Source organism: Impatiens glandulifera, chromosome 3 (assembly GCF_907164915.1).
Source record: "Impatiens glandulifera chromosome 3, dImpGla2.1, whole genome shotgun sequence".
Classification (NCBI taxonomy): domain Eukaryota; kingdom Viridiplantae; phylum Streptophyta; class Magnoliopsida; order Ericales; family Balsaminaceae; genus Impatiens; species Impatiens glandulifera.
This window is the reverse complement of record NC_061864.1, coordinates 61,196,821-61,268,909: the sequence shown is the minus strand read 5'-3', so window position 1 is coordinate 61,268,909 and position 72,089 is coordinate 61,196,821. Positions and strand designations below refer to the sequence as shown.

The window sequence follows — 72,089 nt, the reverse complement described above, 5'->3', positions numbered from 1 at the left end:
AGAGAGGATTTATCAAAACATTTATGTCACAAAATACTCGAAAAACTTTGCTATAAGATAAATATTTTTTTTTTATAAATATAATGGACTGGTTGAAAACATTTTCTAGAATTGAATTTGAGTTTAAACGTGAAAATATACCCATAAAAAACACTTATGTATATATATGCCAATTAAGTTAGTTAGGTTTCATAACATTATTCAATTTAAATTACCTTTTGAAACAAATACTTTGATAAAAAAAAATAGTTTTTAATAAAATTTATCTACTTTTGTCCAATTAGCTAGCTTCAATATAACTCCAAAATATGTTTTCAAATGGGACCTTTTATTAGGGTACAAAGTGGATAATTGAAATGAGATAAAAATAATTGGGTGAGAATTGTAACAGAAAATCTTGTAAATTTAGGTTCCTTTTGTTTATAATTAAAATAAACTTGTATCATTTAAGAATTTTACCTCTATTTTATTTTATAGCAAAATTACTATTTGTGGAAAGATTGAAGTTGTGTCGTTTTCAATGTATAGAATTTCAATTTTGAATTATGTGATTTGTGTTGAACTATCACAATTTTAGTGTCATAAACGGTGAACATCTATTTTTTACTTTAACGTATCAATTTCTTTTTTTCTTTTTCAATTAATTTATCATATTTGTAAAAAAATATTGATTCTTGCCATTTTATTTTTTTCCTAATTCTTCCCGCACATCACACATTCTAAGACATTTAAACCGCATTCGCATTCGACAGTTTGAAACACATAAATCACAAAAAAAAATACTCAATTTAATAATTAAATACATGACAAACCATATACAAAGTTCAGAAATTTTGTAAAAAATAACTATCAAATCTTTTTCTTTTCAAAATTTCTCAAATCTTCACTCATATCACACAATTTTTCAACCATCTAAACCACCTTCCACATTTTCAAAAAAAAATACTCAATTTAAAAGAAATACATACAAAACATTTACAAATATTATTTATTTACAAAGTGACAAATTAATTGGAAAAAATAATACATTAAAATAAGAATATGGACGTTTTTGTCCATTTTGGACCAATCCTAAAACGACTTTAGAACCTTAAATAGTAATTTAACCTTTATTTATATATAAAACATGTGATTATCTCCCAAATCATATATATTATGATTAGTTATCAAAACATTAGTTTGAAATATGATTAGTTTATTGATTCAAATATTCCACAACAAAATAGACCCTCTTATACTCCCACCTTTGTTTCGATGTACAAGATCTAGATCATCTATTAGCGATTTATTCCCTTTTCATAGGTGTGTGAAGCTTATTTTATTTCTGGTTGGTATTCATTTTTTTAACTCGTTGCAATGATGTCTTTCATTTTTGTTTTGACTTTTATATAAATAGACTTTTTTCAAAATAAAAAGATTTCACCACTAAACATGCATAAATCATAATGCAATATCAAATAAATAACTAAGGGTGTGATTAGCCAATAAAACAATAATATCTTGAAATATCATCATTGAGAAGAAACAATAACCTTGAAATTCATCCTCATCTCTCAAGTCCAACTACTAATCATGAATTTGAGAGCCTTTATATTTGTTAATAATCTAAAGCAAGGAAAATGTACATCTTATATTCTTATTCCTTTTCATATAATACTATTATAACACACAAAAAATTAAAAAAATGCCATCAGCAAAGGTAATGTAAGCTGGTATAATATAAAGGAAGATAAAACAAAGACATTGAAAAAATTATTATTCAATCAATTAGAAAACATAGGACTTATCTTCTATTTAGAATTACAAGATTTGAAATCTAAATTGAATAACATAAAACTGATAACAAATTGCATAAATATAAAATTATTAAATTCTAATATTTTATTAATCATATTATAATATACTATTAGGGTTAGTATGCACTTTTGAGATTTTTTTCTCGAAATTTTCTTTGTTATCTATAATGTTTACTATTGAGTGAGGTTACTCCTTCATTAAAAATAGTTATTAGTTATTGGAGAGTTATTTTTTAGTGTTTTGCAAAATCATTAAATCTAGAATGTGGATTTCCTCTATAAGAGTGAAGAATTTATGATGTATTAGGAACTTTACAGATGGATATTTTCTCTCAATTTTGTGAGAATTGAAGATTATAATTTTCCTTTAGCATACATACATGCGAGATTTTTTCACCTAAGATGGTATTCATATTTTTGAACACAATATAGTTCATGAATTGTTGAAAAATAATGGTTTGATATTCCATAATAATAAGACAACCTATTCAATTACATTTGTTCAAATTTCGAGATGAGATAGGGGAGCAAAGTATCACAGCCTATTGAGATGGGTGAAGATGCCAAGCCCACAAGGTGCATTCTCAGCTAGAAGTTTCTAGATTTTTGTGGTCTTTTCCATTTTGTAAAACTCTCTAGAATTCTCTAGGAGTTCCAAGTTGGAGGCAAGGTTATGGAACTCTCTAGATTTCTCTAGGAGTTCCTTTTTGAAAGTAAGGTCATGGAACTTTCTAGATTTCTCTAGGAGTTCATTTTTGTAAGTAGGGTCATGGAACTCTCTAGAATTTTCTAGGAGTTCCTAAAGTATGTATAGATATGAGAACTCTCTATAATTCTCTAGGAGATCTCAAGAGTAGGAGTTAGTAGAATTCTTTAGAAATCTTTAGGAATTCTTAGGTCTAGGTTAGATATAGAAGTATCTAAAAACACTAGATCTAGGAGGATCTAGATTGATCCATACCCTTGTATATAAACAAGTTTTGGCCATAAACCAAGCACCATGTACAACACCTCACTATTGTAAGCAATAAACTAGATATTCTCCAAGCCACATCTCCCTTTAGAAGCTATTCTCTTTCTCTCTCAAGTATTCCATCTTCTTGAATTTTTTAGAAGGCTTACTAGCTAGCTAGGATTATGGCAATCTAGCCTAGTACTGCGCGGGACGAGGAAATATTCGGTGACCGAGTTTCTGCTAGCGAAAGTGGTATCAGAGTGAAAATGGTATCGTATACACATTTGTGCTTCCGCATTTGAAAGAAGATCGTGAAAAGAAAAGATGGATTCGGATTCCAAAGTCACAAAGGTTTCGACCGGCGAACAAAAGGATAAGAGGTCCAAGAGGGACAAGTCTGCCGAGAGGAGTGTTGACATGGAAGCGCGGGTGACCCGACTTGAGGAAGGCATGTCCGAGCACAAGGAGGCTCTCGAAGTGTTTAGCGCGGTGGCCGATAGGGTGACGTTGTTGGACGAGGCTGGTGAAAAGTTAGAGAACAAGGTCAAATGGATCATTAACAATGTGAACCGTAGTATTCGGGACGAAGTGTTGGGATCGGTTCGAGGGGAGGTTAATGATATGCTCGAGACAATCCGAGGAAAAGTCCATACGAGGATCGATGCTCTCTGAAAGGAGATGATGGGGAGGCTCGACGCGATGGAGGGTCAGATTGGATGGAATGGAGGGGAACTTCGAGGTGCGACACCTCGTCGAATAGATGTTCCCAAGACAACTTCTTTCAAAGGCTCGAGGAGTGCAAGGGAAGTGGAGGACTTTCTTTGGAACACATAGAGGTATTTTCGGGCATCAAGCATATTTATGATCGTACGAAGTTGGAAACAACACATTTCTTCCTGTAAGATATGACACTACTATGGTGGAGGAGGCGTGAATCATATATTGAACGGGGTACACTGCAAATGGAGACGTGGGAAGTCTTCAAGACCAAGTTCAATCGTCAATTCTTCCTAGAGAACGTCGAGTTCGAGGCACAAAAGCGATTAAGCCAACTTGTGCACAATAGGAGCATCAAGGAGTATGTGAAGGAGTTTTAGGAGTTGATGCTCGAGTTACCTAGTCTAACGGAATAAAAGCCATTGTTCGCGTTTGTGAATGGCCTGAAAACTTGGGCACATCAAGAGTTGCAAAGGGCCAAAGTGCAGAACGTCTCCGAGTCAATTGCAGTTGCGGAGAGGCTGATAGAGCTCAATGTTTCTATGGATAGGCCGAAGCTCATCCGAGGTGATAAGGATAATGGTGGGAGAGACCGCCCACATGACTAGGAGAAAGGTGGGGGAGACCGCCCACCTAGGAAGGGGAATGCACACATTAACTTAAGGAGGCAAGGCGATAACTCGGGTAATCCAAGAGTTTTTCATATTTGTGGTGCTCATAATCACATAAAGTTTATGTGCCCGTTCAAAGGGAAAGGTAGCATCGATAAAGGGAACCGAGTCTTCCAAGGAAGAGAAAGGGACCCGAGTGGAATCCTTGAGACTGCTCAACGTTGAAGACTAGTGTTGTAGAGCCGGTCAAGGGAACAATAAGGGGCTCGATGTTCGTGGAAGATTGATCGGGGGAAGGCGCATCAAAGAACTAGTGGATACAGGGGCTACTCATAACTTCATGCGTGAAGGAGTAGCGAATGCGCTGGGTTTTCGCATCAACCCAACGAGGGGGATAATCACGTCCTTCAAAGTAGCCAAGTCGGTGGCTGGGGAGGCTAGGAAAATGCACACCAGGATCGGAGACTAGTATGGGACAATCTCGTTTACCTTAGTCCCTATGGAAGACTATGAGGTAGTGTTGGGACTACAATGGTTCGATCAGGTACACGCTTGTATAATGCCTTATTCCGATTCACTAATCATTTTGGATCACGTGAAGACTATCTTGATACCAACAAAAAGGGAATCAGAGGGAATGGGCATGCTCTCGAAAATAAGATTTAGTCGAGGTCGCAAACATGGTAAAGGGACATTTGTCACTTTCGTTAGGGGATGATAGGGACGGTTCCAAGTGGAAAAGGGAAGTACCCAAGGAAGTCTAGAGAGTATGGATGGCAATTTGAAACCGCTCCGTGAAAACCGAACCGAATTGCCCCGTTTGGGACGGTTTTTCCCCGAAACCGAACGGGAATGGGGTGGGGATGGTATTTGTGTCCCCCATCCCGACCCGCCCTGCCCCGAACACCAAAAACATAATTAAATATATTAAATCACCAATATATTTTTTTATTCATTATATTTTAAGAGTACTAAGGTTATTTCATTATAATAATATAAAATTTTAATATATTATATTAAAAAATAGTTTATATAGTTTTATTGTATAATTTTTATTTATTTAAAAAAAATATTAACGGTGCCCCGTGGGATTTCCCGAAACTGAAAAAAATCGAACGGAGCGGGATGGTATTAAAAAAATCCCCGAAATTAAAAACGGTAGGGTAATGGTAAATGCATTCCCCGCCCCGAACCGCCCCATTGCCATCCCTACCAGAGAGGGTGCAAGGTCTTCGAGGGCTCAAGGTTGGAGGCACCAAACAACCATCAATTCCATAAGGTTTAGCCACAAGTCACGTTGGCGAAAATCAGTTCGCCTTCTCTCTCGCCAAATCCGTGGTAGAGAAAGCAGATCGTGCTCAAGCATCTTTGGAGAGAGTCACCAAGAAGATGAAGAGAGGGGCAGATTCGAAGGGGCATGCTATCCCCGCATCAATTGAAGTCTCTACGGTATGCACTCAAGGGACTTTTGCGTAGATGCGAATGACCGATTAAAATAAAGGGGCGTGTGGGAAAATTCTCATATCGGTTAAAGTTGACTGATAGAAATCGAACTGAGCATCGGTCTAGGGTCGTGTCGAGAACGGCGACGACTTAGGTGGGGGAGAATGTCACGGCCCATTGAAATGGGGTGAAGATGTCAAGCCCACAAGCTGCACTCTTTGGAAGTTTCTAGATTTTATTGGTCTTTTCCATTTTGTGGAACTCTCTAGAATTTTCTAGGAATTCCAAGTTGGAGGCAAGGTTATTGAACTCTCTAGATTACTCTAGGAGTTTCTTTTTTAAAGTAATGTCATAGAACTCTCTAGATTTCTCTAAGAGTTCTTTTTTGTAAATAGGATCATGGAACTCTCTAGAATTCTCTAGGAGTTCCTAAAGTATGTATAGATATGAGAACTCTCTAGAATTCTCTAGGAGTTTGTAGAATTCTCTAGAAATCTCTAGGATTTCTTAGGTCTAGGTTAGATATAGAAGTGTCTAGAAAATACTAGGTCTAAGAGGATCTAGAATAATCCATACACTTGTATATAAACAAGTCTTGGACATAAACCAGGCACCATGTACAACACTTCACTCTTGGAAACAATAGACAAGATATTCTCCAAGCTTTTTCTCTCTCAAGTATTCCATCTTCTTGCATTTTTTTAGAAGGTTGACTAGCTAGGATTGTGGCAATCTAGCCTATGTCGCGCGGGACGAGAAAATATTTGGTAACCGAGTTTCTGTCCGTGACAAAAAGTTTTCAATAACAATATTTTTTTTTCAAGAATCATTATAAAGTTGGTAAACTCCTTTTTTAGGTTTCTGATTAGTAATCGATGACAATTAAATTACGACCATTTATATTAAAGATTTTTTAGTATAAAATTAAATATATATATATATATAAATATTTAAAACGACATTTTACTCGAAAATATTGCAAACTCACTCTAACTCATTTTAGATTAGAGCAAGTATCAAAAATATATGTTTCATAAAATTCATAAGGGAAGGAGTGAAGATAGGTATTTTATAAGTTATTTTAGACTCACTTGAATTTCTAATAAATTTTAGTTTCTCTCACTTTTATGTATAGTGTCTGTTCTTTTTTTCCTTTTTTTTATATTTTATTTTTGCTCTTTTAATTTTGTACGACACTCTTCTAAATGTTTTTCTTGCAACTTAGGCTTTTGTTTATAGAGGCTTCGTCTTTGACTATATGGCTTTGCCTCAATATTTTTTTCATCAATCTCTCCTAAGAATAATATTAAATTTGTAACTTATAAAGATAGTTAAAGTGATAAGAGTTTAATCTAAAACGTTTTTAATTAAAGTGGATGTGAGAATATAAAGTCCTTCTAACTTCTTACAATAAAAATAAATAAAAATAAAATTATGACTTCAACTCTAATAAAAAATTAAAATTTAATATTAAATTAGAATAACAAATCGAATTAAATTAAAAAAACATCAATTCATAATAATAAATAAAATAATGTAAAAAATATGATAATAAGAGAGAATTACAATTTACAACTTATAAGACCTGATAAAGGGCTTTGGCAATCCCATTTACATTGATATTGATTCATGATTAGTATTTTTAGTAAAAAAAAATAGTAAATAAAATGTTACAAGTAAATAATATCTTGATACTAGGTACACAAAATTCAAGAGTCTCTTATAAAAATTCAAGAGTCTTTGTAAAGATGAATGATTATCTTAACTTTTGATCCTGGAGTATTGTTAATATTATGATCTTTAATATCTTCTATTAAACAAAACGGAATAAAACACACAGTGAGTTTATTACATAATAAATCAAAATAATTTGAACCAAGTCCTTGGGTGATGATGTTAGGTAGTTGAATAACAACGGCCGATATGTATTTAATGATGAAAAGTTTCAGACAAACCAAGTGATGGTGTGGGAGAAATGAAGAGCTCATGGTCAGCATGACTTTTCAATTATAATATTTTCTCAATTTTTTCAGTTAATAATGTTTTTCTTCACTTTTACAATGGTGACAATTTTTTTTGACTTTACCGTCTGTAATTATTTTCTTATTTTACAGTTGGTAATAATTTTTTCGATTTTTACTATCGACATCGACTTTAATTTTCTAATTTGAGATTGGGCTGCCCAAGGTTAGGTCTGCACTAGTCCATGAACTCGTTGGGCTTAATACTTCTGAGTCGACTTTATAATAAACCATTTTTCATGTCTCTATCATTCGTTAGAATTTTACCATGTATAACATTCTATCCAAAGAATAAAATCTTCTAATGAAATTTAGATTCTCACAACTTTTCTTATAAAAATTTATATAGGGCAATCTCTACATATAAAATGTAATAATGAACTTTGAAATAATTTATATCTTGTCAACGTAAAATATCATGCGATTCTTCCTATTTAAAATCTAAATTGAATAATATGTTAAAAATGATAACAAATATTTAATTAAACATAGTATGAGAGTAATTAAGGAAAGGAGAGGAGAGGATTTAATTAAGTATATGATGAGGTGCCAAAAAGTCAAATGAAGTATTAAAAGCTGTCCCACATAAAGATTTGATGTCGTTTGAACAGTTAATAATTTCATATAAACAAGGAAAAATAACATCACTCAGGTGGCGGGACATGCATCTTAGCCACTGCCTGCTTGTGTTCTTTCTCAAAGTTGCTGACTTTTGGTCCCAATAAAAAGGCTTGGAATGACAGTTTTTTTTGGTTTGAAATGTGAAAATTTATTACAACTACTTATACCCAAAGGGAACATGTCTACTACATATGCCTAATCTTTAAATTTACCAAAATTGAATTATAGGTCTCGATTTACGTGTCTCGACTCATCGGGCCTTGAGACAACAGTTAGCTAGGTCCATTAGTTTTGTTCTCAATTCTTGAGACATGTGTTATTGGTTCTAATTTATACTATTGGTCAAACTCTTGTATGAATACATCACATTGGCATAGAATTGTTAGAATTATCCTAATTATAGATTCTAATTTAATGTGTGAGAAATTAAAATCTGAATGGCGGTACCTTAAATTGATGAATCATGAATCTTCTCTTTCTTAGACTTTGCATGGATGAAATGATTCTTTAATCTTCTCTTTCCTTAGACTTTCCTTATATGGGGATATATGGAATGGTTCTTCCATTTGATGAGTACGGCAATAGATTTCTCTCTATGTTGATGGGGATGCAAAAAGAGAATTGGTCGTACTTCAAATGGGGACCATTACCGTTACATATAACTAACAATAAGTTAGTTATTATAGTTTGACAATTTCTAATTTAGCCCCTTCATAAAATTAGAAATTTCACTTAGGTATCCTCACTTTATATTCATGACAAATATACTCATAAGTCATAAACTTAATTTCACATTAAATCATATTATTTTGACTTATATTAAATATGACATTTGTATCATTATTTATTATACTAGTGACTTTAAAAATTCCAACAAGAATCTCATTCAAATCTCATTTACATATTTTAGGTAAACTTAAGGTATTTCAAGTGCCAAGAATCATTGCTTAAAAGATCCAAATTTACCGGTTGACATGTTGAGATCGATGACTCAATTCATTCTTATTAATAAAAACCAATGGTTAAATGGGTTTTTAAGTCAATACAAACTTAAAAAGAAGGTCTTGCTTGAAATTTTGAAATCCCTTCATCAATGATTGGGATGGATTTTTTACATCTCCAATACCCTATAGAAAAGAAAATAATTTGTATTTCTTGACATGATAGGTTTATCGTGGCTTGTTTTGTATTATGTTGCCCATGATGGCTACATTGCCTTGTACTTAATTATTATTTAATTTTTTTACAAAATACCAAATTTAGGGTTTTGTTTTGTTTTTTGTTTTGAGTAGTTTGTTCTAAAATTTTGATTTTCAATGAGTTTGTTCTGGTTTCTCTATATGATTTATGACAGTTAATCCACTTATGTAAGTGGATATATATTAAACTCTTTCTATATAATGTTTTGTATGTGTCTCATTTCTTTTCTTGTAACTTTTGAATATTTGATTGATAAGAATTTTCAGGGTCTCTTATAGTTTTGTGGAAAAATGGAGTAACTTTTCAGATGCAGACGGAGCAACATTGACTTAATCGACGTGTTGTTGTTTAAGAGTTTATGATTTATGATAGATCTTGCATGGACTCCACAGCACCAACTAATATATAGTCATCGTTGTCATATGCACAATGTGTTCTTGGGAACAATTGAATTTTGATTTTTCGTTGTTTTCTTAGGTATTCGGTTTTTCTAACACCCATATGGTGACGTATGACATGACATTTTCTCATCAATGACCGTTTGTTATCTGTGGGTTCATGTGTTTTTTTTGGTGTCTTTCCATTATTTTGTTTGGTTCTTCCTTTTCAAAATAACTATTCCTTTACAAAAACTTGATTACAAAACTTAATAATTCATATAACCTAAGATCAAACAAGCTCAAATTTTTTATGCATAATTTTGTGCAAATAAGTTTTGGTAGAAACATAACAGGACAAGAGCATACCTAACAAAGAAATATCTTGATAATAAATAATACATGTAGTATAACATCAACAAGGTCAGGTCAATTCATTTGTATGCTTCATCTTCAAGCTCAGTCGGCAGCTTTTCTAGGCCTTCAATTCCTTCACATATTATTATATGTGAAGTCTTATCAACATTTTATTATTCTTTTCCTAAAATAATTTTAAGATTTGGAAAAGTTGGGTCTTTGTAAAGAATAATTTATAGTAATTACATGGATTTTAATTAAAGGTTCATACTCTTTAATCATTTCACACAATAACTCATCCTTTCAAACCCTAATATCATCTAATAAAATATGTATTTACTTAAAAAAAAACCTCAATCAAATCATTTACTTATGAGCTTGTTTGATCTTGGGTTTCTAGATTTTTTTTTTAAAAAATAAATCTTATTTAATAAAAGTGAGTTATTTGAAATTTGTTAGGATAGTTAAAATACTAAAATGACTTTTTATTTAAATTTTAAATTTAATAAGAATAAAGTGTGAATATTTTTGATATTTTAGTTGATAAATTAAGTAATTTGATGGTTAGAAAGATAGTTATTGATAAAAAAAATATTTTTAGAAAAAACTTTCATAACATCTAAAATACCCTATATATTAGATGAAATATTTAATACCATTAAATACACATAAAATGATAGTTAATTGAGGTTGTTTTTTTAAAACGTCAATTTATATTAAAAAATTATAAATATTGTTTAAGCACAACGATAAAATATGACATGAAAAAAATATTATGCAATAAGTTATCGAGTTTGTAAGTTCTCGAGAAAAATGATTAACAACCCAATGAATTCTACTGTCTTTCCGGAACGAATTTCAAAAAGCATCATAATAATATAATTATGAATGATACGCATCGAATGAGTACGACTACGATCATGGAAAATTCGACGATTTCTCTCTAATCAGATAGTCCACCAAAAAATAATTGGAATGATAACCCAAATATGTAAGCTTGTTATATCAGTAACATTAATCCAAACATCTTAGCAACTACCAAAAGACTTGGACATTACCTAATGAATATCAATAATATTTTACAAAAGACTCCAAATACTAGTCACTCATCGACATTGGAAAAATAAGTGAGTTATCGATTCAACTTCTCATAGAACATACGACTAGTCATAATACAATTTTTTTATGCACATATCATCTGTAAGAATTCCAATGTGAATAATGCTCAATTCAAAGAACGAGATCTTATATGAAATATTTGACTCTCAAAGTTTCTCCTAACAAAATTTATATGGAATCATCTTAGAGTATAACTTGTAGCAATGTCCCACATAGAAATTATTCATGTTTTGTCAACGCATAACGTTTTGTTTAGACGGAACACTTATTTGTGTCCTACCAAAAATAAAACTTTATTATGACACGAACTTTTTCTAATGTTTAATCTTATTCTATATTTAATTCGACTAGTGAAACCACTATACCGAGAATAAGTATATCGTATTTAGACTTTCGATTTTACACCCAATGTTATTTATTTGTTTCTTTTATAAAGAAAGTTAAACTTAACATGTAGTCTTATCCATGATTTGGAATTTTAACTTCTTATTAAAAATAATTAAAATAAAATAAAATAATAAAAATGTAATAGACCCACTTGTGGAGTGGAAAGAAATGCCAAACATATGAACATCAATCAACTGCCAACAGTTGGAAAAAGATGACAAACAAATATTATTAAATAGATCAAATAATTAAACAAATGTTAAGTTAATTAAATGTTAATAATTAGGATTTGGTGTATAAATAATGATGATAATAATAATAATAACCAACAATATGTACTATGTGTGATTCTTTTATGTTCTAGATTTGTCTTTATTCTGTGTTTGGTTTGTCCTTGATTCTTCCTTTAGTTTAATTTAATTTGTTTATTTAAATTATCTAATACCTCAAGATTCTGATAAACAGTAGCCATGGATCCTCACAATATAAACTATTCATATAAATTGCCCAAAGAAGAAAGACAATGTGGTTAGGTACCACAGCCCCATAATCTTTATTTCTTCTTTTGCATTTATTTTTTCATTTTCATTTTCATATATATATATATATATATATATATATATATATATATATATATATATATATATATATATATATATATATATATATATATATATATATATAATTAGTTCTGTTTTGGATTGGCATTTAAAAAAAAATATTATTTAAAAAGTAATAATTGCTAATAATTTTGAAGGACGAAGATTTGTTTTGATATATAGATAGACTTAATGGTATTAATATATAATGACAAAAAAAAGTATTTTAATATTTTAGTTAATAAATAAGATGAGGGTGAGATAAATTTGTGTATTAGGTTTGAATTTGGTCAATAACATATGTGCCATTTCAGATTTGACGATTACCATAATTTATTGAATCCATTTTTTATTTTATTTGTTGGGTATATGAAAATTTATTTAAATAAAAGTAATGATAAATAATAAAAATATATTTCTTTACCATTAAATTAGAGTTTATAGGCTATATCACTTTATTGTGGTTAAAAAGTTGATCAAAATCAAATTAACCCTTAAAATAAATTAAATGAATATGTAAAGTTAAAAATTATTTAGCTTTAGCAGTTTAAAATTTCACCAATAATTTAGTCCATTCATGATTCATTAATTCATTAGGGTCTTGAACATGTACTATTTTTGTTTTTTTTAATAAGTGGAACAGTCATTTTAATTAGTGTTATTTGAATATTTATTTTGATTCTTTCACTTTTTAAAGTTTGGTCTGAATTAACTATACATACAATATTCCTTAAGGTTGGTTTTAAAACTTTTTAAAAATCAAATAAAATAGATAAAATACGGTAGCTTTTTAGGAGTACAAGATAAAAAGAGTCCCTGGACTCATATTAGCTGTTCAAATATCATTAACTTTGAAAAATATGTATAATAAAATAACAAGATTTTGTAGAAATACTTCACAAAACAATTGTTTCAATTGTATGGTCTCATTTATAGCCCTAAAGTGTAATATCTTTTAAAGCATAATTGAACTTTATTTTAATAATTATCTCAATTTTTTGTTATAGTGTTATAAAAGTTACACATCATAAATATAGAAAAGAAACATTATTGAAATAAAAATAGTATAAACATAAAATACGATCTAGACGTAAATAGAAACAAAGAAAACATAGAAAAAATAAAATAAAGATAGACAATGCATCGAGAATTAAGATCATCAATAAAAATCAAACTAGTTCCAAGTCTATTTTCTTTAAGTTAAGGTAAAAAATAAGGTAATGATATGCTGAATATTAAGATGATTTTTATTGTATTTAAATCTTATAAACATAAGGTAAGGATATGTTGGTATTTTCTTTGTTAAATTGACTAATTTAATTATTAAAAAATATTTAATATGATTGTAATAACACAAAATCAAACCAGTTCCAAGTTTAATTTCAATGTTTTATTTTGTTGCCTTTAACCAGAGCTTCAATTCATTTTATGGTCAAGAAATTAAAATTTTGGTAAATGAAAAGATTGAGTTTTGTGTCTAATTATTATTTGAATTAAATTTATAAAAGTAAAATAAATATATTTTAGAAATAAATAAAGTGATTTAATGATTGAATTGATAAATATATATATATTAAAAATATCAAATAATAATTCAAGATCCAACATATCTCATATTATAATATTTTTCCATTATTTTTTCCCCTCACTTCTTATTCTCTAAATAAAATATAATTAACATAATTGATTTCTTGTTCAATTATTTTCCCCAGCTAACCAAACATTCATAGCTTTGAGCTAGGGTCAAACTAGGGCATGAACTAATTAATTACAAAGCCCTAAAATGCAGTCTCATTAATTATGAGACATATAGGTTTACTAATATGCACTTGTTTGGTTGGGAAGTCATTATTATAAATACAATTTAATGTGGAGATTTTTTTATATACTTATATTTTTTTTAATTTAATTTTCTATAGCTAACACAATGTCTACATATTAATGCAATATTGCATAATAACTTCGGATGTATTTAAGTCGATCTTAATGAGAATCAAATTATATACATTTAATTGTAATTAATTGATGTTTAAAGTTAAAAAGTATAGTTTAATGAAAAAAAATGTTTAGCCTTTTACTTCTTAACTCAGATATTCAATTTGAATTGAAAATACTAGTTTGATGAAGGAGATCATGAGGATGCATGGATTGTTATATTAATTTTCTCTTAATTATTATTATTTGATGTTTACAAAAATAAATAATTTATGTTGTTATGGTTTTAATCTAGTTATGAAATTCTTAATTTATTTTGAATATATATATATATATATTTAAATATATTGTTTAAAAGAAATATGAATACTAGATCTGGTCTAGATGATTAGTTATCACCTTATAAAAAAAATTTCAGGGATTAAGGGATAATTTTCACAATATTTGATAGGAGTTTTTTCAATACAGTTCGATTGAATTGTTCGACTTCCTCTACTTCATTATTCATCGTTATGGATATTTAAAATCACCTTGAAAAAGTTACCTAAAAAATGGGGTAGGTGATTTTATGAATGGAAACAAGAATGGGGGCTTGAGGAGGAAGGCTTAAAGAATTTGCCTTTGAGTGATTTGAAGGTTGTGTGCACAATTTTCTGTGTATATGTATTCAAATACATATAAAAAAGTGTTTTCAAATGAAGCCGACATGATCACAACGAGTGATTAAATTAGATTATGTTTTGGATTTGCTACTAACAATATTGTTGAGGTCGCTTTCTACATTTATTGTAGTTATAGCAAATGGAGACGACTATGTTAAAGAAATGAATGTGAACATGGAGAATAAATCATTGAATCTCATCTAACATGGTTAATATTAGGGTTCTAGCTAGCCATGTCCACCCTACATTTCCTACTATAAGAAATTTCATGGATCTTGTCTCACTACAAACAAGAGAATAATAGAGAGGACAAATAAATATACATTGACATTATTATCTTCTTGGTTGTCATGCACATCTCATCTGGCCTCTTCTAAAAAAAGATAATTGTATTAATATTATCATTCAATATTAAGGAATCATTACTGAAATTACAAACCAAAAAGAAGAAATGATATAGTTAGGACATTGACAAAGCAAAAACAAAGGTAAGGAGCAAAAACGATGTCGAAGATAGGAAATAAGTGCAAAATGAAAACCCTAAAAGCTTATCGAGGGGTGGGACTTTGAGTAGGTTATTAATGCGAGAATCCGTGCTAGATAATCAAGAATGACCTTTTTTTTAAAAAAACAAAAAAACCTATATTGCCAAGTACTGTGGGTTACATTTAAATTGATCAAAACCAATCAACCGTGTTACCTATTCAATTCGAATCGAAAAACATCCAATTCGAACCGAATACACTTAATCATTTTACATACATAGTATTCCTTCACGGTAATGTTCACTTTGATTTATTCTCACGTTTTTTCTAGTAGAATCAAACTTGATATTTTTACTTTCGGATCAATTTTTTTCAACAAGCTACTTCAAGAACTGATATGACGGCTATAGATGCTCCGAAAAGATACCTATCAAGTCTTAAAAATAATATTATTATGGTAATACTTTGCCAATATTTAAAAATATTAAAAAAATACCAGTATTGCCAATATTAAAAAATACCAATTATTATTTCAACCAAGTCCAAATCTAGCAACTAATTTAAGATAATTTTATTAAGTTTTGTCAATAACCACCATCTTCTTATTTGAAACAGATGGAGATGGATGTATGTTGATCATGGGAACAAAACAAAGCTAACATATTGGACTACTATAACTTTATAATAAATCATACTTATATTAAACTAATCATTTAATCAAAGTAACGATAAAAAAATATTTTTATAAAGGAGATGCATATCTAGTTATAAATTTAAATTCAATAGAAAATTTTATTAAGACAAACTTTCTACAAAAAATTTTTTTGTAATCATTCAAATTTAAAGTTTAATGGATTCTTTTATGAGTGCCCTATGATGTCACTCGAACGTATTTTCCAATAGTTATATTTCGGATAAAGTTAAATTATTCAAATAATATCGTATTTTATCGATACAATTATTCATCCATTAAATTATTCAAATTATTATTTTAATTGTCAAAGTACTTTTTAATGAGTGAAACAAATAGAAATGTATTATTTATTAACATTACAAAAGTTTATGAATTATAATCTAAAATAATTTTATTTAATATAAAAATCCTTAAACCAAACAACTAATGATTCAAAATTCCCCACCAAGAGAAATGAAGATTTTTTTTTCCATAAAGAAAAGGGGCAAAACAGTCCAAAGTAAATTGTGACAGAAACATTTATGGGATAGCTCCAAAACTAGACAATAATATCCACATACCATGACTGATATATTGTCTTTATAGTTTCCACTTTTGTAGGTTTAGAAAAATGTAACATTTTTTATTCAATTTTCAAAGCTTATAATCATTAATGTCAACTTATTTCTTAGAAAAACCGAAAGAAACTTTAGGAAGATTATATTTTGATAAAATTTCACTTATGTATCTCCAAATAGGACGATAACGATGATGATAAATGTTCTGAAAGTCACGAGAGCAATATATAGTTTACTTCATGTAACATAACTTCAAATTTAATAATTAAGTTATCATTTTTCATAGTTAAAATAAAAAAATAGAAAAAATAATTATTACCTCTAAATTTTCTCACTTCCTATTTTTCATCTCATAAAAGTACAAATTGTGTCAAAATACTATATAATTATTCAATAAAAACTATCACAAATAAAATACTAGTCAGACATAATTTTATTTATTTTTATGTTTTTGTTAATAGTCAGAAATTAGATTCTAATATGAAGTGAATTTCAATCAAGACATAAATTGACCTTCACCATGGAGGTACAGAAAATAGCAATTATTTTTGCCTATCTAACAATAAGAATTGAAAGGGACATTTCTTTTTAAATTATTGCTCCCTAATGTCAGATGTTACAAATAATTTTTCTTATCTATTATAATATAAATTATTTAACAAATTCATTCTATGCATATAAGTTTTTCAAAAATCAAATCAAATTTAATAAAATAAAATAATCTAATATGTTACATATTTATTATGACCGTAATAACTTATTTGTATTAGTGGCACGTACCCCAGGTCCCAGACTCTCTGAAGTCCAGGGTTTCAACCCGTCAAACGACAAGTTCTGCTTTCTGGTTAGATTGGTTGAGTATATTTGTGGGTTATTTGTTTAACTTGCGGGATTAGTCACATTTCCGAAAGAGAATGCATTTTTTTTTTTTAAAAGTCAAATAATTTTATCTTTTGAAATTTCATTACTTTATTGTTTTCTAACTAAAGTAATTTTTTTTTGTTACTATTACGATATCTTATTTATAGTAGCAGATTTTTCTGTCATAATAACCCAATTCTTTGTTGTTAGATAATTTGTTATATGTTATTTTGACTATATCATATCTTGAATTTATACTATATTTGATATGAAATGGGATATTATAAGATTATACATGTCGGTTTTCAATGAAACATTAGATTTCTAGGGAACAAGAATATTTAGTAGAAATTTATATGAATATTTTTTTTATCTAGGGTCTGTTAAAATCAAGTTTTTGTGTTATCTTCTTGTCTTTTATCCGATGCCCATATCATTTATTTATTTATTTATTAATTAATTATGTTTTGTTTTGTTTTCTGACATGTGTCAGTGAGAAAGAAAGAGCCACACTCCAAAGTGTCTGAGTGGTCAACAACAGCAGCCAAAAATTGTCTATTTTCGCTCCTTTTCTTTCGACCATCAGTTAACTTAGTTACAAATTTTGTAACTTTCTTTTTCCTTCTTATTTTTTTTCTTTGATATTTTAATTATTAAATTAAATAATTTAATGATAGAGAATCATAATGATTGAGATTTGCTTGAAAAAATATGAATTATTATTAAAATAAAATAAAAAAGATTATTTGAGTTTTATTATAATATTTGTTATGTTTTAAATTTATAAAAAAAAAAAATTTAAAGGTCAAATTGCTATATTAGACCCGAACTTGAATCGTTTTAATAACGAAGACTCGAATTATTAAAATTTTATGCATTTGAAACTTTTCCTAGATCATCTTATTTTAACATGTCATTCTCGTTTTTCTAATTAATTTATAACATTTTAAAATAAAATGATATTTAGAAAGTTTTGGATGTATTTTTTTTTTAAATTGTGTATTTTTTTTTAAATTTACGGATTCTAATTTGTCAAAATTGTTTTGTGTGACTAAAAAAATGTGTAATTTAAGAAAAAAATGTGAAAATTTGAATAGAGATAAATTTTGTATTTTTTTTTTTAAACTTAATAATGACATAATTTTGTTTATGGTCTACCATATGAACATACTTATGTTTTATAAAGAGTATTTTTTTTTTTTGATATACACGTGTAAAATTGTTGAATACGATTTGAATGACTTAAAAATGTGTAAGGAGTGAATAATTGAAAATTTTGATTAAAAAAAAAACAAAGAATTATTATTTATTTTTTAAAATGTGGTAAATTAATTAAGTAAAATACTATATTAAAGTAAGAAGTCAAATGTTCATTCTTTTATTAGAAAATTTTAAATGACTTAAATTATGATATAAAGTCTCGGTATAAGACAATTTAAATATCAAGCCACAACTTAGGTTTGAACCACAAATAATAATTAGCCAAAAATGAAATACTTACAAAAATGAAATACTTGAGACTAAATGATTTTTCCTTTTCATTGACTCAATATTTTTTAAAGTCCTTCAGAAAATATAAAATATAAGAGAGAAATAAATCTAGATGAAACAAATGGCTCAATTTAATCCACGTATACCTCAGTCCTACCACAAATCTATGATACATAAATGCTAATAATAATTGATCATTGCCATTTCCTTAAACCATTATTTCTATCTCAACTTCTCTTCTAAACAATAATCATATGCTAGCCACCCTCCTTAGTTGGATTTTATTTTTTTTAAATATCATTTTATCCGCTAATAGCAACAATACCAAAAAAATAAACTTGGATTAGTACAACAATTACGATAATAAAATGTTACATAATCTTAACTAATAAAATATCGCGAATAAATAAATAAATAAATAAATATACTTTGGAAACTTTAAAAAGATGTGGAAACATATATATGTAAGATCTTGTCAAAGAAATGTATGAGCGAGAACATGAACTGATGTTTCAAAAGGAACACCTATCAAAAATAGGTACTGGTATTGTCGTTATCATAATTATATTATATATATATATTTTGGTAATGTAGAAAAACTGCATATATCTTTTTTTTTTTTTTAAATTATATGTATAATGAAATAAAATAGTTTAAGTCTAGTAAATAAAAAATGTTATTATAGTTAAATAGTACAAAATTTGTGGTGAAAAAAAAAACACTCAATATAAACAATTTTTGGAATTTTTATTCAAATCCCAATAATTCAATCATATATTTTTTTAATCATTAAATACAATAGCTAAAATACTAAAAATATTTTTATATTTCACAAACTCCGTATTACACTATATGAAATTTGTTTTTGAAAGTTTGAAGATTCGGTTTGGATGCTCATTGCTATTTTGAAGATATTTGTGTATATAATTTGTTAGACATATCGTATTTGATTTTTTTTTTTCTTTTTATTGTAATTGTCATGTATTTGATTTTTCTTTTTTTTATTGTCTTTTACTTTTTTTCTAATGTGATATTTTGTTTCACATTTTACGAATTACCAAAATCAAAGATTGTAGTTATAATTTTTTTTTTAAAACTAGTAAATAAATAAAAACGCTATGTCTATCAAATGAATGAATGAAATTACATCTTGCATTTTTTATTTATTTTCTTTTTATCTTTTCAGTTTAATTTATTAACTGTTATTAGAGATATCAACTAGGGATTTAATATATAACTTGTTAGGTATATTCAATTTCTTAGCACTCCAACTAAATTGTTGAAGAAACTTTTGAATTATAATTATACTGCGTAAAAAAGCTTCATAAATAGAGTTGCTGATACTCTTTAATAATTCCTCAAACTCAATCGATTAAACTAATTCTTATAAAATTTTCCAGGTCGAAAAAATATTGAATAAAACCCATTCATGTTTGTCGATTACTTTATAGTTGACTTAACCATTTGTAATAATCTATCTAATAAATCAGATATAAAAAGTAATTCATTGTAATAATACAAATTCTTATCCATTTATCTCTTCCCTAGTTCTTTGTACTATGAATAATAGATGAGGAAAATTGAGAAAAGAATATGAAAGGAGATGATAGTGAGAATAGTGAGAAATTTTGTATTTTTTTAAGGCAATTAGATTCATTTTTACATTCTCTTCTAAATTCTCTTGTCATTTTTGTAAATACATATTTTGATTTGTGATGTGTTATGGATTATTATTTATTATTAAATTATATTATATTATCTTATTTATTATATTTTGTTTTCTAATCTCTTTTAAAATACATGAATATTGGTATTAAAGTGTTATTATGAAAAACTAATATAAAAGAAAATTCAGTGGTGATCATCAAGGAAAACTTGAATTATATTATGTTTTAATTAACAAAATGTCATTGCAATTTATCTTTAATCACCACTCAACCTTTTTTAAAATTATTTTTCATAGTCAACAAATTAACCAAACTTCCTATAATTTAAAGAGAGATTTTAAACAAAATTAAAATAATATAATTAAACACTAATTAATTTGATTTATTCTCTCTATACTTCCTCTACTCTAATGTAATATACATATAAAGGCTGAATTTAAAATTATCAAAAAACACAATAACTCAATTATTGAGTTCAAGGAATTATAGGGGACATAAAACATTATAAATAATATTATTTAAATACTGAAATTTTAATTTAGTTAAAATTAATTTTGAATAAATAGTCTATTAAAATCACATATTATCAAATACAAAACTTCTTTTAATTTGTTAAATTATTTACTATTATAATTAAAGTAACATATTATTAATTATTGTAGTGAAACATAAACTTAAATTTAATTGATAGAGGATATTGATTTATTTTATTATGCACTAAAAACACTTTAATTATTTCATAACATTTAATCTCTTATGCAACTATTCTTACCATTTGATTTACTATTGTGGATTGATTTTTTTTTTTTAAATGTAGTGGATAAGATTTAACAATTATGTAATTGTTTAGGGGGACTCAAAATAAAAGAATTAATTTAAGTTGGATAATGATGAGCAATAAATGTGAGTAAGCCGAATAAACTAATTAAACGGTGTTGAAATAATATGTGAAAATTGGTTTTGCTCGAAGGTAACACTAAAAAAAGGTCATTTAAGGTGATAATTGATTATCTATATATAATCAAAATAGTGAAAAATCCATATAAATAAGGATCTCAATAAAAGTAAATTTCAACTTCTTTTAATTAGAAAACAACTTTAATCTCACACCATCATTTAATTTGTCGCTAAGAACTCCAGAAAGAATAATCAATACACTCTGAATGTATAACTAGTAAGCGGCTTACCAACAATTGAGAATATTATTCGGATAACAGAAAATTGAGACAACAAATATGATTCGACTAAACAGAATATCACATCGAACAAAATATAACACCAACTCAAATTTGAATGATAAAAAAAATAAAATACTTTTGCAATACTAAAAAAATTTAAAAGATGAACAAAAGAAATTAACATTTAATATTATGTAGATAAAAAAGATTCAAAGTGAGTAAAATGAAATTAATCATATCCTTAATTAGCTGACAAAAACATTTGTATGAGAAATAATACTAAGATAAAAATACATTTATCTGTGCAAATTTAAGGGTCACAAAAATTGTTTCGATGCTTCAAGCAATCTTATTTTATGTATTGAATTACACTATGAGCCAAAATAGTTGACATGTCAATCAACAATGTTATAATCATTATATAATTTTTTTAGTTTTATTTTTTATATAATTTTAAAAACATTTCGTTAAACTTCTCGATGGATCTAGGTGTATGATCAATAATCATATGAGATCTGATCACTAATTAATTAAACTCAAGTAATATTTTCATGACTTATCCCATAAACATGATCAACTATTAGCTTAAAGATCATTTGGGCTTGTTTGATCATGTGTTTTTTAGGTTTAATCCTAGTGTAGCTCAAAAGTCAAGGTCTTGTTCCTCTTTCTCCTATACAGAAGACCGGCGGTTCAACTACTATTCATGCCCGACCCCGATTTAAAGCAGCCTTATCTTAGTAAACATCACAAAAATTGTAATTGGAGCTTAGTTTAGACGATAAAGTTTTAATAAATTTATGAATAAATATCTAATTTAAGTTATGTTTGAGAATATAATCTGATATGAATGACTTAAAAAAGTGCTTAAAAACAATTTATCGATGTTTTATTATTCAAACTCTAATACGCGATCAAATAAGTAACAACTTTGTTTTGTTTGTCTTTTCTATCTATTCTAATTATATCATATGCCGTGAGAGTATGCCGTGGAAATATTGGGCAGTTATCCGAAAACTTTTGATAATAATAATCCGTCTATGCACCTTATCTTACTATCATAGAAGCCTTATATTCAGTTACAAAATTTGATTTGTAATTTTTAAATGAATTATAACATATAGAAACATAAATCACCGTGTTTAGAGACTGTCTAGACAAGGCTTTGTTTGTTCGGAACATAGGCTAGAAATATTTCTAAAAGGGGCTGTCTAGGATTTACCCTCTGTCAATAAGCGTGCCGTTGTAATCGGCCAAGAGGCTAGCCAGCGTTCCACCTTCTTGATGTCTTGACAGGCAATGGAAAAGGTACCATACCCGCGAGTTATCTCAATCGAAGTCTCCAGTTCAAAATGAAATAGCCCATTAAGCAGAGGAGTCAACGACACGCAGAAAAAACGATATTTAGGTTCATTGGTATGGTCTTTCGTTTGTAAGTACATCGGCATTGATTGGCCTTGGATTTCTAAATCTTTTCGATCCGAACCTCCACTCTATGTTTTCTTTATAAAAAAATTATTATTTCATCAATTATCTCATCAATTTTACCGTTCAATTCATTAACCATAATATTAAAATATACCTTTCAATATTTTTACTAAAAAAAAACTTATATCCTTAAAATCAACCCAAATCAAAATATTTTGTAAATAACTTTTTATTTAAATAACTCCCAACTAAACCAGCTCATATACAACTAATACAAGCCTATTTCACCACTTCATTCAAAGTTTTATTTAAAATAATACACCTAAATAATTAGAAGAAGAAAAAAGTTATACCCAATTCAATTTTTTGTTTGTTGTAACATCGGTTTAATCCTGAAAATCACAATAATGAATTACAAGAGCCTACTAATAAACAATTAAATATGAAACTAAAACATTGTAACACAAATATTTACTTCAAATTTATTGCCAACATTTTTTTTTTGTTTTTCCCTATAAACACACTATACATTGATAGTCATTAGACTGACTATTCATTACACATGAATACGATCACACACTGATTGTAGGCATAGAACAGTTTCATCAGGTATCAGCTTTCTATCAGATTCTATGATTCAATGTACCAAGAAATTTACAAACTATCAAATCACAATCAGAATCTGCTTAAAACCCGATTTCCGAAATCGAGAATATATTCGATTCCATCTAAAAACACCCGGAAAAAACAATAAAAAAAAACAGCCCTTCACATAAAAAAATGAAGAGAGAGCTGAATAATATTATTACTGATAACCCCAAAACAAAGAATCAAAACAATCAGTTTCCATAAAACTCTCCGCCGCCGGCGTATACATTTGATCGGAAAAGTAACCAAACCCATCTCCATTAACCATCCACGTCGGCGTATCAAAAAACCCATTAACCGAATCAACTTCATAAACAAACTCAGGTGAATCAAACCTAGTTTCAAGATTCGGCAACTCAATAATCTTACCCAATTCCTGTTCTTCCTCGGAGGAATACGAAGTCGTGCCGTCCATGGCCGCCGCTTTCGCGGCGGCGGCTTGGACGTCACGAGGCGAAAGAGAAGCCGGTCGGGGTAAAGAACCTGCGAGTTCGGGGAAATTAAGAACAGCCGATGGTCCTTTAATGCTTAAGGCGGCGACGTCGTGTGCACGCGCCGCCATCTCCGGCGAAGGAAAAGTACCTAACCATATTCTTGATTTTTTTTTGGGTTCTCGAATTTCAGATACCCATTTACCCCAACTTCTCATTCGAACACCTCGATAAACAGGGTCATTGTTGGAAATGTCTCCGATCTTCTTAATCTTGTTGTTGTTGTTTTTCTTCTTGAAATTGGTATTGGATGGAGAAGCAGTGGAATTCATTTGTGGGTTTTTGATTTTGAGAAATTGGGATTGAAATGTGAAAACAGAGAGACAGTATGTTTCAATGTATGATGATATGGTTTTAACAATGGAGGAAGGATGCTTATAAATAAAGTGGGGGAGAAGGGGAAAAGATGATAGATGGGGACCCATTCTGAAAGAGCCTATTAATGGCGACAGGAAATCAATAATCTTGTTTGTAAATTTTCTAATATTCTTATCCTAATTTTATTTCTATTTTAGTCACTTTTTATTATTGTCATTTTCTTCTTTTCACCCTTTCACTTCAAAATTTAAATTATTTAAAACTTTTTGTTTAATAAATCATATGTTATTTTTTTGATTCTTTTTATTCTCCAATTACGGATTTGAAGTGAATGAATGAATGAAAATTTATGGATGAAAAGATGGAATCAATATAAAAATTTTCAATTTTTGTAGAATCTATATATATATAATGATGCTTAATTTTTAAAGTGTCCGGATTGCCAGGTCGAGAGCTGTGGTTCATTTGGATATTTGGGTCGGATTGTGGGTTGACCCGTTTTTAAATTTAAAACGGTTAAAAATAAAATAAAAAATGATAGAGGTATGTTTCGAACTTGCAACCTATCAAAACAAGTACAACTCTTTAACCAACTAGGCTACAAAAACTATATATTTTAAATTCAACACCAAATTTGATAAACGCGGGACGTTTTAATATTAATATAAGTTCAACTTTTTAACTAACTAATCTATATATATATATATAATGATGCTTAATTTTTAAAGTGTCCGGATTGTCGGGTCGAGAGCTGTGGTTAATTTGGATACTTGGGTCGGATTGTGGGTTGACCCGTTTTTAAATTTAAAACGGTTAAAAATAAAATTAAAAATGCTAGAGGTATGTTTCGAACTTACAACTTATCAAAACAAATACAACTCTTTAACCAACTAAGCTACAAAGACTTTATATTTTAAATTTAACACCAAATATGATAAACGCGAGACGTTTTAATATTAATATAAGTTCAACTTTTTAACTAACTAATTTATATATATATAATGATGATTAATTTTTAAAGTGTCCGGATTGCTGGATCGAGAGCTGTGGTTAATTTGGATACTTGGGTCGGATTGTGGGTTGACCCGTTTTTAAATTTAAAACGGTTAAAAATAAAATTAAAAATGCTAGAAGTATATTTCGAATTTGCAATCTAACAAAAACAATTACAACTCTTTAACCAACTAGGCTACAAAGACTTTATATTTTAAATTCAACACCAAATTTGATAAACGGTGGACGTTTTAATATTAATATAAGTTCAACTTTTTAACTAACTAATATATAATGATGTTGAGTAAATGGATACTTGGGTCGGATTGTGGGTTGACCCACCCATAAATTTAAAACGCTTAAAAATTAAATTAAAAATGTTATTCGTAATTTTTTTCACGGTTTTTTATATTATTACTCGTGCAAATGCACGGGTTAAATGCTAGTTGTATTGAAAAATAAAAAATTACGGGTCATTTCACCTCCTACATTAAAAAAATAATAATCATAATTTAGTGGGTTTTAAGTCTATCTTAGCTTTAAGATAAATCCGCCTCTACTTAAGTTAGAACAAGAGTCGTTATTTTTTGAGTAATGCTAATCTTTTTAATTATATTTTTTTTATATTATTGAAATTTAATGTTTCAATTTATATAATAAGATATAAACTATATACAAGTTTAATGTTTTAGAGACCAACTATTAGTCAATCACATATTCAATTTTTACACACAAAGTTTTAAGTTGGAATGGAGGTTAGGATTGTGGGTCATTTCTATCTTCTTATATTAAAAAAAATAACACTTTAGAAAATAAAATTTCATGTTATTTTTTTTATTTTGGTAAAATTTTTTTTTTGACTGATATTGTAATATTTACATTCATGTTTATTATTACTTTTTAATACATATAGGAAGATAATTGAAATAACACAGTTTTCAAGAGAACAAAGTTTAGTGTTCAATCCCAAGTTAGAACTTAAAATAAATAGTTTACCATCACAACAATAGCTCAAATTTATCCAAAATACTAAGATTTTAATCGGGTTATGATAATAAATTATTATGAATATAAAAAACAAATTTATCCCAAAAATTCTTAGCGCATTCCCCGCCCAATCTAACCTCCTAATTGGGCCTAGTCGAATTTAGGTTAAGAACATCCTAGAACAAATCAATTATGACACTTATTTCGTAAAAGAACATTTTACATTGCAAGCGAGAATTTCGTGTTTGTAATTCATCATATTCAATAAGATGAAAAGGGGTTATAATTAGTCTCCAACAAATAAAAAACTAAGAGTCGGATAGCTTCTAATCCATAGTCATAAAATTATGTGATAATAAATGGTACATTAAAAAAGATAATTGAATTAGTTCTTGAGGAGACAATTGAAAATGTTAATTTAGAGTGCAAGCCACTCACTCTTAGTGCCCATGCAAACATGTCTCAATACTTTGTATTTGCCAATGATGTATCATCTTTCCTAAGATGGGATGTTCTCAAATAGTTATAATAGTTCAATGTTTCTTTTTTTTTCTTTGTTGCTAATTAAGGGCTAGATTGATTTAGCTTATTTATCGTTTATTTTGTAAATACTTAGAAACATTTGATAGTATTTAGCATATTCAAAACGTTAATATTATGTGTTTGGGGCGTTTAATTGTTTCAATTTATCATTCTTATTTTCTCTGTTAATTCGTTAAATGTTTAAATTAGTTTGATTTTATTTATTCGTTGACGTTACTTTAACCATTTATTATGCAATCGCGACTTATTTAAGCTCATAAGCTGAATCAAACTAACTCTAAACATATTTACTATTGTTTTTTGATAAATATATTAATTGCATTAAAAGTTGTTTGATATGAGACTTAATTGTAAAAAAAATAAATTATAAAGTTAAATATTGTTGGATGAAAAAATATTTTTTTTGGAATTATTTTCTTTGGAAAGAATAAATTATTTAGAACTATTAGGTTAATTATAATTATTTTTTTTTTATTTAATATTTAAAATTTATATAAATATTAATTTGCAAAGTATAAAACAAAAGAAATAACAAAAGTCAAAAAAGGCTCATTTCAATTCTACCATTTTAATATATATATATATATATATATATATATATATATATATATATATATATATATATATATATATATATATATATATATAGGTTGAAAAAAAAGACATATTATGACCTAATCAGGATTATACTCCCCAATGAGAATCAGACAAAGAAAATGTGCTTACTTAGAATGATGCTATATATACATATATTCCAAATATGCTTAAATTTTATTTTCTTTGACTATTGTGATTATTATTATTCCTTTTTAAATGATACCTTTTATTATTTTTAAACTATTAACTTAAAGGAAAAACAAATTAATACTTTATTATATATATATTAATATCTTTAAATATTATCCTGCATTAATACAATAGCCTAACTTTTAGTAGACTATTGATTAATTCACGTACAAATTATTGTCATAATTAGGACTCGATTTAATAAATATTTAGCTCGACTCAAATTCGAACTCGAGCTCGAATGGTTTATAAATTTGAGTTCGAACTCGAATTATCTATTTACCTATAAACTTGACTCAATTCGAAAAATTCGAATAAAATTAATTTTTCAAATATTTGTGTAAAAAAACTATTTGTTTTAAATTTTAGATTTTAATATTAAAAAAATAAAATATTTATTATCATGCTTGAAAAAGTTCGACAAGTCTTCGAGTAAATATTTATATGAGCTCGACTCGAGCTTGATTAAAGTTAAACTTAAATTGAAACTTGACGGAATATCTTGACAGTCCTAGTAATACCATCAATTTCAATATTAAACCACTTAACTAGATAAAGGATTTTAGGGTAAATAAATATTTTTATTTCTAACCTTCATTATACTTGTAATGCTTATCTTCTTCTTCTTGGAGTGTAATTTTAGTTGTATAACCATTAACACTAATATTATTGTTTTCTAAAAAAACAAAACAACTAATTTTAGTTGTAATTTTATTTCTATTATTATTTTAATTATATAAAGGATTTTAGGGTAAATAATTACTTTTATTTCTAATCTTCATTATACTAGTAATGCTTATGATCTTCTTCTTCTTGGAGTGTAATTTTAGTTGTATAGCCATTAACAAAAAATTTTTTTATTATTTTCTAAACAAAAAAACAAATATTTATGTTTTCGTTTATATATAATTAGAAATAAAAAATATTTGGGTATTGAAAGAATGTTTTTGAAGAACCAATTTATCGAAAATAAGACGGTAGACAAGAAACCCCTTTTAAAGAAAAATGATGAATTAGGGATGGACAATGATCTTTCGAAGTAATTTTAATACTAAGAGACCACTGATCCTAGGGATAGAAAACGATGCTAAGAAGAAGGGTGACCAATAAATAATGAAACAAAAAGATATAATTGTTGTTACTCAAATGTCCTCTTCAACTATCCCTAACCATAGAATAATCTCAAAAACTATTTATATCATAGATATTTTGATTTTTTAATTTATTCAAATTCAGATGAAAAATAAAAAATTATTTGTTTTAATATGCTGTTTAGTTTTCAAAACATAATCTTTTCTAAAAATGTTAAAATTGAGAATTTATTTAAAATGATTTTTAATTATTAATAAACAGAGTTTGTTTCAAATAGTAAAAATTTGTTATAAAACATTAGTTATATATTATTATTATATATATAATTAATTTAAATAATAATAATAATAAATAAATCACACTAAAAAAGTCATAGTTATAAAATTAAGTATGAGTTCATTTACTTATTTGAATAAATAATATATATATATTTTAATTTAAACTTTATATCTATAAAATGATATAAAATCAAAATAATTTATAAACTTATCAAATTATAAAATCTTAAGATAATAAATTTAAAATTATAAAATTTAACTAATTAAAAAGTTAAAACCAGAGTCTTGGATTTCTATAAAATTGTAAAATAGTAAAAAATTAAATATTTAACTTTATTGTCGCATTTAAATAATTTTTTTTTTTTGTTAGAGCTCGATTATTCTTGGTTTTTTTTAGGAGTTTATTCAAAAAAAAAATTCTTATTTCATAGTTAAAGAGTTATTTAGGATAAATTATTAAAAAAAAATTAATGTAGAAATTTACTAGTTAGCAGGTACACTGACATTTATTTCAACTTAAGATGTTTTAAATGAGAATCGAACTCGTGACATTTGATGTTATATTTTTTTTTAAATTTAAATTTGATAAAAGTAAATTAAAAGTATTTTGATATGATATTTTTTTTTAAATTTAAATTTGATAAAAGTAAATTAAAAGTATTTTGATATTTTTATTAATAAGTTAAGTAATTAGATGGTTATAAAGATATGGATGATATTTTTTTTTTAATAAAAAAAAAAGTCAAAATAACTCAAATAGCCCTATATAAAACTAGGTCTAAAGTGTTTGAGGAGGAGATTAGGGTAGTTGTATTGGCCTCCAGCTTCTTTTGAGCACTAGAAGGAATGGATCATATGATCTCTTGTAAAGGCTCTCATTTAATACCAGCCTCCCCCTTTTTAGAGAGAGGGAGAGGAGATATTTTTCAACTTTGTTTTTATGTGATTTTAGATTATTTAGAATTTTAAATTGGGTAATGATTGTATTATATGTAGTTTGGTTCTTTGTGCTAAAATTATGATGGGCCTTTTTAATTATTGAGATCATTTCAAAAATATTCTAAAACATTATTCAAACAAAACAATCCCTAAAATTAGCTTAATTAATGGATGTAGAGTTTATTATTTATTTTTTCAAATGAAATAAAATATTCTATTGCAAGATTACAATTTACAAACCACCCTAGGAATAATCATTCATATAAATTATTTTACATTTACAGTAACATAATTTTAATTAATTTATAAGGACATGAATTGTTTTCTTATTTCAATTTGAGATGAATTAAAAAAAAATTGATTGTAGGCAACACTTTATTTTCAGATTAAATGATAAACTATCTTATCAAATACTATTAAATCAAAACTTATGTATCTTCTAATAACAACTCATTCAACTTATTTTCTTATACACCTCATATATATAATATCATAATTTGTACTGATATCTTTAGACGAATTCAAGAACTAAAGTTGCGATGAATTTGAAATACAAGGTTGTGTCTTTTTTTTTTTTTAAGTATTATGAAGATATATATTTGTAATGTAATTTATAATTTAATTGTTTTTTAATATAAAAAAATTGTAACTTTGTAAACAGGGCAGCTGTCTTAATAACTTATGTGTTTGTCTCACGTGTACAGTTGCCAATGACCAACTGTTCTCAATCTCATTGAATGATTCGTGACAGAATCAGTTTCAGACTAACTTATCACTTTTTACTTATAAGCTCAGCTTACTTTTACAGATCTTTAATCAAATTTTGGCCTTTTTCATATCTATCAAGATTTGTTTGGATTGGGTTTAGTTTGATTCTGCTTATTCCAATGTTAAACGTTTGTTTGATACAGTTAATCGTTTGTCGGGTTTATAAGTCAAAATAACCCGACTAGAAGATTCTTGAATTTTGTAGCCATTTTCAAAAACAAATTCAAGGTTTTAGTACCATGTTGAGTTTTCTTTTTTGACACTTTTGTGTTTTTTGTGCAAATGTTACATGTTTGAACAAATACAAATTGGGAACTAGAAGTTGAGGAAAAAAAACCCAAACAATCTACCTTATCTTGTAACGAAAAACAAGATTTCATTTGACTCAATAACTCGTTAAGATTATGGGGGTCGGGACTAAAGAAAGAAAACATTTTTTCCCATATCAATGAATAGGATCATCTAGATGAGATGAGATCAGATTTAGGAATTTATTGATGGTTATGGTTTCTCATCTGAATCGAAATAAAGAAGTGTTTTTTAAAATAAGGTCTAGTTTCAGACATCAAAACATACACATTTTTTAGAAACATATAGAAACAGTCTTTGTTATCAATGAAGATGAACCATTGGTCTATAAAACACCAACCAAGATGTGGACCAACAAAGTTAAGGAAAATTCAATTTCAAATGGTCCAATTCATTGTTACAGCTGCCAATGCCCATACCCATGTCTTAATCCAAAACTAATAATAGTTCTTCAATGAAACATAAGTAAAAAAAAAAAAAAAAAGTTACGCATATCGAATTTTTTATAACATCATGGGTTATAGGATTTTAATGTCTTCATTGTAGTTTTTGTTTTTAATCTAATGATGCAAAATGAAAACAAATACCTTAACACATTAAAAGGGCTTTTTCTTCCATTCCTACACTTTCCTTCTCTTGCTTAAGACAAAATCATCTTCATCGTCGTCGTCGCTGTATTTGGTTATTTTTTTCTTGGATTTACTGTCGGTGTTGTTGTTTGAGACTTGCTTTGGTTTTCTTGAGCTCTCGGGTTTACTCGCTTGTGGAGTTTTTGTGGGAGTTCCTGTCCGAATCTGCTTCTGTTTTGTCTGTTTCTTAGCATACACCTTCTTTGCTCTTTCTGGGGATAACAATCCATGTTCCATTAACCTACACAGTTTGACAACATGAATAAAAAAAATCATCTTCATAGGTTTATTTGAAAATATCCCACTATGCAATCAACAATCTACACATCATTTCAATATATTTATACACCTAGATGTTTTTTTTACCCAAATTAGACAAATAACCTGATTTTCTTCTATAACCTACATCAAACAAGATTATTTGAAAATAACCACTTGGTTAGTCAAATAAGCCATGATCAAACAAGGCCTTAGTTAACAACATTTTACTTGAGAATCACCACTCCAAAAAGAAAAAAAAGATCAGCATAAACAAGAATTTTCTTTTTAAAATTTAGTGATTCTATAGAGATGGTCCAAGGACAATTTGGACTATAGACAGTTTGGACAATCACCACTCCAATGTTAGTTTGGACAATCACCACTTTCATTAATATTCATCTTTTCTAATGGAATAAATTTCCGCAAACTAACATGGTCCAAGGACAATTTAATACAGAAAGATCAACTATAGAGATGCCTTCAAGACAATTCAAGAACCTTGAATCCTGTAGGTAGTTACAAGACTTTTGAGAACAACTTCCAGAAAGATCTATCAACTGTTACGGCCTAAATATATAAAACTCACCAAAACTCAGCCATTTCACTTGATGGAATCTGTTCTGATAGTGATTCGTAAAATATCCTCAGGGGTTCTCTCTGTTAAGAAAAGGTAGTGGCATAAAACAACTCAGTTAGATTCAATTCAACACAAAGTTGCGTTTTAGAAAACTTGCATTTTATTTCAAGTGAATAAAAGTCAAAATGAATATGTTCTGAACCTCTTCTGGAACATCAAACTTCTGGCCTGACAAGCTGTAAACTTTCTTCTCTCTCTTCTCTTTTGTCTTAACCAAAGTTGTTGTTTTCGTAGTTGACTTGGATGAAGTCGATGTTACCTTCACCTTTACCTTCACATGGACAACTCACTTGGATGAAGCTAACCAAAATTGTTTTTGATCATAAACATAATTAATTTAACACACAGAATCTCCATCATCAAAAACACCTTGATTGACTGATCAAGGAGTAACTAAGATTATTATAAATAATAATTAAAGCTTCTAGATGCAAGTAAGTTATTGCATGCATATTGGAAGTATGGTTCATTCAACAATAAGAGCTTGTTTGATGAAGTGTTTTTTCAAATAATCTGATTTTTTGGAGGATATTTGGGTTAAATGACTAAAATATTATTTGTATTTTATATTTTTAAATGTTATAAAAAATAGAGTAATGGTGTTTTAGTATTTTTTTGAAATGATTTGATTGATGAAATGATTTATGATGGAATAAGGGGTTATTTGGATTAACCTATTTGTCTAGACTGAGAAGAAAGCTTTGTCAAAATGAAAGAAGGGTCAACCCTTATTCTCATTCATCATTGTTTGGATGATTAGATATTCGAGAAAAGAGTCAGTGCTATCACCTTAAAAGAAGCTCAAAAAAAGTTTAACAAAAGTCTCTCTGAAGTGTTGTCAAAGTGCATAGGCAATACTTTAATCACTAAAGAGCTTCCAGCTTTTAAGATGAAGGAATTCAAGTTGAAATCATTCTTGTTCATGGTGAATGTAGTTGTCAATTAAATGAAGAGATAATAGAAGATGTTTGTCTGATCATTTCATATTGAGATCCAAATAAATTTGCTACAATCTAAACCTGCCCTAAGCTTCCATTAAAAGTGAATCTCATAATATTGCAAACATTATCCATAGTTGAGGACCGTTTACTATCAATATAATGAAAGGATGTATAAAATTCTAAAATTGAATAGATAATTGTCATAAATTTGGCCTTTTCTTGGAAATGTCAAAATGCTCCAAGTGATATGAATGAGAAAGTCAATCTAGTAAATGACATTAATAAGCGGATGTGTCAAATTTGTTGCTAACCTTCAACAAAAAGGAAATGGATGTCAATAGTTTGTAGTGTTTAGATAATGGTGTGAGTAATCTCATGTGTGTAAACCAAAATAAGTTTTGGAGTATAATTTGAAGTGTTTGGAAATGTATCTCTTCAAGAATTAGCCAAAGTAATCAAAGGAAAATGTACAACATCCATAACTACCAAAAATCACAAGTTGAAAAAAGTGAAGTTCGAGTCTGGGTCAATCTCTTAATCAAGGGTATGAAATTCTAATGAAAGACAGATAAGTTTCACTTAAGCACATTAAGCACAATGAAATTTTCTCAGAGGAAGCCACATTAAGCACAATGAAATCACTTAAAAGTAATGCATACACATGTATGTCAGGCCAATCAATCTAACTTATGTGATCATCTTCTTTGTACTGACAACAATAAGTTTGTCTGAAGAACTTAAAAACGAATGTCAATTCAACTATGACACGCATAGAGCTCATATCTAACTGTTACGGCCTATATGTAAAGCAATTTGAAAAGCCCGCCAACATCTCCCAAAGAAGGCTATGTGAAGAAAATTTTAAAAAATCAAATTGATTGATTACATCTCCTAAACACAACCATGGGATGTGGGGTTAACTCTTCAAAAGTCTTGATGGAAGTTTAAAACTGCCCATATCCTCTTTGTTAGAATCTTTAACATTTACTCACTTGAAAGGTGCAAAGGGCTCTTTATTACTTAGGTCAAACTTGACTATGGATTGTACCTTCCAATTATTTAAAGCTGAAAGTATTATGTGGTATAGGTGTGTGGGTTGATTCATGAATAATCTAGAACAGGTCTTTTGTGCCAAGAAATACACCACTAGTACATTCCATTAGTTATCAGGTTCAACGTGACCTCTAATCCTTTCAGAATCCTAAAACCCTAGAATTAAATCATCATAACATGGCGAGAACAGAACAAAAATCAAAATTTAAGAAAGCCCACGAACCCTATTGCAAAGTCATTGACAAAAATCAGTAAAAAACAAGTCTTTATTGGAAGATGAATACCTCAGTTTTGGTAACCGGAGGAGGGGTAGTAATAGATTTAACCTTTGGATCAGAAATCGGCTTCTTGGACGAACTCTCGACTGTTTTCTTCTTGGCGAGAGATGAATCGAGCTTGGGCTTTGAGGAAGATCCTCCTCCTGGTTGTTGGCTGCTGGGTTTCACCTTAGCAATCGAAGATTTGGTGTCCGCGGCCATTGTCGTACGTATTGACTCCCCCTGATAATACTCTCGAAACTTTAGCAGACAGAAAGATATGTTTGTTTCTTCAATGAAAACTCAATATATGTATTTTTAAGGATTCTTATCAAATTGGCTCTCCAACTATTAATACTTAACCAGTTTTTACTTTCAAACTTTGCTTACCCAAATTATTCGGTTTTGATTCTCTTTCAATCCGAATTGTCCCGTTTCGAACTGTTTTTACTCGACGAATTGTCCCGTTTCGAACTGTTTTTCCTCGAAAATTGATCGGAAATTTGAAGGACATTAATAAATACAATTAAAAATATAACGTCATTAATATATTTATTTAGTAATATATAGATATTTATATTTTAATTATTTATAATAATATGAATTTTTAATACATTATATAAAAATATCATTTTATATAATTTTATTTATAATTTTTTATTTTTTATAATACGGTATAAACAGTAGAGATAACAATTATAATTCGCCTCGCAGTTTTCGATCTGAATTGTCTAGTTAGAGACGAGTTTTTTCGTTGTTTAACCAATAGTTGACCGGGATAGAGTGAGAATGATATTTGTGACTCGTACGATTGATTATGTCATTAACATTATAAACACAATTAAATATATAAAATTATTAATATATTTTATAAAAGTTGTAAATTAATTTATTTATAATAATATGAATTTTTAATATATTAAAATATATATTATATTAAAAAAATTGTTTATATATATAATTTTATTATATATATTTTTAAATATAGTATAAAAGGTGTCCGGTGAGATTTCCCGAAACCAAACTCGGTGGAAATAGTAATAAAACAAAATTTTCAAAGTAAAATGGGATGTTAATAAATTATTCTACGCCTTGATCCGCCTTATTATCATTAATAATAAACGTTATTCGTGAGAATTTTTTAAAACTAAACCGGACATGAATAGTAATAAAAAAATATTCTCAACGGATTCTAATAAATGCACCCTCCGATCCCGGGAAATTGGACTAAATGACCCTAAAGACAGGGGTATTTGCGTCCGTGGTCACTGATAATTAAATTTGATTTGGTGACCACTTTATTTTTTTTGGACGAAATTACCCTTTTCGCGTAACGCGAAGTGGCTTCACGAAACGCGAAGTGAATTAGGTTAATATAAATACTTAAAATTTTCATTTCCTTCATTTTGCTTCTCTCTCTTTCTCTCTCTTCTCTCTCTCTGTTCTTGTTCGTCGGCCGGCGACGGCGAAAACTTTGGCGACGGTGACGGCGAAAACTTTGGCGACGAGGACTACGATTATGCCCCATGAATCTACAAAGATAAGAAAACCTTAACCTGAATCGATGTTTATAATACAGATTTATGTTCTTATTTCAATACCTTCATTTCAAACCCTAACTCTAACCCAAATCGATTTATGTTAATGTTTCCAGCATCTCCATCTGAAAACCTTAAATCAATTAAATCTGTTCATATTGGTTCATACTGGTTCATATTGATTCATTTTTTTGTTCATCTTATTGTTCTTATGTCGATGATGATATTTGCAGATCATATGGGTTCTGTTTCGCGAAGTGTTTCTCGTTACGCGAAGTACTTCTCGTTACGCGAAGGGCTTCTCGTTACGCGAAGGGCTTCTCGTTTCGCGAAGGGTTTCTCGTTTCGCGAAGGGCATACTACATAAGCACTACGAATACTAAAGGGCTGATCGTCATGCAAACCGGTAATACTACATACACCCTTGGTGCTTTCATTTGAATTCTTAGTTTTAAATTGTTAAACAAACAAAAGAATTGGAATTGTACCTCTCCCAAACACAGTTAGTGTTTTTTAATCTGAATTTATGTTTGTGCATTTTGATATGAATGCTTCTAATGTTCACCCCCATCATGTGTAGGGAAAAATCCCGTGAAAAGGGAAGAAATAGAGAGGGTGATAGGGAGAAATCTCGTGAGCGATCTTATGAGAAGCCAAAAGATCGTGAGGAACCGGAGGATGAAGTGGAGGGATTGTATGAACATGAATGTCGTCGACGAGGACAAAGAAAATCAGACAATCATAATAATGGGCGTGGTGGTGCGCAATATGAACAACTAGAACAAATTGACGAGGACAAAGAAAATATTAGGTAAATGATTAGGTGAATGAGAACAATTTTTCATTTCCATAATAGACTACCACCAATATCCAAAGAAAAGATATATCTTATTTGTTCAAATAATAACTAGACTAGTCCTCCATTTTTTGTTTTTTTATAGCTTTATATATGATAACTCTCTAGTCTAGTTTGAAACTTCTTGGTGAGTATGAATGATAAAAACATTACATTTTGGTGAGTTTTGTCTTAAATTTCTATCCCAAATGTAAATAACAAAAATATGTTTATCATTTGATTTCTTTAGGTGACAGGATGAAAGTACAATATTACATTAATAATTAGAAAAACTTTATATATATCTGATTAAAAAAATAAAACAGACAAAAGAAATGAAGCCTCATTTTAATTAGAGAATTTGAGTAAATGAAGCTTATTTTAATGTCCATTAGGATTAAGTTTAATAATGCAAATTGGATTAAAGTCCCTTAATATGAAAGGGAAGTTTATCCAAGTCCAATCTCAATTTCTCTATGTCTCCCCCTTTTCAAAATGCAATTCTATAAATAAACCCTTTAACATATAATTATAGAACACCTAAATGAAAACAACTCAATTGTATTGACTATTGAGAAAATCCTTCATCTATAACGTCGACACTTAGCCGGTTTCCGTCTTGCTGTAAGTACTTCTTCACTGAATCCAAACCCATATGACGAAACATAAAGCCCTTCGCGAAACGAGAAACCCTTCGCGAAACGAGAAACCCTTCGCGAAACGAGAAGCCCTTCGCGTAACGAGAAGCCCTTCGCGTAACGAGAAGTCCTTCGCGTAACGAGAAGTACTTCGCGTAACGAGAAACACTTCGCGAAACAGAACCCATATGATCTGCAAATATCATCATCGACATAAGAACAATAAGATGAACAAAAAAATGAATCAATATGAATCAATATGAACCAGTATGAACCAATATGAACAGATTTAATTGATTTAAGGTTTTCAGATGGAGATGCTAGAAACATGAACATAAATCGATTTGGGTTAGAGTTAGGGTTTGAAATGAAGGTATTGAAATAAGAACATAAATCTGTATTATAAACATCGATTCAGGTTAAGGTTTTCTTATCTTTGTAGATTCATGGGGCATAATCGTAGTCCTCGTCGCCAAAGTTTTCGCCGTCACCGTCGCCAAAGTTTTCGCCGTCGCCGGCCGACGAACAAGAACAGAGAGAGAAGAGAGAGAAAGAGAGAGAAGCAAAATGAAGGAAATGAAAATCTTAAGTATTTATATTAACCTAATTCACTTCGCGTTTCGCGAAGCCACTTCGCGTTACGCGAAAAGGGTAATTTCGTCCAAAAAAAATAAAGTGGTCACCAGATCAAATTTAATTATCAGTGAGTCAGTGACCACGGACGCAAATACCCCTGTCTTTAGGGTCATTTAGTCCAATTTCCCCCGATCCCGCATTGACATGTTACTCCCATTTTATTTCAAATTTTTTATTTATTTATTTTTACTATTAAATAACAAATTCAACCAATATTTAACTTTAGCAATCCAATTTCAGTGATTAATAATATGAGTCAATCGATCAATGATTTTTTATTTATATAATTTCTTATTTTTAAATTAGATTTGAATGGTTTATTTTTTAATTTTAAAATAAATTTAACAACACTAATTAATTGAGACATTGTAAAAAACTAATAATCACTGACGAAAGTCATCCCCACTTCAATTTCCTATCTTTTTAATTCCATATTTTCTCTAATAGTACTTAATTAATTATAAAAATAATAATTCTATCATATTAAAAAACCTTATATTATAAAAATATAAGTAGTCCTTTTTCAACTTCATTCTCTCAGTCTTATTATTTTTCTTCATTTAAGCCTTTATAAAAAAAATATTCAATTTTACTCTATTATTTAAGTTTATATATTAATATTATAATATGTTTTAGTTAAACTTTTTAAAGTATGATTTTAATTAAAAAAAACTATGGTTTTCAATATACAATCTTAAATTCAAATACATACAAATATTTAGTTACTCATATCTATTTATGAAGTTTTTGTCAGTTTTGTTTATAATATCTGTTTTTTCCTACTTTAGGTGAAATGTAACAAATATTTGATTATGGGTGAAAAAATATCAATATTATCAGTATATAGAAAATACCTTAATGTAAAATATGAAAAATATAAATTTTTTCGGTATACCAAAAAAAGATAAAATATGATACTAATACCAAAATTATTGGTACGATAAAGATATGAAATTTTATTTTGATACATTCAATACATACTAAAATAATATTTATAAATTAAAAAATATATATATAATATTTATATAAAAATAAATAAATTAAAAATATTTATGTTTTAGTTTTTATTTCAGAAATAAGATTCACACATTTATTATAAAAATTTCAACATATATTTAATTGTCATCAATGAATTAATAAATTTTAGTAAATGTATTCTTTTCTCCAAACCTTGACTCAATTTTTAAGGTATTTATTTTGTGTCTCTAAATTTAACATTAGTGTTTAATAAATTATAAAAAAATAATTTTTTAGATTAAAATAAATTTATAATTATATGGTAATATTATTAAATATATCTAATTCATAGGCATTCTATTTTAAAAATTACCACAAAGGGTTAAACACATAGCCTGCAAACACACTTAACCATTGAACCAGTCGTTTATCGTCTGACGGGCTCGAACCCGAGACCTTGAGTCAAGGAGACTGAAGATATTCATCCCGACAGGCTAAAAGAGGGAATTATGCCTTCTATTTTATTTCATTATAAAGTGTTTAATTTTATAAGTATACTGAATTTAATGTACCATAAATGTATGAATTTTCTTACCCATAAACTTTCGAGGATAAGATATAAAGTATATATATATATATATAATATATATATATAACTAAGGTATACAAGTAAGACTCACCGTATATTTGATCATATACATTAAATAATTAATATATAATATGTTTTAAAATAAAATAAGTTGATAATTAGCATCTCCACCTTCATATTTTAAATTAATTTTAAAATAACAAATTAATGGTATAATTACATAAATATAATAATAATTTTAATTAATATTTTTATTAAATAAATACATGAAAACCAAGTTGTTATATCAGTAAAATTTATTATTAAATTATAATATTAATTAATATATTTTGAGTGTATATTGAATTTATTTGATTATTTGAATAAATTCTATATTCAATCATAATAGATCTGTTTTCATTATATCAAAACCATATGTTAGCAAATGTATATATATGACAAAGGAATGTTTGGATTCAAATTTAGTAGGTATATATAATGGTTAAAAAATTGAGACAGATTTAATATTTATCCCTATAATATGTTATATGTATGTTAAATAATCTTGTAAATTTACATATTAGAATAGTTAGGAATTTGTTTTTAGCTTTTCATTCTAAACACAAATATTATGTAAAAATGGTAATTGAATATCAGATAAGTTTACATAAAAATAATCAGTCATAGATTAGTGTAAATGTTTAAATTGTTACATTAACTTCAAACCCTCTAGCTCACAAAAACTCTATTTATTTGAAGATAGCATTATAAATTAATTTATCTTTTTTTTATATTAGATTTTTTTTGATGATTATAACAACTAAAACTAAACATAACATTATCTAATTAAAAAAATCGGATATATCATCCCAAATTTATTGTTAACAATAACAACTAAATCGTTAAAATAACCGCCCATGACACAATAAAATAACTGAGTACAAATAAAACTCCACAAATATATAAACTGTTGTAAACTAATAATTATAAAATAAACCATATGATATAACTGTTCATAAAGACTTTGGTCAATAACTATTTAAATAAAATAACTTAAAACAACATTTTTTTTTTCCTTACAAACACTCCCTAAACTGAACATGCATGAGCATTACAATTTAAATCAATAAAAAATTTCATTCCCATTAATAATTTCTTCAACTTCTCAAAAACATCAACTTAACTATATCTCAGTCATAATAGTCTGCTTAAGAGATCAAAATGTCACGAGTTCAATTTCATCTGAATCCACTTGTGTTGAAATGGGGTGTAATGGTTGAGGGTCATGCTAGTTCTTCTTAATTCAAAAAAAATGAAAAAGAAAATATCTCAGTCATAATATTTGTCAATTGGTGGAACAGCGAATGAAGTGATATCTTACATGAATATGCTTACTTCTTCCATGTAAAACTACATTCTTGACAGTTTAATACATAGTAATATAATCTTGTTGAGGATAGTTGAGTGTACTCAAGAATCTCTTAAATCCATACTGCTTGACATGTGCAAGAGACAGCTGCATGCAACAAACTCAGTTTCAGTAGTGGAGAGAGTCATTATTGGTTGTTTTTTGGATGACCATGAGATTGCATTGCACTTTCACCCAAAAGAAATACATACCCAGATGTGCTATTCATATCATCATTGTCACCACTATCAAATCTTTCAAACTTGACTTCTTGTAAGATATATCCCATTTCAAAGTTCCTTTCACATATCAAATCACTATTTTCACAACATTCAAATGATTCTCAGTTGGATGCTCCGGTTAGTTCGATGCTACAGAACATGTAGTGCCTACATTCATTAAGAAAGTGCCACATATACAAAGATAAAAAAATCAATAAGGGAGGTGATGTTTCACTTTTATGTATAGGTGTCACTTTATGAGTGGGATGCAGACAATACCTTGTCTATATTGGTAGCATCGAATTAACCGGATGCTCCATATACATATTTACCAAACCCACAACAAACATGAGCTAGTATCATCAATTTAGCTCCATTTTCATACTTAATAAAGTCTCATCCCTAGGACAGTGGGACTTTTGACTGAGTTGCACTCAGTCTTATCAAATCTGTCCAGTATCTCCTTTGCATAAATTTTCCATTGTCATCTTACAACACTTATACACCTAAGAAAAATCTCATTTTTCCTAGGTATGTCATCTCAAACTCCAGCATCATAGAGTCTTTAAAAGCTTTAATAGAATCAACATTATTATTATTAGTGACTATCAAATCATCGACATATAGGCTAACTATCAAAATTTATTCTTTTAAACCATTCTTAATAAATAAAGTGGGTTCAGAAGTTCACCTTTCAAACCCTTGTTGAATAAAGTATGCGAGTCAATCTTGCTATACCAAGTCTGTGGTGCTTGTTTAAGCCCATACAGAGTTTTCTCGAGTTCGCACAAATAATCGTAGTGTTAACCATCAAAACGAGGTACATTGATGAAAGTGTTCACTTTCTCATCTCCCATCTCTCGCACTTAGGGTTTGAACTATTAATGCCAAATAATTACACACCTATATTAATGAAAGAAACTTAGGTCTAACTGCAAAGAAACCCCTAATATAAACGGCTGTAAATCAACCACTATTTAAATAAAAACAACTTAAAATAACATTCGTTTTCCTTGCAACCCTAACTAATAAACAGAAAAGTGATTTTTTTAAGCAGTGATCATTTGAAAAATTCTATTGTACCAAACAGAGTGAAGAATCATATGAAACAAATCAAACTTAATAGGTTCATCATGCCAAACAAAATGTTTCTTAACTTCTTTCAATCTCTTCACCATTTCGCCATACCTTTCAACAGATATCGAAACAAGTATCTTCTTCAAATCAGGAACGTCTTTCTCCATCACGAAAACCGCAAACGTTTCCCAATCCAGCACCTCAAAAAACGGAGGCACGTAATCGTCCGATATCATAACCGGAATGCACTCGTGTAGGATCGATTCCACCACTCTCGGACTGTGTACCGCAAAACCTTTCGCGCAAATGCAGAATCGGCTGCTCCTCAACATCTCGATATACTTCTTGTCACCTTTCGTTGAAGGCAGACGTTCAGAAATTCTCATTTCGGGATCTTTTTCTTTATTTCCCCAATACTTTACAAGGGTTGGTCGGAGCTTGCCATGCATATAGCCAGCGAAGAAAGCTAGGATTGGTCTGCTTGACGAATTGTGACCATCGATCATGCCTTTGGTTTCTTTCAGAGGATCTTTTGCGTTTCGGATATGCGTCGTCGGGAGAGAAATGTCTTTGCCAATTTGGAAACCGGCGGAGATGTCTGCATTGCAGAGGGCTCTAATACAATTTGCAATTTTACCTCTTGTTTCTGCTGGTGCCTGACAAAATTGAAAAAAAAAAGTATACTATTTCAAAATAAAGGAATCTGATGAAATGGAAATATCATATGGAACTAATTCTTATGATTTATGAAAAATAAGAAAGTTGTCATACCCAATCATGACAGGCAGCAAGAAAATGATCAGCACCATCAGTTCTATTCCAGAAAGGATGTATTGCAGCAAGACCATCCACATAATTCTTCATGTACTCAATTAGGTTTTCGCGACTGTGAGATTTTGGAACATAAAGTGTTTGTTGCAATAACCGCGAGCTAAATGGTAAATAAAACAAGTGGGCAGATTTCGGATCATCAGTCACAAAGTGTTTGTTAGCTTCCAACAATTTCAGGAACCATCCTTCAGAAGCATATATACCTTCTAGTATTGACTCATGAAAAATAGGTTTTTCACCTTCCTTATAGATGTATACTCTCAGCATTTTCTCCATTAATTCATAGCTTCTGTAGATTTTACAAACTCACAACTGAATCATAAGCCCATTTGGATTCAAATACAAAAACGTTTCGAAACTAAACTTAATCACGGTCTATTTCTACAGATACAGAAACCAAAATAAAAGTATTTCAGAACAGGACCTAACTAAACATTTGACCACCTATGTTTGGTTATGGCAGAATTTTCAATTCCAATTTCATCGTTTGTTTGAGCACTTAAAATAAAGAACTAGAATTGAAATTATAAATCCATATAACAACTTCAATTCCTTCCTAAAAGGAAAGAATTTCAATTTCATCTCCTTGCAAGTTTCTTATAGAATTAAATTAGAACTAATTCCAAGTAAACAAACATAATCTTAAGGTATCAATTCTTTTTTTGAAAATGGTCTTAGAGACTCGAACCAACGAATTTGTGGCTATGAGCCTTGCACACTACCACTGTGCTAAACGAGCCCTTTACAACAGACTTTGATACATATCAAACTCATTTTCTTAGCATAATCCAAGTTGTCATCCAAGACATGATAGTGATAACCTTAAGAAGAATAAATGAATAATACCTCTTAAACATAGAGACGTTTCTGTACAGAGGAGAAGGTAGCTCATCCTTTTTCTTTTCCATATGTGCATTTTCAATCTCTTTCTTTGCATATAGTAGCTCCTGGTCAGCTTTTGAAGACCATTGAGGTGCCTGTTGGGTTTAGGAGACTAGAATCTTCATGCTTAGATATATTGTAATTTCTACTAGGATAAATCCATAAATAAGAACTTCAAATACTTGTTAATATTGAAATCTGCCTTTAAACTGTTATTTTCTTGAAATTATTTTGATAGGAACCCTTTTTAAAGGGGTATTTTTAATGAGATATTTTTTTACACCATCACTGAAATAATAACATAACACCGGATTTCAAAATCGTTTTTGCTCTTTTGTACTGCATGACAAATGCATGATATTCTAATCAAGTTAGGATAAAAGATGATGTGGCATCATATGGCTTCCACATCAGCACCACATCATTAGATCCTTACCAAGTCAGCACACAATCACCAAATACACAATCAAGTCCCTAAATTTTAGGGTAATTATATTGTTTTCCTACCATGTTCACTTAATTAACCCTAGACTAATCTATCTATAAGTACATAAATTGGCTTATGGTTTTCAATAAAGAACTTCATGAATTAGAGAAAAGATGGAGAAGAATATTGACATTCTCTTATTTCAAATTCAGCGTCTTCCTTATTCAATAACCGTTGCTACCCAACGGTTCCCCTTCTGTAACCACAAGAAAGTTGCGCTGTCAAACATTCATAATTGTCATCAATTTCTCCTTGCCTACAAATTACCAAGGGTTCCTCACTTCAATAAACTGGTTTCTGGAAAAACCCAAGCCACTATACATCAATTCTTCATATTATTATGCTATATTACATTTCTACTCATCCTTGCTAATAACAACGGCTTCTTGACTGTGATTCCCTCCAACAGCGTTTGTCTAGTCGGCAGTCTCTTACTCAAGAAGATTTTGAACAAGACTAATGTTGAACGCATAGTGAATAATGAAATCAATATTCGTATGGCTACAAATTATACTATTTATAATGGAAAGAGTATAATATTTGGGATATTCCTTTAGATCGGAGACCAAATTCTCGCTTCAATTGACATGTGGATCAACTCTCTTCTAAAACTAAAAGTTGGAAGTCTAAATTTCTAAGCATTGTTGGTAAGGAAGTTTTCATTAAAAGTGTTTTTCAATCCATCATAAATTACGCAATGTACATTCCTTAAGGATCTAAATCCAGAAATTGTTAGTTTTTGATGGGGAAATTCTCCCAAGTCACAAACACATCCAATTTGTGTAAATGGTTACACATGGCGGTTAGTAATAATCTTGGGGGTTAAGATTCAAGGATTTTCAAAGTTAAAGTGAAACACTCTTTGCGAAACAAGCTTGGAGATTCATTCATACTCCAAACTCTCTTTGGGTTTATAATTCTTTCAGTATCTACTTCAATCTTAACAAGTTCTTTGAAGTGACTCCTAAACAGCTCAAGGTGTTGAAAAATCATCTTATCGGGCCAGGAATTGTTAGATTTTTTAGGCTAATAAGTGTAGATAATATGGGTTTGAACTATCATTTGTTACCGATTACTTATTGATCTATTAAAGTATTCAAGTTATTAAGTCATGTGTAATTTTTATTTATTTCTTAAAATTCATCTTCAACCTTCCCAATTAAATCCATTAGATTAGGATAATAGTTATACAATCATTCAAATTGGTCATGCATGTTTTGCATCAATCTGGTATTTGATAGCTTTTACCAATTAAAATATGAAAAGATTGAATAAATTAGTTTTGATTTCGAATATAAAAAGTAGATAATTGATCTTATAAACATATTAATTCCAGATTTTTAATTATGATTTCTAAATTTAGTTAAGATAATCATAATCACAGTGAATTAACCTAGAGATGACTCTGAAACCACTTGTAAAATATAATCTTCAATCTCCATGTATATAATATTCACCGAAACAAACAAATTGGGCGGAAGCATACCTTAATCCATTAGAGTAAAGCTTGATGAAAACATTTGATTAAGACTTTAGATTTTCCGTAAATTGACTCTTCCAATTCTATAGAAGGTTCTCTCATTCTTCTTTTAACGATGTGAGTTATGAGAATGAAAACAACATAATCTTAATGTCTCTTATTTATTATTTAGTCCATTATAAATAATAAATAAATATCCATTTTTTTATACCATAATAAAATATACCATAGTAAAAAAATAAAAATACGTGATTAACTAATAACTTGAATATTTTAAAAGATCACTTAATTAATCGAGTTGTAAATAAAGAATACCTCAAACACATATTATCTATTAGCCCAATAAATGTAAAAATCTCCCACTTGGATAGTACATGTAACCATATGCTCATCTATGAATAATATAGTTATCATAATTGAAGGCACTCCAAATCAATCTCGTCTATCAATCATATCAATATTTAATCAAAGTGATTTTCATTACTTAGTATCTAAGCTAATCAATGGTCACTAATATCAATGTAAACAAATGACATGATGAACAAGTAGATGTGTGGCATAGAAATGACATTTAATGTGATTTATCATGTCAACCTCTAACTGGTTCTTAATGAAATTATTTTCACCAAAATTAGTATGTAACAAAATATTTTATTATTCATAAACTATAGTAATCAAATAAGTCAGTATCATATAAACATATAATAACAAACTCTCACTAAAATCAAATATCTTCAAATAACATAACAATCATTCGAGGAGTATGCTCCAAAAGACCTTGGGTGGTAATTCCTTAATAAGCGGATCCACAATTATAGATTTGTATCAAAAGATGTTTTATAAATAAATGATCACTCTCAACTTTTTATGTAACAACTAGGAATTCGATGTTAACGTGTTTTGACTTGCTTGTACTCCTATTATTGTTGGAATACATGATTGTCAATTTATTGTCACAAAAAAACGATTTTTCAGTCCAGAATCGTAATCACATTCTATGATTAGATACATCATAACATGGTCATAGTGGAGACTGCTATAAGTGGTTGTTTAACACTCTTCCGTGAAAGAGCTCATCCAAAAAGTATGTAAATATAGTCTGATGTAGATCTACGACTATCTAGGCACTGCAATTATGGATAATATTTTTTTTTTTTGTCAAGGGACCAATTAGAAGTTGACACGATGGATTACATTAAATGTCATTTATATGCTACACATTTCTAACGACAGAAACTCGGCATCCAGAAAAATTGACTCGGTCGTCTAAAAGCCACATAACTTACGTTCCTCTCGAATCTCGTGCGAGATGAGAAAATATTTAAAATTATAAATTGGAGTTAAAAAAATGAGTGCCTACAACATTCATACTTCATCTATGTCATTTGATTACATTGATATGCATGATCATTGATGGGTATAATTACAAACTAACGTAATGAAAATCGATTTGATCCAATATTAATATGATTGATGGACAAGATTGATTTGGAGTGGTTTCAATTATGATAATTACATTATTTGTGCATAAAGATGAACACATATGGTATATATATTGTCCAAGTAAGAGGTTATTAGACTTATTTGTCTAATATATATAAATAATATGTGTTTGAGCTACCATTAATTTAAATCAGATTAATGAAGTGATCTACTAAAATAATTATAATGGATTAAGTTATTTGGTTAAGCCATATATATTTTTGGTATAAGACATTTTATTATGTATAGAAACGAGATACTTATTTATTATTTATGATGGATTAAATAATAAATATAAAACACTATAAATAAGGTTGTAACTATGTTTTTATTCTCATAACTTCTATTGTTAAAGAGAAGAACGATAAATCTGTCTATAGAATTGGAAGAGTTAATCAACGAATAATCTAAAATTTTCATTAAACGTTTTCATCAAGTCATAATCCAAATGATTTAGGTATGCTTCCGCTCATTTTATTTGTAAAGACTAGATTTAGGATTAAAGATCTAGATTAAAAAACAAATCATACAAAAATTTCTTAAACGCCAATGAAAAGTGGCTATTGGGGATGGTAAATTCATCTCACTATTAACTAGACTTATTTTTCAAGGGGAGACATTCGAATAAAATGACTGCATGTACTCCAACGCAGTCTCTTGGAATCAAGACACTCTCAGACAACACATTCACTTCCCAGATAAGCTAGACAAATTTGTCTAGTCAAGTCTTGTTGAGGCTATTTTTCAGTCAAATCAACATTTCACGTAGGCCGTCAACAAAGAATGAGGTAGCAACATAGTTGTCAATAGCGTATAGCGCTAAATAGCGCCAAAGCTGCTAATGGCTATAGCGTAAAGCGAATAGCGTAGCGAGGGCTATTTGAAAATAAAGCGTAAAAAACATGTAATTATCAAAAATAAAAACATCATAAAAATAAAAGTTCAAAACATAAAACCATCAATTCTTAAACTAGAAAAAGTTCAAAACATAATCTAAAATTCATTGTCATCATTTTCTTCATCAAGATCGAAATCATCTTCTTCATTTGAAATTGCATAATACTTGACATCATTCTCTTCTTCACTTTTTTCATCGAAATCAAATTTATCTAAAAGATCAAATGTGTTAGATGTTCCTATTGGTCTTTTCCCCCTTGACTTAGATGTGATTGCCTTCGAGCTTCTTAAATGTGTAGATGAAGAGAAAATAAGAGAATGAAGGATAAGAAAAGACTAGAGAAAAGAAGAGAAGAGAAAGAGGGATAAAAAAAGGCTAGAGAAAAAAATGTAGAAATAAGATTAGAGGAAAGAAGAAAAATAGTTGGAAAAGACTAGAGAGAAAAAAATAATAAGAGAATAAAAGAAGAGTGCAAAGAAGAGGAAGAGTCAAAAAAAATTTTGAAATTTAAAATTTTGGGGAGATGAAAAGTCATAATTAATATTAATTTTGTAAAAGCGTCGCTACAAGGGGCAATAGCTTTTGGCGCTATAGGAGCTATAGCTACAAAAGCGGGGCTATTTGAAAGTGCATAGCCTATAGCCCCTTATAGCTACAAGGGGGCGCTACGCTACGCTATTCGCGATAGCTAGCGCTACGGGCGCTATTGACAACTATGGGTAGCAAGGCTCAAATTTCAGCCAATTTGATCACTCATTCTGGACAAAACTAAGGAAACTTCTGTGTCTGACGAAAATACACCATTTCATTTGGCAATGTTGTAAACATTGTTTAAACGCACAGTTAGTCCGACACCAATTTGCCCCTTATTGAGGAGAAAAGGAAACTATTGAGACCTTTTTCAATGTAATGGATCACTTCTATTTGGAAACAGAATTCAAAACTTCCCTTGATTCTAATTTGAGATTTCAGAACTGGCTTTAGATGATATATATACTCGACTCTAGATACTCAATATCTCATGACTGGATGCTTCTCATTTAGACAATTTGGAACTTTAGAAGAACGACTTTATTTAATGGACAGTTGTGCACTTTGTGTCTACTTATGTTATTGCCAAGGCAGTGCAAGAATGGCTTTTCATCCATGTTACTCCTACCAAATATGTGGTAGCAAAATAGACACAAAGAGTTAAAGGGATATGCCTCCAACAGGATTCAGAAAATTAATACCGATTTTGCTATCAATTTGGTTACTAAGGAAGCGGTGGTCTAAGATGAGTTTGGAAACAATAAATGGTACCTTGCCCCTTTGCAGATCCAACCATTGGGGAAACTTATGCTTTGCAGAAGCAATTTTACTATAGCCGTGGACTGCTGCTTCAAAGGAAAACAATGTTGGAGTATCTACCAACTTTGTACAGCCATCCGCATGTCATTGGATTGAAATCCATCTTTACAACTTCAAGATTTTCTGAGAAAAAAATAGGGCAGCGGAATAGCTTGCAAAGTAGGCGTACCATGGAATTTTTTTCTTTGGAGCCCTTTCCATTGGCACTGGCCAAAATCTTGTATTATGACATTCATGGTTTGATTGAAACCTAATAAAGATTCTACATGGACCAAGAAAATGTCTTTGATGGAAAGTTTATATATTTATAAAAGATTAGTCTAGGGTTAATTACACTAGTGCATATAGATTGGGAGAACAATGTAATTATCCACATATTTAGGAACTTGATAATTATCTCTATTTTGGAGTATCTATGATTGTGTGCCTCACCTTTTATTTTAACACAAGTAAAACCAATACTAATGAACCAAATTTAGTTACCTATCATGAACTCACCTTTGAACTAGGAGAAGAGTGGCTCAATAGCAGCAGAGCGTTCATCTTGGCAATTGATGACAAATTTTGCGACTTATTTCTCGTATCTACGTCATGCAACGACATGTTAGCAATAGAGACGAACTGGGTTCTTGAACCTGAAAATAAAAATAAAAATGTTTCATCAATCAAATACAAATAGAAAAGGCTCTTCATTATTTTTCAGGTCAAATGTGATATATTACTTACTACCTCTACTTACATTCTCTTGATTGATTAATTTGGTGGAATTATCCAACAAAACATAATCTGGTTCTACTTTGGTAGTGGATAATAGGGATGAGAAGAATCTTCCATAAGGAAACTCAGAATAATCTAGAAACATGAAGACTGCAAAAGATACACCCAATGTCCATAGGAATACCCTGAGATTCATACTGCAATTTACTATGAAACAAGTTTCTTAGTGAATCTCCAACTGTCAATCTCAGCAATGGCAGTATGCAGAAGCCACTTTTAGGGTTTTTAGTTTATTCTTCACCTGCAATGTTGAACCAGAAATTGATATCGTAACTTCAAATTGGGAATAGAAACAAATGCATAATTATTTAAGATGAATCATCAAGGGAACAAATCAACATATACTTGCTAATGTATCATACATAAAAGATGATTCATTCAGCTTCTACCAATAATATGAACATTAAACCTAACAACAATCGAATGCAAAATACAATATGTATAAGCTCGAAATTTCTTCAGTTGAACGAGATCCGATGAACGTACCTGATATAGAGGAAAACATCAACAAGGCTGGGACAGACCAGATTCAATTTAGCTCATCCATGAATCTTCTCATTTCATTCTTTCGCTCAATTACGCAAATCTAACAACAATCACAAAATGCTCTTCAATTTGAAGTCAGATCATCCATGAATCTTCAGATTCTTCACTATCTCGATTCATTCTTTCTTTCTTGATCGCCACATTAGGCGAAAATCATGCAAATCTGACCACCTATGAATCTATATATAGTTTGTAAGACCTTTTGAATGAATCGAAACCCTAAAAAAAATAAATTGAAAAACCGTCGACAGCAGGATTCGAACCTGCGCAGGCAAAGCCCAACAGATTTCGAGTCTGTCTCCTTAACCACTCGGACATATCGACTTACGAAATAAGATATTTTGAAAATATTTGAAAGCTTAACTAAGAACTGATTTATAAATAATAAATTTATTCCAAAGAGTTTAAACCGAGAAATATTATTAATTTTTTTATAATATATAATTCATAATATTATTTTATTTCAATTAGATATTTTAACAAAAATAAATAAATAAAATGATTTTAAATAAATTTATAATATTTTGTTTTCAAACTCATATCCTAATTGTTACATGATTTACATCCGTACTTTAATTTTTTTTAGTTTTGGTTTTTTAAATAGTATATGTATATTAAAAATTGATTAAAACCGTTTTAACTAAATAATAATTTTACGAAGAATGATACATATCTCTACTGGGAGGCAGACTGGGGAGCGATGGTCTACGTGGCTGATATGTAGAATTAATAAATAAATAAAAATATAATAATAATTAAGACACGCTTAATCACATAATATTATTTCTCCTCTTATTAAATAATTTCTCTCTCTATCTCTATAAATTAATTTATCTCATTTATCTTTATTCTCACGATTATTATTTTACTCATTTATTTGATATTTATTATCTCTCATTTAACGATTTAACGGGTAAAATAACTCAGCCATTTACAATAAACTCTTACATTTAATATTTTAATAATATGTTTAAATAAAACATAAATCCTAAACCCTAGTTTAAGATTTAGGGTTTTAGAGTTTAGAATTTAGTGTTTAAATAAATTAATTAGCTAGAGATGAGAAGAGATAAATTAATTAATCAGTGAGGGAGAAAGAGAGAAATTATTTTATTTTTTTAATTTCACCCTGTCCGCGCCACGTAGATAATCGCTAGGCCAGTCGCTATCGCTAGGCCAGTCGCTGGTCCAGTATAGAAGTCGCTGGTCCAGTATAGATATGTATCATTTTTCTAATTTTATTAACATGTGAAAATAAAATAAAAAAGTCTTAAAACATGAAAAATAAGAAAACATAAAATACAAACACATTGTCTAACATATTATCTAACTCTTAAATTCTCGAGAATGCAGAATAAATCAATATTATTTCTCAGTTCTTTGATTGATCGGGAGGAGAATTTCCTACCATTCTCCTGACCTAAATAACTCTATTTGTTTTTGTTAAGTATTTGTGTCAATTAATTAGTTCTTTCAAAACTTGTGATAATGGATACTTAAAATAACACTGTATCTCAAAAATTATGTTAGAACGAAGTGTAAAGAAATTAATCAAGAAACCCAAGTAGAAAATTTTAGGCCATCAATCTTCGACACTTATGGAGTTTCATAAGATGATTTAATCCAGTACAACGTTTGTAACATAAAAGACTTTAAAATAATTCAAGTACTTTTTAATTTTATAAATTAGTACATTTGTTTATTTGGTATAACAACTCTTTATATAGTCGCAAAGAAAATAGTAGAGAGAGCAAAAGAAAATAATTCTTAGACATTATGCGGTCCAAGAACAATAGAACAAGTCTTTAACATCATACCATCAATCCACAATGACTTGGTCGGAAAATCACACTTAGTTGGTCCCTTGGCGGCTAACATTCCACATGGTTGAGGTGTCACATTGTTACTCACCCCTTCAACATTTGTGCAATTCCATTGGATCTTCTTCGGTTTCTTAGCCAACTCAACATGCACATTCGACAAACAAATGTCCTTAAACGTGCCCTTAGGTATTCCGGCAAGATTTGCAGTTTGAGTTACATTAACCGCGACGACATCCCCATAATGGATTCCCTTTATCACCGGCATAGCATTTGGATTAAATCCATTATCGGGATGAGACCCGTAATTTCCAGTTATCCAAAACACATATTTCATAGTAGTGAGATTCATTCCTTTAACAAATATGTTTTTAACAAATCCACCTCTTCCTAAGCCTGTTTTAATTCTTATAGCTGATTGTGTATTAATAGCCACGGTATCTTCAATCCTAACGTCTTGAATTCCTCCCGACATTTCACTTCCGAGGGCCACAGCAGCGCTGTCGGGGGAAATGCAAGTGAGACGGCGGATGATAATGTGTTCCGAAGACTTGTTGTATTTGATACCATATTGATCCCAACCGCTTTTCACCGATACGCAATCGTCGCCAGAGACAATGTAGTTGTCGACTATTCGGACATTTGTGCATGAATCTGAATATGTGATAAAAGAGAATTTATTATAAAAAAAACACATCAAACAACATTAAAGAAACATTAAAGACATTTTTTTCTTGAATTTTGATAATATTGACCTAAATAACAAAGTTATAGTTTAGATTTATCCATTAATTAATATATCATAACAAATCTAACATATTTATGTACAAAATAAAAACTAACTAAATAAAATTGATCTATTAAAATAAGAAGAATGATCTTTCAATAAATAATATATATATATACATGCATGTTTAGATCAAATCAAATTCTGAAATATAGATTTTGAAACCATGGACAACTAACCTGGGTTAATCCCGTCAGTGTTTGGAGAATCAATAGGTGCACGAATTGTTAATTGTTCGATGATTACGTTGGTGCAGTAAATAGGATGAACGTTCCATGAAGGAGAATCAACGAGAACAAGGTTAGAAATTTGGACATTTTTCGAGTGCATAATCTCTATTAGGTATGGCCTTGTGTTTTTTAGTTTGCCCCCCCTGAAATTTGTCCACCATGTTTTTCCTTGGCCATCAATTGTTCCATTCCCACCTATTAATCATTGAACATTATTATCACAAATTATTTATAAAAAAAATATTGAACACAAAATCTTTTTAAATTTGGGTATGAAAAGAGATATAGACTAGAATATATATTAATAATTTATGAATGTATTTAACTCATTTATGTTTTCAAACACAATTTGATCTAGATCTAGATCCAACTTGAATAGAAAAAAAGTCTTTTGAACTAACCTGTAATGATAACGTCGGTTAGGTTTGTACCGAATATAAGACTTGCGAACCTCGGACCGGGAGTATCTCTTCCCACCCCATAGGATGGCAACGGAGCAATTAAAGGCCAATCCGACTCATTCTGTTCGAGAAAATGATCAAAGAAAAAAAAAATTATAACTAAGAAATTGAGATTTTATTTTTATTTTTAGACCATAATTTTTCGCAATTTAGTACATAATTTCACTAATTTGAGTATGATCATTACCGGAGATCCAAGAATAACCGCATCCTTGTGAATATATAGAGTAAAGAAGCTCGTAAGATTAAAGCTTCCGGTGAGCCACTTTCCGGGTGGGACAATCAATTGAGCTCCACCATGTTTAGCTAAAATGCTTAGCTTGTCAATGGCCTTTTGAAAAGCTTGTGTGTTTAAAGTTACTCCATCGCCTTTACCGCCAAAATCAGTCAAAACCGCACTATACTTCCGACAACGAAGGCCTTTGTATGTAATCGAGCCTGAATTGGTCGAGTTTATGCATTCGCTCACGCTCGAGTACGCGAGCAATATCAACAACATAAAGGGAAATAAGTTGGCCATGATCCTGAAAATATAAAAACATGTTTAGATCAAATGAAAAAGTTGATAATTATTTTGAAGTTGACAAACTTTGATGAATGAATTAAGAAAAAATTACTGGCCAGGGTTGTTTTGATTTGTACGAGGATGTGTAAATCAACTTAATTTGATGAATTTGATGAATGTTAAGGGAATTATATATATTACATCAATTGGCGGATGAAGATTGTTATATATTTTGTGAATCATATATCTTTATCATAAAGATAATTAAAATTAATATTAAGGTTTATGATAAATTTTGAAAATATTACATTTTTTATTTTCAAATATATATGAGAAGTAAGGGGGTCAACCTTTTTCAAATATACAACTTGGATTCTGGCAATGCAATATAGTTGGACTTTCATGTCGATCCGAATGAATCATCCTTTCCACGGAGGTAAATCTTTGTCTGTTAGGCAAGAGGATAGCAAGGTCTAGGTAGGACATGTATTTCTATTACTATGAAGTTCATAAATGAAATAGTTAATTCATAAATTTTTTATATATAATGATGCTTAATTTTTAAAATGTCCGGATTGCCGGGTCGAGAGCGGTGGTTAATTTGGATATATATGTGAGAGTAAATGAATATTTGGATCGGATTGTGGGTTTACTCGCCCATAAACTTAAAACGGTTAAAAATAAAATAAAAAATGCTATAGGTATGGTTCGAACTTGCAACATAACAAAACAAGTGCAACCATTTAACCAACTAAACTTATAACAATTTATATTTTAAATTCAACACCAAATTTTATGAACGTGGTGGTTCATCAATAGTTTTTAATCCGTCATAATTCTGTTTTGACTCTGCGCTATAGATTTCACTATTATTAGTGAGTAATAATGAAAGAATTTCGTTATATTTATAGAGATATGGGACATAATTCATATGGATATAGTAAGTCTCGTCTAGGCTACTTTAATGGTAGTCTTTACATTTTTCCTTTCACTCGTAGTATAGGGAAGAAGTGGACGCTAGAGGTTAAATTAATTGAGTTGAAGAATCAAACTGTATCAATTCTTTTAGAGATCGTTCTGCAATGTGAGAGTAAATGAATACTTGAGTCGGATTGTGGGTTGACCTGCCCATAAACTTAAAACGGTTAAAAATAAAATTAAAAATGCTATCGCATTTTTATCGTAATATTTTTTCATATTTTTTTATATTATTATTTGTGCAAATGCACATATACATACTAGTTTTAATTAATAAGAATGATAATGGTGGTTTTCAAAACAATACTTTTATATTGAGAGCCTACTAAAAAATATAGGTTTTTTTTCTAACAAAAAAAATATATCTAATTTAAATTGAAAACTCAATTTTTTTAATTTTTTTTGGTCGTCATTTCTTTGATTTTTTAAAATCGGAGTATGTCTTGTCTTTTCTAAGGCTCAAATTTAATTGATGTTGTGTTCGGTTAGATGCAACATTTTTTAATAAGATCAAAATTTTCATTCCAAAAGTTTTATAATTCGAATAATATTCTAAGCGGTTGGTAGGTGATTTGCTCTTCATACCTAGATTGTCTTTGTGATCATTTTTCGAGTTCGTGCATATCCCTTTCTTAGCAAAGAAGACAAAGTTGTCAAATTTGAAGTTGTTTTTAATTTTTCTAATTAAGAGTCACTAAAATGAAACTTTTCAGTTGAAGGCCTTTTTATAGGTATTATTTTATTATTTTTATGAGTTTTCTCACTTTTTTTACCATACATATAGATAGTCAATTATCACTTGTCAAAACATTTATTAACGTTGTTTATCAACCCTTGGTCAATGGCAATTTTCATTACCGTTCAAAATATTTGGTAGAGATTCTTCCGACATCGTTTAATTGATTTGTTCGGTTTGTTTTATTTCAACACTCGTTGTTACAGATCTTTGGAGTCACTCTAAAAAATTTATAAGATTGTTGAAATTTTTTCTTAAAATTTGAATTTTTCAAAAGTATTATATTATTTAACATTTAAATTTTTATTTAGTTATTTTGATTTTTTTTATATTATTTTATAATTTAATTTTCGATATATAACTCTTTATTTGAATAAATGATAATTTATTCTTACAAAAACTACCATTTAAACCATCTTAATTATATTATACTACTAGTCAAGATTATAATAATATATTTTAAAAAAGGTTAAAGTATATAGGATTACAATAATATTTATTACGAATAGATTGTAGATCTAGGTGAGTGGGTTTTTTTTTTGGATAAGTTTAAATATAATCCTACAATATTGGTTACAGGGTTAATGTGATCCAAATGTGAATCTTTTTCTAAATCCAAAATAGATTGGTATTACTGATATAATGAAAGTAGATCTTAGTACATGATATTAGTACATGATAGAGCCAAATATATGATATATTTAAATAACTAAATCAATCTAATAAACACGAGTAGTATACTAATTAATGATAATATTTTGAAATAAAATTTTAAAGTATATACTAATTTGATTTTTTTTTTTTTTTTTTTTGTCTTTTTTTCAATAAATAAATTTATTTGAAATTATAATTATATTAACTAGCATTTAGCCCGTGCATTTGCACGAGTAATAATATAAAAATCGTGAAAAAAAATTACGAATAATATTTTTTATTTTATTTTTAACCATTTTAAGTTTATGGGTGGGTCAACCCATAATCCGACCCAATATCCATTACTCAACATCATTATATATTAGTTAGTTAAAAAGTTAAACTTATATTAATATTAAAACGTCCTGCGTTTATCAAATTTGGTGTTGAATTTAAAATATAAATTCTTTGTAGTCTAGTTGGTTAAAAAGTTATACTTAGCATTTTTAATTTTATTTTTAACCGTTTTAAATTTAAAAACGGGTCAACCCACAATCCGACCCGACAATCTAAACACTTTAAAAATTAAGTATCATTATATATATCATTATATATATAGATATATATATATATATATATATTTGTATATTTATTTTGTTTAATTAGCTAAAAAAATATTTAATAAAAATTATTTATATATATTGTTAAATATCCAAATAAATGCTAAACCGACTCAATATTTAATATATTTGGTCAACGAGTATAACCAACATAATAAGGTCATATTTAAATTTATCCATCTAACCCGATTCGTGATCGCTGATAAATTTATAAGGACCAATATACGACCCTATAACTGACAAATTTTATTTTGGTTGAATCCGACCATATTCATCCGATCATTCATATTTAATATATTTGCAAACTAATTTAAAACAATTATTAAAATAAAATCAACTACAAAAACATAAACATAATCATAATTTTAAATAAATTATCTTATTAAATAAAAACAGAAAAATCAAGTTGGTAGATATATATAAAAAATAAATAAATAAAAAGTGTATATTATAATTTTAATAATAGTTGATTATTTAAATAGAAAATATATTCATATTTAATATATCAAAACATTATATCTAACTAATAATGTTTTTTCATTTTGAAACTAATGTACGGTTTAAACACCATAATGTTAAATTTCATTTTAAATTATTTATTTGTATGATTTTGTTTATTATGCTTTGCAATTAATTTTTTTTTAAACAGTTAAAATTATTTTATTAAAATCTAAAAAAAAATAAATTAGAGAATCAGACATCATATACAACCCTAGTATAATTAATTTATATATTTAATTATTATACAAATATTTCAAATATAAAGTATAAATAGTCTTCATTAAAATATAATATTTTTTTTTAAATCGATTAGAATTAAGATCGTTCTAAGTTGAACCAAACTCTTTAATCTTGTTAATTTGACTCTTTAATCATGTTAACTTGAATAAACTATTATACAAAATTTATATATATATATATATATATATATGAAAGAAGGTTCTCAATCAAATGTTCAAATTTAATGTTAGAAATATTTTTTAATTTTAAATGTGCAATATATTATATTGGATAGCTTTGTTTTTATCCTTGCACTTAACCTTACTTTTCAAAGTTATAAACAAACCCATTAATATTTCACACATAATCATTTAACACTGACAAACTTAACCCGCTAAGATAGTTCAACTAGAAAGAATCTTCCTAAGAAATCAAATGTCTGATCGTGTTAATTTTCTACCGATACTAAACTCTGATTTAAAAAAAAAAAAACATTGACAACAACTTGTTAACATTTGATGGGAACAAAAGCCCATAAAAAAAGTTGATATTGTAATAACCGAAAACATGAGCACATCTATAAATGGCGAAAGACCAAATGATTCATCTTATTATTCACATATGATCTTCATCAACAGCTATAATAACACACTAATTCATCATTGTCTAAAGGGAGACAAAGAAATACACAACCATATCAATAAGGGTATTCGGTTCTCGAAACTAAACATTATTCAGAATTTCATCATTCCAAAGTACAAATAGGAAACCGGAAAACTCACCCCTTCTTAGGCATAGCTGCAAGCCTTGTGTACATTCTTGCCATAGACTGGAATCCTCGAACATCACCAGATCGTAGAAGATTACCTTTGCAAGAAGAAGATAAATAACTCCTTATTCCATTTTAAAATATTAAACACAAATGCAATTTTAGTCATTAATCCAAATAATCATCCCCTTTAGATCAAACAAGATATAAGGGTTCAAGATCAGACATTAAATAAAGCAATAAAATGAAGCAAAAATGTTAGTACCTGAATCACAGTTCAATGGACTATCAGGTTCTGGATGAGCCATTAAGGCAATAATTGCTCTACAGACCGACTGAAGTGTCCAAGCTGGGCTCCATGCGTTTTTCAGGATGTCAAGACAAATCTCTCCTGTCTGCACCAAATAAGAAAGTCAATTAATTTTGGGCTTTGATATTAGAAATGATCTTGACCTTGTTCTAGAGAAGAAAAAAAAAGAATAGAAACTAACACTGAACCTTGTACAATAATAATTCCACCTCCCTAAATCAATTCCATCCTACTACTTAGAGCTTGAATGATATTTAAATGATTTGAAACAAAATTCACATTATTTAGGTTCATTAACAATTTTTACTTTCCCTCAAATTTTAATAAATAAAATTTAGAAAAGTCAAGGATATCTTAGTATTTTAGTGATGATATGAATGATGAAATTGAAAAAGTGATGTTTGATCGGGTCATGGATTATTTAGAGATAATCCCAAATAATACCAGATCAAACAAGTTCTTAAATAGGGAGTATATAATCACTTATAACTACTAAACAAACTATCATTAACTACTTTCAATGGCATATAACTACCAACTAAACAGTAATATTTACTGTTGTTACTCATATAAATCTAGCATGTATATATATCATCAAAGATTGGAACAGGGGAAATGATCAAAACACGAGAAAAAAGAAAAAGTAGGGTTTCTCTTGCTAGGATACAAAACCGCCCAAGATGGAGGTTAAGAATGAAAAAGAACAAAACTTGAACTACTAAAATTATCGAAATAATATCAAAGAAGCCCACTTAGTGCACGACATGGACTTCCTCTAAACACTTATTATCATCTGATCTTCGATTTCACCCAATATGGGTAAGCAAAGCAAGTGCAAATCCAAAACCAACTGAAATTTTAATTCATTTAGTTCCAATCTCTCTCTCTCGGTTTACAGTAGTTTTATTTTCCCATTTGTGGTAGATGTGTTGTAGACTTGTAGTATATTGAAGGAGATGCAGGTTATTAGTCCTCTTTATTTGGAACTTTAAAAAAAAATTGAACAAGTTATTAGTCCTATTAGAGACCGTTTCTTCTTTCCTTGTTGGTTCCCTTCCCAACTCTTGAAAACTCTGGCATGAACGAAGATTTTAGAAGAAAAAAAACATTGCAAGCAAACCATATGTTTTTATTTACTAACATTTCTCACCTGGAATGTATGAACACTGGAATGAGAAAAATTAAAGTCTCTATTAGGTTGGGAAAAAATGATGACTAAGTTTGGAAGGTGATGTAGGTAATTCTAAGAATAACCTAATCATAAAGAAATCGTAAAGCATCGAAACATGTAGAAAAGAGAACAGTGACATTATTGATTGGGCACCAGAATTGGGATGAGAGGAATAGAACCCTGCCTTCAAGACTAACTAATTCACATCTTCTAATCTAATTGAAGTATCTATTTATACAATTACATAGTTTGGTTATATGGGCTTAAAATTGAAGTTATTGATTAGCCCATTCCTAATTAATAATGCATCAGTTTATCTAGTCCTTACTTAACTATTAACCCTTTACCCCCACTTTTCCTTATGTAGACTTTAGTTGCGTCTAATGCTTTCTGCTACTTCTTTGCCCTAGCTTCTTTCTCTACGTATGTAACGTATCAGAAGGTTGTCCTCTATTGTAGCCATTTCCAGATTATGAATAGTGGTAACTAATTTACCAACACTAATCCCAATTGATTACGTTATAAGGTGTGAGTGTTAGATATGGAGTGAGTGTTAGATATTGAAAAATGTTGTTTCATCCACCTTGATGGATTTATAGCATTAGTTTAATAGTAAGAAAAAAAATTACTCATGTCTCTGGCTATTTTAAGCTTTTTTATTTGAATACTTAGCATGTTAGGGAACCTTGTGCTACAAAAAAGAAAAGAAAAAAAATCTCCCCTCTTATTTTATTTTCCATGCACTTATACTTCGCAAGTGTCATTTGGCGTCATTCATTTATTAATATACAAGATAATGTCTTGAAATAAAAAAACAACAACTCTGGTATCAACCCAAGCAAGAGGTTTGAACATGGTGATTGCAAGCTAGATCTTCAACTAACTTTATAAAATTATAGAAGACAATGGCTGCTTGGAGACTAGAAGTAAAACTTTTTATACTAAGGAAATAAAATCCCACCAGTACCCTTTGGAAATACCCTCCTGTCATATTTCTCATATAGGTGTGAGTGGATTCATATGGTTTCTCAGTTAGATCTGGATTTGGATCCAAATTATAAAAAAAAAAAAAAAGTTCTAATATGTTGATACTAGCTTATTGACATTATTATTAACCTATTATCAGCATCCCATACTGGCTTAAAAGGGTACAGAAATTGATAGCTTGAAAGCTCATACCTTAAAATGAACATTTGGGTGAAATATTTTGGTTAAGAATCGCACTTGAGGAGGTTGCAAGGGATACTGCTCTGGTACAGAGAAAGCAAGCTGGAAAATTCCTCCTTCATAAGGAGTTTCTGATGGCCCCTGAAACGCAAATCATGAAGTCAGTCATTCTGAGCCCAAAAGATGGACAAAAAAGGATTTTAATCCGCTGAAGAAGAAAATACCTTAATAAGAGCAGTCCATTTGAATATGTTGGAATCATCGCAGACCAATTGAATATCTGGATCGGCCGATTTCTCTCGCTGTACCTCTTTGTATTCCTTGAAAAGCCTAGCTCTTGATGCCTACAATCAATATAACACGGCCTTAAAAACTCTCAATATTTTTATTCATTTAAAAAAAACAACATAATTATTTCAGCGTCATTGGTCTGAAATAATTCTGCATACACGTAAAAAAATCCATCGTTTATGCACGACGACAAAAGCCTTTACACATTTGGAAGCAAAATCCCTTCCAATAATTCCCAAAGCCAAAATAAAAAACCCTTACTCCCCTCCCCATCCTAGAAATGTCCAATACAATACCATATCAATTCTAAAACTCTCAATATCGGACAAAGAATATGCACAATTAAGTCAAACGGCAAATTCTCGTGAACATGTCTTATTTTATTTTGAAATGTTATAGTCTGTCTTAATAGAAACAATCGCCCTAAGTTCAGATACATCTTGTTTCCAAATATGATCCCATCAGGATCTACACCTGAACGAAAAAACAGGCAAAAACGGTGTTTCCAAATGAAGCCAGTATGCACTCAGTGCTTAACATGTGACCTATACATTGTTCATTGAACAACTCAACCATCAAGTCATGAATAAGAGGTCTAATTTTCATTTGTTTGTCCAAATTGATCCAAAAGATACAATTAGGGCTTTCCAGAAAACCAGTTAAGAAATCACAACTTACTAATTAACAATAACATCTCCATAGAAATCTAGCTAAACATAAAGGCTAATATAATCTAATCTATTAGTTAAATCGAATCTAAAATCAACGAAAATGATGCTATCATCACAATCATCAAATCTTACCTGCATGTTTTTCCTTCTTACGAGCTCCTCAAATGATTACGGAACTCAGCGAGCCTCTGAAAACCGTCTCTGCAAAAGGAATTAAGGAACTCATTCAAAAAACTTCAAGGATCGGGAAGAAGCAACCCCAATCTCGTAGTGAAATTGTAAGAATTCAAAATCTAGCTATATTCCGGATTTTCCAACGAAAACCTAACATCTAAACGCGATTATGAAACGAATTGAAATGGAAATTTCTTTACCTTCAACCTCGCGAAGTTGATCTTAGAGAAGAAGAGATAGATAGAAAATCCGAATGCCTTCTCTTTAACGATGAACCGCTTTAACCTTATTATCAAACTCGAAGACAGTCGAACCGGGAAACGTATTTGGGTTAGACCGGATGGGAAATTTCTATGTTATAAATAAATAAAAGTAACTTTTTATATAATCAAATCCATCTGTTAATAAGATAATTATCAATTTAAAATATTATAATTAATTAATTTTATTTTCAATTAATATTTAACTGGTTCAATATATTTTTTTTTTAATTTTAAATATGAGAAAAGGCATATTTATTATTAAGTTATCTATAAATGTTATATTTTTTAACCAATTTAATTGTTTTTTTAAAATTAAAAATACTTTTTTAGTTATTATTTATTGATTATTAGATTTTGTTAATTGGGTGATGTATCTTAAATAATGAAAGTAGTAGTCAAAACTAAATTATTATTTATACATTAAAATTTTATATTATTATTATTAATGTAAGAGTGAAATTAAATACATGAATTATATCTCAATTTAAAACTCATAATTTTTGGTTGAGATGGTTGTTGGGTTAGCGTTTTTATATTTTATTTTGTTGGAGTATGAATTATTAGATGAATGTGGTCTAATATTAAAAAATTATCATGATTATTAGCGATTTCAACATAGTTTTCAATCTATCAAATATCTAATACATCTAATTAACCAAAGATCTATCTTAACGTAGATATTAATTATGTATAACCGTACTTATTATGGAATTGATTAACAATATTGCCAAAATCGTATATCCGTATTTGGGCAGAGCAGGTGAATGTAACTGTGAAGGAAATGATCTTAATGTAGATATTGATTATGTATAACCTTATTATGGAATTGATTAACAATATTGCCGAAGTCGTGTATTCGTATTTGGCAGTAGATGAATGCAACTGTGAAGGAAATGATCAAACACAAATTTTGTTTTTCTTTTAGACGAATGCGATATTGAGATTTATTTTTCAGGGATTGGTTTCTAAGATCATTTCCAGCTCGATCGGAGGTCAAGCCTTTAGTCGGACAGAAAAACAGAAGTCGTTCGTAAAAAAAATTAAATTGATCTGCGATCACTTGTAACATGGTTGTATCCTGCAATTAAGTAGAGACGTACTTACCATGACATTTATTGGTAGGACTTATATTTTAAAGTGATTATACATTTACTATTATATTAGGAATTTATGAAACTCAATGGTAGTACTTATATTTTAAAGTGGTTACACATTTTCTACTTGTTATATTAGAAATTCATGAAACTCAATGGAAGTACTTTTATTATTGCAAGATGCTTCAATTGGTTGAAAGAAAAATAAACAAAAATAAAGTAAACTTAGGGAAAATGTTGAACAAGTGGTATGTCTAATAATATGATTTTCAATAAGAATATCTTAAATTAAATTAGAAGTAGAGAATCATATACAATAAAAACTAAAAACTGAAATTCTGAAATGAAAGAATCAAACCCAATAATATAAATGCTGCTGTTTCTTTTTTATTGTAGACCAAAAATGGAAGCATGAGAATTCCCATACTTATTATTGTAAGAACCAGCAAGAACATGAAGGGAAGGAAACAATCAAGATTTGAAAATAAAAAAATCAAATAATTGCGATTTTTAAATAGTCACATTTTTCCGGGGTTTAATTTTGAAAGATCGGTGAGGTCCCCAAACGACTCGTTATGAGTCATAGAGCTTTTAATAGATGGTGTCGATGTATAGACACTATTGCTGTCATCGCTAAAAGAAAGGCTCGGCATTCTATTTTGATATCCCGAGCCATAGCCAAAATTACCCATATGCCCTCCCATTTGCATTTGCGGGGAATATAATCCGGTCGGATTCGAATGTTGCGTCACAATGACTTGTTGTGGTGAACCGGGGTGGTTTGACAATGAATTCGAGTTTGTGATGACAACTTGTGTAACTTGTGGAGTTGGGTTGTAATATTGTGAACCGAGTGGTTGATCATTGTTCGTTGACTTTGCGAATTCCCATGGTGATTGTGGGAACCAATTATTTGTCATCGTATGATTGCCTACCAGGACAAAAGACAATAAAATTGAGGATGATTTGAAATAAGTGGAAAGATTTTAAATTTGATTATTGCGGCAAATGATAATATAGCATATTCTAGGTAAAAAAACACTAGTCTTCAACATAAACAAAACTACTAGTCACATTCTTTGATCACCTAAGAGTAGTGCCTCACTTCAATCAAAATGTTTTAAGTTATAATTGAAATTGAGACCACGACAACTAACCACAAGAGTAACTTCTCACTAAGGTAGTTGAAATGATAAGAATCAGTGTCACATTAAGAGACAAAAATCATGGATTCGATTCTCACTTAGAACGCCTTAAATTGAAGTGAATGTCATGACTGTGAAGGTCCTGATATTGAAAAAAAGTTAATTTTTTTCCTAATAGGGCAAATATTTTAGGTTTTTCCTTAAAAGACCAAATATCTTTGATTCTCACTAAAAACGTTCACATTTAAGTAGTGAAGTTTTATTCTCACTAAAAATGTTTTCATTTAAGTGAGGATTACGACAATGTAGTGTCATGATAACCTCCTCGAACCTGCCTAGAATATACTCATATTGCAACAAAAAATAAAACCTATCTTGACTCGAACTAATGACCTTGATCACGTGAGTATAAGTCTCCAAACTAAGAAAAATGTTAGTTACAACATTTCACAGCCATAATCTCCTTTCAATCAAGGTATATAACCACATGAACTGGTGAGAAAACAATATTATCAAAGCCTTCAAACTAGATGAGCAAGAGTCTAGAGATGTTACCATAGACATGGGAAGCTGATCGAGTAATCTGTCCATTAAAATACGGGTTGTATAAAGATGGATCATATTGGGACATCATTCCATTTGGGACATGTCCGTTTGGATAATCATGCACTTGAGAAAACATGTCCAAATAACCATTGCCATTCTGTGAATTAGCAACTGGGGGAGTTCCTGCAGGTACTATCGCCAGTGAATTTTTTACTGTCGACAAGTCATCAAAACTCAATAGGTCCATTTCTGGATCCTTTTTTATTGGTGATGATGGCTGACCATTGGAAACAATTGGAGATTGATCTGCTTTTGATACAGATCTGTAGACAAAGAAAAACAAAAAAAGCAAGTTAAAATGACAAAATACTCATTTGTATAAGGGGTTAGTAATTACCTGTCAGAATGTTTACTATCTTCTGTGTCAATTAAAGGAGCATCAGCTTTTACAACTGTGCTATTAGATTTGGGTTTTGGTGTCTCTACTGGAGGAACAAGAATAGGAGTTTCTGAAACAATAGCTTCATGCTTAGTTGAGACAATCTGCAAGTTATCATTCAGTGCAAGTCCTTGTTGTAGCAATAATTCATCACTGCATGATATATACAAAAGCAACTATATTATTTGGTTACGAATCTGAAATATTTTGTTACATAGAGGTCAATGAAGAAGTCATCTTAGTAATTGTCAATTGGTAAGAAGAATTTATAGTTATCTTTCCTCAATGATCATATACTACATCAGGAAACATTTACTTGTTTATGATGAAACTCACAAGGAGTAATAGGCTTAGTAATTCTCTAGTTGACTTAGAAGTAATGGTGGAAGAAGACCCAATTCAGGATGATTGAGAAATGTTTGTTTGATTTGTTTTTTCGGTTTGGAAATATTTTGGTTGTTCTTAGGAGTGCATATGCGATTAAGATTAGTGCTAAAAACAACACTTACCAAGTTGAGTTTACAAGTTGTGCAACCCTTTGCTTATATGCGGGACAATTCTTCACCAAGTCAACAATAACATCCTTACAGAGGACCTGTCATGCGCCAATTCATAAAAATATGGTAACAGTTGTAAATTCTCTTTACATTGATCAAATCGAAAACAACTTTAACTCTTCAATACCTCTTTGCTTTTCGGCTCTAATGCATTAAGCATGTCTTCAAGTACACCCATGATACCTTGTGCATTCTGAATTTCTGTCGAACTTTTTGGGAAGAAAGTTTGTTAGTTAGTTTAACTAAAGAGACTTATAGTTGAATATCCATAATGACATGAAGTTGAAATTTGTTTTACCTGCTGAAAACAATAACAAAAAAGGAGAGGTAAAAAGAGGGACGAGAAGAAGAACACCAACAAGACAAGCTACCTATGAAATAGCTTAAGATAGACTAGCAAACTTTATTACAAACACATCTAGCATGATCTCTACCCTGTGTTTTTAGAATTTTGGAATATATTATCCAACATGTGATACATCATCATAATCTATTAAAGTATAAAGTTGATTATGTGTCCAAAAATTTACAACTATATGATCATAATTACCATTTAGAATTATACTTGTAACTCAGTATAATCAAAATTTCTTTCATAAATACTAGGTTCACATCTCTCAAAATGTACTTAATTGCATATTATGTGTTATCATAACAAAGACTAAGTCCAATTAAATTGATTTATTAAAGTATGAAGATTAAGCCTATCCCCATATTTGCACATCTCATCATGCTAAAATGGGAGGTTGAGTAAACATTGTTAAGAACGCTTATAGGACTATTTATATAGGGCTTGGGATCACTAAGCCACAAGATCTTCAATGTTCTAAAATGATTGTTTTCACTATTTAGATTATAAGAAATCATAACATAGAAATCCAATTTTATGATGAACTTGGGTGAAGCTAAATATTGATGTTGACTTATGTGAGAGCTATATTCAAAACATCACTTTCAGTTTGAGTTTAGATGGGTGTACTCCACACATTATTATGTACCTCGGGGATGGAGACGCGTCCTCTTTAGCTGTAGCTTTCGGTTGATCTTCATCGGAAACAATCTGTAAAGATGTCGCAGGACTTGCCTGTGGCTGTGGAGGTGGTGTAAGTTTAGGTGTAGGCTTTTCAGATCTTCGTGGGAACGTTACCCCTGCATGCTGATATAAACAATTGATAGTAATAAAATTGTGCAGGAAAATGAGGTACATTTTCATGATATACCAGTAAATCGAGGAATGCAGCATAGAACTGTGGTCGTTTCGCCCTTGCACCGCCAAGAGTTTCTTGCCAGGTTTCAATTAGAATCAAGATCTTTTCCTTCACACGGTAATCAGGCTATAGAAAACAATGTCATAAGAAAAAAAACACACTTGAGAGCTTGTATTTCTGAAATTGAGAAAAAAAAAGTGTGAAATCTAACCTTCTTATTCATTATCTTAATCATATCTATAAGCAAATCCTTCTCAATCACGTTCCGATGAACAACGTCTCCACAGTTCTTTACAAGTGTATCCAATAACTGCACAGCCGGCAAAATTTCAGTTCTAGACGGAAAAAAATGGCGAAATCGCAACAGTTTAGAAACTTACAATCAAACTAAGGAGCTGAACTTTAGGGCTTCTACTCTGCAAACGCTTTTTAACTCCTTTTATAGCCTCCTTTGCTTGCCTAATCAACAAAATCGAATCGTGAATGGAATCGTGATAAAGAAGAAGACAATCTAAAACGGAAATGATAAATTACACTGCGTCGCGAATACAGATGTTACAGATCTCTCGAATCTTGGCGAAATCGGGACCTTTGAGCATGTCGCTGGTGGCGCGATCAACTAATGAATTCACCATTGTTTTGATAGGATTTAGAGCTTGAAATCAAACAAGAAATGGATTATATAGAATCAAAAGAATCGTCGTCGGAGAGTGAATCGAACTGGTTGGAGCAATTCAAGTGATAAACATTCAACATAATGGTATCAAAAATAGTAAATGGGAATCACTTATTTATATGTATTTGAGAATAAAAAGTGGATCGAACTAACTCTATATTTCTCTCTCTACAACTGAATCACTTCTTCTTTCAGTTAGTTTTTTCCCGGGAAAATTTTCTTCATTTATTTAAATGTGACATTTGTAATTCTATGAATATTTTTAGAGTTTTAAAGATAATTCATCATAAAAAAAAATATATATATATATATATATATATATTAAAAATTCTTTAAATTAATATTCAGTAAATTAATAAACTCTTTCTGAACATCAAACATTCTTCATTTTCACCTAGGTAGTTCATTAGATTGTCAATATCCATCTTATTACGATAGCCACATTAATTAATCATAGTCTCGAGGTCTTGAGTTTCTTCATCAAAAGTGGATTCATTAAAAAAGTTTGCAACGTCACTAGCTGAACGAATTATACAGTGTTAAAACAATTCGCTATTGTTTCTTTTCGGACATCTATCGTCCAAGTTGAGATTGCCAAATTGATAGCATCAAGGACATTTATCTTCTCTGGATCAGATCGTCCCACCTCATAATTTTTTTATATTTTACGGTAAAACCTTCTACTGTAATGCATCTTGAAAACTCTTATTATCCCAACATCGCAAGGTTGAATCTTTGATGTCATGTTGGGTGACAAGAAGAACAATTCAACGTTTCTTAGCCCTTCAATATTTCTTGAATGTGCTGGACAATTATCCACCACAAGTAGAACTCTTCTACCATGCATCATTTGGTCAAATGAACGAACATATTCATCAAAAAACACACTAGTCATCCAAGATCTTTTGTTAGCTCGATACGGACAATCCAAGCTATTCATGCTGACATCCTTGAAGCAACGAGGCTTTACATATTTCCCAATAATCCGTAGAGGGATTTTTCAGAGCCATCTTCATTGCAACAAATAACTACCGTCAGCCTTTATTTATCTTGTTTTCTTCCTTCAAGTTTTTTTTTGTTGTCTGAATGATCAACTTGTAGCCTATAAAACAGTCCAGTTTTATCCATATTGAAACATCTTTCATAGGGAATTGATTAATTTTCTCCCGATTTAATACCAATTTCTGCTCCATGTCTTGTACACCAACAGACCCACTCTCGTCAAAACAACGAAATGACTTTATGCCATGTCGCTTGAATTTCTCAAGCCATCATATAGAGAAGTTAAAATCTGAATCATCATGATGGTACACAAGTTTCATTGTATCTCTTGCCTTTTGCAAAATTAATTCTCTTGTAATATTCACACGTTCTTGATGTTGGAAAAACCACTCGTAAACAACCTTCTCCATGTTAGGATATTTTTGCTAGTTTGTGTCTTTTGATCTATGCTCTTCCCTTTTCTATTTCAGCAGAGAGAGTCATTTGACCGCTTAAGTGTGTTTGATTTTGTTCATTGACTAACTTTCAACTGAAATTTTACCTCAAGCCATCTTGTAAGTCTGATTATCTCTCTTATACTCACACAACTCCTTGCGTATTTGAGTTGACATAGTTGATTTTGCAACACCTTTTAGATGAGAAGGCATCTTGTAAGATATGGTTTGAATACTCTAACACATTCATGTAATTTGTATATTGTATGCCAAACTTGCTTAATAGTACATTCACATTTGTTCCTCTTGTTTATATTTACAACAATACTTTAAAAGTCATTTAGTACTTCAAAAGTCATTAATAGTGTTAAGCTTGGAGTAATGTTCGTTGCAACGTAATTCTAAGAGGCATCAACTAATTTGTCTTTTTGTTTGGTATGTATAATTACTTATTTTACATGGATATATGAATTATATGTTAAATCGGTTAAAAACTCTTTAAATTAATAATTATTAATTTATCGATAAATTAATAATTATTAATTAATCAATAAATTTATAACTCTCTAAATTAATAAATTTATCTGATCCCGACATTATTAATTTAAAGAGTTTCTAATATATATATATATATATATATATATATATATAGTTAATTCAATATTTTATCAAAATAATAAAATTATAATTGATCATTTTTTTTTCTTTCTAACAAAATATATCGAGAATGTGAAAAGTTATGAATGATAATGAGGCGGTTCGGAGCGGAAAATGTATTTATCATATCCGTCCGTATTATTTCGGTGATTTTTTTTACTAACCCTTCCTCGTTCGGTTTTGGGGAATCCCCGTGGTACACCGTTTATATCATATTCTCTAAAAGAAAATTATATAAACGAATTTTTTAATATAATATATTGTAATCTATTGAAAATTTATATTATTATAAAAAATAAACTTAAAACTCTTATAAATTATAA

General features: G+C 29.4%; 6 protein-coding genes and 1 non-coding gene across 10 annotated transcripts; all 7 read right to left on the bottom strand.

Moving 5' to 3' along the window:
• Window positions 1-23,620: 23,620 nt before the first annotated feature.
• On the bottom strand, window positions 23,621-24,640 carry LOC124932146 (dehydration-responsive element-binding protein 3). The gene has a single exon (XM_047472753.1). The coding sequence runs from the start codon at window positions 24,570-24,572 to the stop codon at window positions 23,967-23,969; it is 606 nt and encodes a 201-aa protein (XP_047328709.1). The 5' UTR covers window positions 24,573-24,640; the 3' UTR covers window positions 23,621-23,966.
• A 7,018-nt stretch (window positions 24,641-31,658) lies between these two features.
• Window positions 31,659-35,366, bottom strand: LOC124932145 (protein pxr1). The gene is made up of 4 exons (XM_047472752.1): window positions 35,119-35,366; window positions 32,983-33,111; window positions 32,790-32,860; window positions 31,659-32,183 (listed from the first exon to the last, which is right to left on the bottom strand). The coding sequence occupies exons 1-4, from the start codon at window positions 35,311-35,313 to the stop codon at window positions 31,934-31,936; spliced, it is 645 nt and encodes a 214-aa protein (XP_047328708.1). The 5' UTR covers window positions 35,314-35,366; the 3' UTR covers window positions 31,659-31,933.
• A 7,230-nt stretch (window positions 35,367-42,596) lies between these two features.
• LOC124933042 (probable glycosyltransferase At5g03795) lies at window positions 42,597-51,016 on the bottom strand. Of its 4 annotated transcripts, none has more exons than XM_047473765.1 (5): window positions 50,878-51,016; window positions 44,647-44,777; window positions 43,741-44,089; window positions 43,081-43,625; window positions 42,597-42,770 (listed from the first exon to the last, which is right to left on the bottom strand). In XM_047473765.1, exons 1-5 carry the CDS (start codon window positions 50,980-50,982, stop codon window positions 42,731-42,733), a joined length of 1,170 nt encoding a protein of 389 aa, XP_047329721.1. In that variant the 5' UTR covers window positions 50,983-51,016; the 3' UTR covers window positions 42,597-42,730. The 4 variants fall into 4 exon arrangements, with proteins under 4 accessions (XP_047329721.1, XP_047329723.1, XP_047329720.1 ...); XM_047473767.1 differs by having other exon boundaries at window positions 42,667-42,795; XM_047473764.1 differs by lacking the exon at window positions 42,597-42,770 and having other exon boundaries at window positions 42,922-43,625.
• Window positions 51,017-51,944: 928 nt separating this feature from the next.
• On the bottom strand, window positions 51,945-52,026 carry TRNAS-CGA. The gene has a single exon. It is a non-coding gene; the product is annotated as a tRNA-Ser (tRNA).
• Window positions 52,027-53,469: 1,443 nt separating this feature from the next.
• Window positions 53,470-55,520, bottom strand: LOC124930566 (probable polygalacturonase). Its single transcript, XM_047470899.1, has 4 exons — window positions 55,188-55,520; window positions 54,941-55,061; window positions 54,489-54,734; window positions 53,470-54,176 (listed from the first exon to the last, which is right to left on the bottom strand). The coding sequence occupies exons 1-4, from the start codon at window positions 55,518-55,520 to the stop codon at window positions 53,470-53,472; spliced, it is 1,407 nt and encodes a 468-aa protein (XP_047326855.1).
• A 4,228-nt stretch (window positions 55,521-59,748) lies between these two features.
• Window positions 59,749-64,017, bottom strand: LOC124928610 (protein PEROXIN-4). The gene is made up of 6 exons (XM_047468850.1): window positions 63,946-64,017; window positions 63,704-63,772; window positions 62,834-62,953; window positions 62,622-62,750; window positions 60,227-60,356; window positions 59,749-60,059 (listed from the first exon to the last, which is right to left on the bottom strand). Exons 2-6 carry the CDS (start codon window positions 63,707-63,709, stop codon window positions 59,971-59,973), a joined length of 474 nt encoding a protein of 157 aa, XP_047324806.1. The 5' UTR covers window positions 63,710-63,772; window positions 63,946-64,017; the 3' UTR covers window positions 59,749-59,970.
• A 1,603-nt stretch (window positions 64,018-65,620) lies between these two features.
• On the bottom strand, window positions 65,621-69,632 carry LOC124930565 (TOM1-like protein 9). The gene is made up of 11 exons (XM_047470898.1): window positions 69,532-69,632; window positions 69,378-69,456; window positions 69,209-69,307; window positions 69,010-69,123; window positions 68,788-68,945; window positions 68,088-68,090; window positions 67,917-67,998; window positions 67,742-67,827; window positions 67,191-67,385; window positions 66,803-67,116; window positions 65,621-66,033 (listed from the first exon to the last, which is right to left on the bottom strand). The coding sequence occupies exons 1-11, from the start codon at window positions 69,630-69,632 to the stop codon at window positions 65,621-65,623; spliced, it is 1,644 nt and encodes a 547-aa protein (XP_047326854.1).
• Window positions 69,633-72,089: the final 2,457 nt, after the last annotated feature.

Excerpts from the sequence above, each read along its gene's own strand:
- LOC124933042 (XM_047473764.1), bottom strand. The coding sequence starts at position 50,982 with ATGTCGTTGCATGACGTAGATACGAGAAATAAGTCGCAAAATTTGTCA. Across the intron at positions 44,778-50,877 it reads ACTCTTCTCCTAGTTCAAAG|GCACCTCAATGGTCTTCAAA; the intron begins GTGAGTTCATGA and ends TAAACCCAACAG. Across the intron at positions 43,626-43,740 it reads TTGCTGCCTGTCATGATTGG|GCACCAGCAGAAACAAGAGG; the intron begins GTATGACAACTT and ends CAATTTTGTCAG.
- LOC124930566 (XM_047470899.1), bottom strand. The coding sequence starts at position 55,520 with ATGGCCAACTTATTTCCCTTTATGTTGTTGATATTGCTCGCGTACTCG. Across the intron at positions 55,062-55,187 it reads CGGTTATTCTTGGATCTCCG|AATGAGTCGGATTGGCCTTT; the intron begins GTAATGATCATA and ends TTTCTCGAACAG. Across the intron at positions 54,735-54,940 it reads AACCGACGTTATCATTACAG|GTGGGAATGGAACAATTGAT; the intron begins GTTAGTTCAAAA and ends AATGATTAATAG.
- LOC124932145 (XM_047472752.1), bottom strand. The coding sequence starts at position 35,313 with ATGGCCGCGGACACCAAATCTTCGATTGCTAAGGTGAAACCCAGCAGC. Across the intron at positions 33,112-35,118 it reads CTCCGGTTACCAAAACTGAG|GTAAAGGTGAAGGTAACATC; the intron begins GTATTCATCTTC and ends GTCCATGTGAAG. Across the intron at positions 32,861-32,982 it reads AGTTTGATGTTCCAGAAGAG|AGAGAACCCCTGAGGATATT; the intron begins GTTCAGAACATA and ends TTTTCTTAACAG.
- LOC124930565 (XM_047470898.1), bottom strand. The coding sequence starts at position 69,632 with ATGGTGAATTCATTAGTTGATCGCGCCACCAGCGACATGCTCAAAGGT. Across the intron at positions 69,124-69,208 it reads TTAAGATAATGAATAAGAAG|CCTGATTACCGTGTGAAGGA; the intron begins GTTAGATTTCAC and ends TGTTTTCTATAG. Across the intron at positions 68,946-69,009 it reads CTGCATTCCTCGATTTACTG|CATGCAGGGGTAACGTTCCC; the intron begins GTATATCATGAA and ends TGTTTATATCAG.
- LOC124932146 (XM_047472753.1), bottom strand. The coding sequence starts at position 24,572 with ATGAATTCCACTGCTTCTCCATCCAATACCAATTTCAAGAAGAAAAAC.
- LOC124928610 (XM_047468850.1), bottom strand. Across the intron at positions 60,357-62,621 it reads ACCCAAATGTTCATTTTAAG|ACAGGAGAGATTTGTCTTGA; the intron begins GTATGAGCTTTC and ends TATTTGGTGCAG. Across the intron at positions 60,060-60,226 it reads TCCATTGAACTGTGATTCAG|GTAATCTTCTACGATCTGGT; the intron begins GTACTAACATTT and ends CTTCTTGCAAAG.